We start from the raw sequence: 63,120 nt of genomic DNA on the forward strand, positions 1-63,120 counted from the left end.
CTTGATTAACAGCAGTTAAGCCATTGGGCATCAGACTAATGAGTTTTTAAAAGAAACACATCATAGTGAGGCGGGAGGTTAAAGAACCCCAGGAAATACCATATATGGGCAGAGATGGCGACGGCTAGCGACCCGGGTGCATAAACTCACAGAAACATGTGGTTTCTGGGAAATCATGTGTTTCTGAAGAAATGAAAGCTAAAGATAAACAAACAGTGCATGCGCACGCAGGCGCTCTGAATGATTATGAACACGGCACAGAAAGAGTGTGCCCGGGCCGCTGGTCAGCGCTGATTGGATGCAAGTCAAGCAGCGTCACAACTCTAAGCCAATGAATTTGCTTGTGGGCGGGCATAACCCGAACCCTGTAGTGTGTATAAATATTTACTCAGCCCGCCGCTGGGGGTTCTCCCTGGGAAAGCACTTATTTGGTGCGAGGGGGAACCCTAGTGGCCACTTGCCAAATAAAACTGCTTTCTTGGAAATACTCCAGTTGTCCGTCTCCAATCCCTCCACTGCGCTCAACAAGGACCGTAGCACAAAGGTTCCGCTACATTTTCTGGTGACCCCAACGTGATTTCCTATAAGACGGGCCAGGAGGTTGGAGACGGATCCCGTTGGCGGGACGGCCCCAACTCAGCGGTGGGGACCGGAGGCAACTACCGTGAGACGAGAAGGGGCCCCTGAATATTGCAAGACCGGCTGCGGTGCTTGCCTCTGATGCCAACGCCGACTGACGGTGGGAGCTGCAACACCAGCGAGGTTCCATAGAAACCAGCCAGGAGGGAAAAGGATCCAGGGAAAAGCCCAGGGGCGAAGGTTGGTCCGACGTCTACAGAAATCTGGCAAGTATAGTGGTTGCATGAGACATTAAGGGAACACCGGCGCCGGGAGGGACACAAAAAAAGTTCCCAGGGAGGTAGAAAGGGGCTCTGTCTTGTGTTTCCTGACGCATGCCGTTGAGTGTCCGGGTGCCCAGGCCAAGGCAGTCCCCTCTATTAGGCAGGATGGGAGGGAAAAATTCAAAGAGCTCCACTCCCTTACAATGCATCTTAGATAATTTTGGCTCTTTTGCTACCCAAGCCGTAGCAGGGAATCCAAGGGACCTGAGAGATTATAGACTGAGGAATTTGTGTCAGGGAGAATGGCTAGAGTTTGGGTTAGGTTGGCAAGTAGAAGGGACGTGGGATCTGAAACTGATCCGAACAGTGGAAGAATATTGTGCTGTGAATCATCCGAACCAGTGGGTCTATATTGCTACCTGGGAACGGGTAGTTAGAGACGATCCAGGTTGGGTTCGACAGTGCAAGAATGGCAAATGTATGGTGGTGAAGAAGGAAGGGAAAAAGAAGGAAGTTTTCCAATCCAACGAGGAGGACTACCCAGACTTACAGTTGAGTGTACAGGCCAGACAACAGGAATTACTGCCGCCACCCTTGCCACCGCCCCCACCCCAGGGAACAGTTTCCGGTGCACCTACACTAGGAACGAGACCCCCACCCTACTCTCCAGAGTCAACCGAAGCGGCCAAGAAACACTATCCTAGCCTAGAAAAATATCAGGAGGAAACAAAGGAAAAGAAGAAGTCACAACGGATGCCCAGTGATGCTTCTTCGGCACAAACTCGGAGACATGGAGCTCCGGTGTGGCCTGGTGATTCACCGACCGGACCGGCCCTCCAGATGCCCTTGAGAACGGTGCCTGTGATAAACAACAGGAATGAGATAGTTCAAGCATACCAGGTAGTGCCTTTCAGTAGTAGTGACATTTTGAATTGGAAAAATAATACTCCACCTTATAGTGAAGAACCCCAAGCTATGGCTAGGCTATTGGAAGGGATTATGGCAACCCATAATCCCACCTGGCAAGATTGCAGACAATTGTTGAATATGTTGTTCACATCAGAAGAGAGAAGAGCAGTGTTGAATAATGGGGTAGCCATAGCCCAGGTTGGGGCCCCACAAGATGGTGATGCAGCCGAGTGGGGAGCACAGAGGTTTCCTGTGGAAATAGATCCCCAATGGGACACCGCAGAAGAAGGACATTTGCAGAGACTGAAAGGATTCCAGCGTATATTGGTAGAAGCGGTAAAGAGGGGCCCGCCGCGACCCGTCAACATTATAAAAATTCAGGGAGTGGTACAGGAAAAATCTGAGTCACCAACAGCCTTTTTGGAAAGGCTGGAGGCAGCATATAAAAAGTATAGCCCGTATAATTTGGAGGATGAAAACGGTAGGAGGGCGATTCAACAGTCTCTTATCAGTCAAGCGGCTCCTGACATCCGGAGAAAGATTCAAAAGCAACCAGGATTTCTAGGAAAGACTATGAATGAATTGTTGGCACTCGCAGATCAAGTTTATATGGCAAGGGACCAGGTAGAAGAGGAGAAGAAGGACAGGAAGAAGAAGCAGGAATACCAAGCATTAGTCACCATGATGGAACAGAGTGCAAGTGGACAGAGAGGAAGAGGAGGATATGCCAGAGGGGGACAAGGAGGAAGAAGAGGGCCCCCTCGGAGGTTAGGTCGAGACCAATGTGCTAAATGTAAGAAGTTTGGACACTGGAAAGGTGAATGCCCAGAAGGAAAAGAAGGAAGTCAGGAAGGACTGAGAGGAAGAGGAAGGTCTGAGAGAGGAAGAAACCCAGGAAGGGGAAGAGGACGTGGAAACTACGTACCTTTTCCTGCGAGAGAGGTGATAGCTGCAGCAGCTGTGATGGAAGAAGAATGGGAAGATATGGATGGAGGAGAGGAATGAGGAAGCCAGGCTCTTGTTTTGTTGGACCCCGGGGAGCCGATGGTCACACTTGAAATCGGGGACCAACAATTGGACTTTTTAGTGGACACAGGTGCCGAAAAATCAGTAGTAAATACAAAAATTAGTCCACCAACTCGGGAAACTACGAAAGTAATAGGGGTGTCTGGGAAGACCCAGAAGTGCCCCTTCCTCAAGGAATGCACCTGCAATCTGGCCGGACATCAGGTCAAGCATAAGATGTTATATCTTCCAGACTGCCCAGTCCCTTTGTTGGGAAGGGACATTTTATCAAAATTACAAGCACAACTCCAGTTCATGAAGAATGGACAAATGGAAATATCATTTCCCATGGAAGAGGAATGGAGACTGTTTCAAGTTAGGATTTTTACTGAAGAAATACAATGGCCATGGCATGAGACTCTTTTAGTATGGGCAGAAGATAATCCTCCAGGATTAGCTAAATATGTTCCACCGGTGGTGGTGGAAGTGAAAAGAGGAATGGGACCCATATGTAAGCCACAGTATCCCGTCAGTCGAGAGGCGGTGCAGGGGATCAGAAACCATCTAGAGCGACTTCTGCAGCATGGGATATTGGTACCATGCAGTTCCCCGTGGAACACGCCCCTGCTCCCAGTCAAGAAACCTGGAGGACAAGGAGAATATTGCCCAGTTCAAGATTTGCGGGCTGTAAATCAAGTCACCGTTCCCCTAACCCCAGTAGTGCCTAATCCATACATCATGATGAGTCTAGTACCAGCATTTGCCAAATGGTTTACTGTATTGGATTTAAAGGATGCATTCTTTTGCATTCGATTGGCCCCTGTATCCCAACCGATCTTTGCTTTCCAATGGGAATCTCAGCAGTCAGGGCAAAGGACCCAGTATGTTTGGACACGCCTTCCTCAGGGGTTCCGGGACAGCCCGACCATTTTTGGTCAAGCCCTGGCCAAAGACTTACAGGATTTTGTAATACCTAAAGAAGAGGGAATTTGGCTTCAGTACGTAGATGACCTGCTTGTCGCTTGCCGGACACTAGAGGGCAGTAGAGAGCATACTTTGAGGCTACTCAAGGAATTAGAAATGAAGGGTTACAAAGTATCAAGGAAAAAGGCCCAGTTGTGCTGTCCCACGGTGAAATATTTGGGGTTCCATCTGACCGAAGGAAAGAAGATGTTAGGAGCTGAAAGAAAGGAAGTTGTTTGCGCCATCCCCACTCCCAGTACCCGGCGACAGGTGCGGGAATTTTTGGGATCAGCAGGATATTGCAGACAGTGGATCCCCAACTACGCCGTGTTGGCTAAGCCGCTGTACCAGGCTACGAGAGGTGGAAGAGAAGATCCGTTTGAGTGGACAGAAGAATGTCAACAGGCGTTTAAGGCATTAAAAGAAGCATTGATGTCATCTCCAGCATTAGGACTGCCCGATTTGGAAAAACCATTCACTCTGTTCGCTGCAGAGCGGGAAGGAACAGCGGTTGGAGTATTAACCCAACCACTAGGTTCATGGCAAAGGCCGATTGCCTACTTGTCAAAGCAATTGGACACAATGGCTCGTGGATTGCCACCTTGCCTGAGGGCTGTGGCAGCATCAGTAGATTTAATCAAAGAAGCGAATAAATTGACCCTAGGACAGCCACTGACAGTTAAGGTGCCCCATAGCGTTAAGGCACTGTTAGACACTAAGGGACCGCGCTGGCTCACAAGTGAGAGGTTAATGAAATACGAGGGATTGTTGTGTGACAACCCACTGGTGACCCTGGAGACTTGCTCCACTCTGAATCCGGCCACCTTGCTCCCGACTCCAGGAGACACCACGATCCATCAGTGTGCCCAGGTGATGGACGAGGTATTCTCCAGTCGACCGGATTTGAAGGATGTGCCACTGACTAAGGTGGACGACACTCTGTTCACAGATGGAAGCTCCTTTATGGAAAATAATCAAAGACACTCAGGTTATGCGGTTGTCCGGTGGGGGGGAGAGACGCTGGAAGCAGGGTCACTGCCCCCGGGGACTTCTGCCCAGAAGGCCGAATTGATTGCCCTGACCCGAGCGTTGGAATTGTCAAGCGGAAAGCGGGTTAACGTCTACACAGACTCAAAATATGCCTTCACTACCCTCCACGCACACGGAGCACTGTACAAGGAGCGCGGGCTCCTCACGTCTGGAGGAAAGTGCGTGAAACATGCTGGAGAGATTGTGGATCTCCTGGAGGCGGTTTGGAAGCCAAGGCAGGTGGCTGTGATGCATTGTAAAGGGCACCAACGTGGAGACGATCCCGTAGTGCAAGGAAATAGGCAGGCTGATCTGGCAGCCAAAGAGGCAGCTAGGCTGCCCTATACTGAACATCAGGTAATGGCCCTACAGGTAGAATTAACTGAACATAACGTTACATATACACCAGAGGAAGAAGAATGGGCCTTAAAGGAGAAGGGTCAGTGGTCAGGAGAACTCATAGTGATGCCAGACGCCCGTGTCTACGTCCCTAAGGACTTGGCATGGCACTTAGTCCAACACATGCACCAAAACACACATTTAGGAAAAACGGCATTGGCAAATCTGCTAGGACGACAGTTATATATCGATGGATTACATAGCCTAACAGCAGCAGCAGCCCGAAGATGCTGGACATGTATCAAAAATAACCCCAGAGAAGGACCCCTCAAGCCACCAGGAGTCCAACATGTGGGTGGGGTACCCTTTGAAGCTTTAGTCACTGACTTTACAGAAATGCCCCCATACAAAGGATACAAATATTTACTGGTGTTCGTGGACACATACACAGGATGGGTGGAGGCTTACCCTACAAGGACTGAGAAGGCTGTGGAGGTGTCAAGAGCTCTAATGAAAGATGTTATTCCCAGATTTGGCATACCCTTAGAAATTGGATCAGATAATGGCCCCGCATATATTCAACAGGCCATGCAAGGATTATGTAGAATTTTGGGCATAAAATGGAAGTTACATTGTGCATATAGACCCCAATCTTCTGGAAAAGTGGAAAGAATGAATAGGACATTAAAGGCTCAGCTTGGGAAACTTTGCCAGGAGACAGGATTGCCGTGGACGGTGGTTTTGCCCATGGCATTATTAGGAATCAGATGTACACCACACAAACGGACAGGACTCTCCCCTTTTGAAAGACTCTATGGACGACCCCCTTTGAACTTGAAGGGAGCCTTAGAGACAGGAGCTGAGCAACACCTCATAGGAGAGAAACAGACATTGGCCCAGGTTCAGGCTTTGGGCAGACAAACGCAGCAGTTAGAAAAATACATTTCTGAATTGAATCCACCATTCCCTACCACACCTCTACATTGTTTTTCACCAGGTGACGAGGTTCTGGTCAAGGATTGGAAGATTGAGCCATTGGGACCCAAGTGGCGAGGACCCTATGTTGTGCTCCTGTCTACCCCCACTGCAGTGAAGGTGAAGGAGATTAAGCCGTGGATACATTACACCCGTGTAAAACTAGTGCCTGAGGAGTGGCGGACGGAGCGAGTTCCTGGTGAGGACCTGAGACTCAGGATCATCCGGCAACTCCCTAAGGGGTCAACAAGGCCATGAAGCTGATCCCTTTGGGTGCAACGGAGCGTCGGTGGTCAAGTATGTCGCAGCATGGCCCAACAAAGGCGCTCTCCAGGAGATGGTGGCTAGACATTTTGAGAGGAAAAAGTGGGAGACAAGTTATGAGGAGGGGAGGAAAGCGTACTGTGTTTGGTATATTATTTGTGCTGAGTTTTATTCTCTCTTTTGGAAAAAGAGCACATGGGAATTGGATAAAAGAACATGCCAATTATATGTTTGAGCAGCACGGGGAAGAGGTAGCATTAATATATGAACACCCCCTCACCATAGGAGATTTTTCATTTCTTCCCGATTTAATTGATGAACCACAGATTGTGTTGGAGGGATTGTCCAAGGCTCAGGAGGGTCCACCTACCGTGTTTTCTAGCATACCGCAAAAAATAAATCAAACTCGGTTTCGACGGTTTAGATACCATACCTCCACCAGGGGTTTGTGCTTCTGTTGTGGAGGATCGGGAATATGGAATTCTGAGTGGAGACACTGGGGAACTAGGCAGGTGTTCTTTTCCCAATTAGGCAATTACTCCCATTGTCGAGACCGGTTCTATCTACATGGACGATTTAATACATCTTATGTCTCATGATTAAATCTAACCGCAACCGAGTGGGCTAGCATGTATCCAGATTATCCTACATTTAGTGTGAATGATTCTATTGAGGGCCTAAAATCTTATATGAACATACTGCAACAATTAACCCAACTGAGCCTAGGTAAAAGCCTCTGTCCGTTATGGCAAATTAGGGATCCAAATCTATGGTTTTTCTTTGATAAATGGGCCACAAATTATCACCCCGGCAACTACCAGTGTGTCGGTGTGGGTTATTTGACATTCCCAGTTCAGGTCTTACACAAAAGGCATCAGTGCCTGAAACGGGACATTGTGCAAACAGGCCCTCTAGGACCAGAATGTTCGGATGAGGTCATAATTAACAAGGCCCTGTCAGGTTCAGAAGCCTCCCGTGTAGGAGGAGGCCTGATCACAGGCTTGTTGACCCTGGGTGCCTAACCAGGGATTGTAGCTCAAGCAAATCGTAGAAGTGTTTTAGGCCTGACTTGCCGTCTTGAAAAGTCCATAAATGCCACTGGTAAAATTTTCCGGGAAATCCAGTCTGAAGTAGAAGAAATCAGCCAGATGGCCCTACAGCATAAGCTGGCCCTTGACTACCTACTGGCGGCCAGGGGGGGTTTATGCGCCATGGTTAGAGGGCGTTGTGTAGTGAAATTTCATAACTTGAATAGTACTATTGAAGATGACATCGAGTCATTACAAAAGTTAATTTACAATAATGTCCATGAAGTAGAAGGTTGGTCTCCCTTCTCCTGGGTGACTAGCTGGTTACCCTCAGTAGAATGGTTGAAGGACATATTGTTGGTAGGGATTTTAGGATTGTTCATTGTTCTCATAGTTATGTGCTGCACTCCAATAATGATGCAAATGTGTACTAGGTGTGTCACACAATCTTTACCTGGAGAAAAGATAGCCATACTCCAAGCCAAGCGGGATTGGATGGAACCATAATGCTTTGCTTCAGCTTTTGTACACGCGCTTCGCAAAAAGAAAATGGGGGAGTGAGGCGGGAGGTTAAAGAACCCCAGGAAATACCATATATGGGCAGAGATGGCGACGGCTAGCGACCCGGGTGCATAAACTCACAGAAACATGTGGTTTCTGGGAAATCATGTGTTTCTGAAGAAATGAAAGCTAAAGATAAACAAACAGCGCATGCGCACGCAGGCGCTCTGAATGATTATGAACACGGCACAGAAAGAGTGTGCCCGGGCCGCTGGTCAGCGCTGATTGGATGCAAGTCAAGCAGCGTCACAACTCTAAGCCAATGAATTTGCTTGTGGGCGGGCATAACCCGAACCCTGTAGTGTGTATAAATATTTACTCAGCCCGCCGCTGGGGGTTCTCCCTGGGAAAGCACTTATTTGGTGCGAGGGGGAACCCTAGTGGCCACTTGCCAAATAAAACTGCTTTCTTGGAAATACTCCAGTTGTCCGTCTCCAATCCCTCCACTGCGCTCAACAAGGACCGTAGCACAAAGGTTCCGCTACAATAGAACTGCACCAAGAAAAGCTTTTAGTCCCACAAGTAAAGCCAGCCTGAAGACAAAGGATTATATGGATAAATTTATAATCAGGCCTTTCTTTGCTATGCATGTTGTGACTGCGCCTTCAGGGATCATGGTTGATGGTGATGGAATTCGAAGAGGAAGAAAAAACCCTCGTGATGAGGGTTCACTGGAGGAGTTGCGCAGGAAGCGACTTAGAGAGCTATATGGGGGATCTTCTGAGGAAGATTCAGATGGGGAGATGGATGCTGAGGAACAGGTGGTGGCTGGGGAAGCGGGCACTGAATGGGCACAGCCACCGGAGATGTCTGGGGATTTGGGGCCTATGGATACTTCTGAACCTGGGGTTTCTGCAGGAGCTGATCCCAATTGGGATGCTTGGAGAAGGGAGGATGGTTCTTTAAGTGTTCATGGGGCTAAGTGTGGGCAGGATGATTGGGACTCCGACGAATTGCTAGGTACTCCAGATCCACGAGCTCTAGCTGTGTGGAGTTCAGACTCTGAGTAGATTTGGGACACCTGGTGTTTGGGTGTGAGTGTTTGGTCACCCAGGAGGAAGGGGAATAAAATGGGAATGTTTGGCCACTGCACTTTGCGTGTGGCAAGGTGTTGCTGAGGCGCCATTGGGATCTCTGTGAAGACTGGACTTGGACTATGATTTGAATCTGCTGATATCACCTAGCTTGGCTCTCACTGTGTCTTATCGTGGACCTGTTTTGGATGACTGCACCCTCTTCGGACTTTGGATTGAATTTGACCTGGCTTCTGTCTACACCCTCTGACTGACGGCTACTCCCGGCTTCTGACTATTGGTTTGTCTTTCGGAATTTCTGCTGCCTCCTGACCTGACCTTGGATTCTTCTGACGACGGCTATTCATCATCCCTTTGAGGCTTTCGGCTTATCTGCACCATGGAAGCAGCTTTATTGCTTTTCTAGTTTGTTTATTTTCCAGCAATTAACTCTATTTGTTTTCCAAAGCTGAATTGAAGCGTTATTTAGTTTTTTATTGAATGCCAGCATGGGAAATTAGCGTGGCTCATTTTTGAGTTATTATTGTCCAATCTACTCTCGAAACACTGAAAAGTGAAGTGTTTCAAGGATATTTCCTGTGTTTATGTTATTTTCTGGCTTATCTTCGGAATAAACTCTGTTTTGTATGTTAACTGGCGTCTGACTCTTGACAATGCACATTGTTGTTTTTATTTTATGTATCTTAGACTCCAACTTATGCCAACCTATCCTAGGATTTTCTTTGTAATATTTATTCTGAAGTTTGCCATTGTCTTTCTTTTAGGTTGAGTGTGTCTTATGCAAGGCCACCAATGGATTTCTATGCCTGAAGAGATATGGAACCTTGGTCTCCTAGTCCAGGTCTCAAACCACTAAACTACTGATACTTTGGGTCAGTCACCCAATTATATATTGTTGTGATATATATTTCATTCTAACATGGTGGATGAATAATTCCAAACACAGATAAAACTAAAAATACTAACATGAGTCTTCTACCATGGAATTTCCTTAAATGTGCTGAAAGTTTTCTGCCAATGGACTACATATCTTCATGAGTTCACTATTTCTCTAATGATCTTACCATACCTCACAGTCATCTAAAAAAAAACCCATATTATTTCCAAGACTGATCTACTGATAATAGTTCAAAATCATAACTATATCTCTTCACCACCCATTTACGATGAGTGTCAAACTGAGCGCAATATGGCATTTATCATCTAAGTGTTCTAATCTTGAGTAATCTTCATTTGTCATTCCAAGGTATCTCAGACATTTGCTGCAGCTTTTTGCCATGTTTTTAAACATAACCTATGCTTGTAATGTTATAAAACTGGTCCAGGAAGCCAGCATAATTTGTGAGATCAGAGGCACCAAGGCTGGTTGGAAAATCTGTAACACAGAGTTGGCAAATCCACTCCTCCAACATCTACTCTGGGATGCATGAGAGCAATCTTGGTGCCAATTTTTCAGTGACTGAAACAGGGTCCGGTACCTGATGACTCATATATAAGAGAATATCAGCAGTCGTGAACTGAAGAATAGATTGACCCCCTTTTAGGCCCCATCTACACTTCCATATAATGCAGTTTCAACTACACTGTGTTATAGGAATCTACACTGCATTATATGAGTCCACACCAGGCATGGTTTTATCCCCGGTGGCCTAGGGGATAAAAGCCTTGTGACTTGAAGGTTGGGTTGCTGACCTGAAGGCTGCCAGGTTCAAATCCCACCCAGGGAGAGTGCGGATGAGCTCCCTCTATCAGCTCCAGCTCCATGCGGGGACATGAGAGAAGCCTCCCACAAGGATAGTAAAACATCAAAACATCTGGGCATCCCCTGGGCAACATCCTTGCAGACGGCCAATTCTCTCATTCCAGAAGCAACTCCGGTTGCTTCTGACATGAAAAAAAAAATTGGCAAACTTTGGCCCTCCAGGTGTTTTGGACTTCAACTCTCTCAACTCCTAGAAATTGTGGGAGTTGAAGTCCAAAACACCTTGAGGGCTGAAGGTTGCCCATGCCTGGTGTATACTAATCACATAATGCAGTTTCAAACTGCATTATATAGCCATGTAGATGGGGCATTACATAACAGGTTCACTGGCTGATCTTGAGAAGCACCAGTGAAACATCTCTATACCAGCTACACTGTCATGGATGCTACAAAATACCAGATCCTCTTTAACTTTAGCACAATTCTACAATAAATTTGATTCCTGAAGCAATCTAATGCATGTGTTTCTAATGTGCAAAAACATATCTTTTTATATAGGCCTGTATACATGGGTTGCCAATTATACTGATAGTAAAATGATACATTGGTTGCTAGATACTCCGCTTCTAGAGAATTGAGATTAAAGGATTTTAAATTACAAGGAATAATTTGTTAAGAAATAAGAACAGCATTATACAATAATAGAATAAGATTAAGCTCTCCTGACTTTGACAAGGTTCTGATTTCTAATTATAAATCAAGTTGCAACATAAACTGCAAATTCAAACAGGACTCGGGAATTTATGTTCCGAGCCAAACACGACATGAACAAGCGTATGATTGAATTTCATTGGTGGATTGTCCTGTTGCAACATATGAAAACAATTTTAGCATAAAATCAGGTGAAAATAAAACGTGGTTAAAGTATCAACTGATAGGAGAAAAAACATCTTGGCAACCGTGATGGAACTTTTTAGAATGAGTGTGGAAAACTCAGAGCTTGTTCATACTTGCTATTGAACTGGAAACATATAGTCACTGAGGATGCATTAGTTTCACATTTCAGTCTACTGGGTAAACTGATGCACGAGGCTGTAGACGAAAAATATCTAAATGCATTTGGAATCCAAATAATTGGTTTAAGTTTCATGGAACAGCTATGCTAGAGCAGTAAGCTACATGTTAGGCCTCTTCTACACTGTCATATAAAATCCAGATTATCTGTGTTGAACTGGATTATATGGCAGTGTAGGCTCATATAATCCAGTTCAAAGCAGACAATGTAGATTATCCGCATTAATAATCTGGATTATGTGGCAGTGTAGAAGGGGTCTTAGCCTCTTCCCTGTGGGAAAAAAAACGTACTGTAGCATGAAAAGCAAAGGTGAACAAGACTTTCTAGATATTTTTGGACTGCAACTCCCGTCAGCCAGTATGGTAAATGATCTGGGATTATAGAATGTGAAGTTTAATAGCATTTGGGCTAGCACAGCCGACCGGAAGGTTGACAGTTCAAGCCCGGGTCGGGGTGAGCTCCTGCCGTCAGCCCAGCTTCTGCTCAACTAGCAGTTTGAAAACAATAGAAGTAGATAAATAGGTACCGCTTTGGCAGGGAAGTAAAAGGCGTCAGGAAAAAACATGTCAGCAAAAATCCAACTAGGAAAGGCATTCATGGACGACAGGCTTCTCGGCATGGAAAATGAAAGAACAGCACCTCCCCGTGGCCGAGTCAAACACAGCTGGGTACCGGAGATGAAAAGAGGGAAGCCCTGCCTGTTTATGTACTGTTTGTCAATTGTTTAATGGCATTGAATGTTTGCCATATATGTACCTGTAATCTGCTCTGGGTCCCCTCAGGGAGATAGAGCGGAATATAAATAAACTATATTATTATATTATGATCTGGAAGGTTACATCTGCTCCTCGACTCAACATACAAAGGAAATCTGTGGTTCTCGGTATAAAAAGACACTAATCTTGGAAGTCACTGGCATGGAAACTCAATTTCAAAACAAAATACATGTTAAAAATAAAACACCTAAAAAATAAAGCCTACTGGGAAAATATATAAAATATACTTAAAGTTGAGGAACAGAAACCAGCTTGCGGAGTAGAAACATGTATTTTATTATAAAGAAAGGACAAAGGGATTTTTCTAGTCATTTTGATTAGCAACTGAAAAAAACTGTGTGGTTTTAAAGCTTGAATCAAATGAATGTTTCAAAGTTTCAACAAGGTTGAGATTTTTACATTTGTGCGTAGCAAGAAAAAAGTTGAGCTTTTTTCTGTTAGGTCGGTTTTGTCATTCATCTATAGAAATGAAGTGAGCATTTACATTATCTCAGATTGCATGAAAAGTATACATTTATATAAAAAACTGAGTTTAGGGTCATGATAGTTCCAAAACAGACACCCTTTTTTAATGCTAGACCCTATTTTCAAATTCATAACAATTTTTATGCTACAGTCCAATAATTCACAAGAAAAGTTTTTTTAAAATACAGAAAAGCACCCCAGTCTTCTTTTTGCAAATTATTAATATGCTCTTCTTTCCTTTTAAGGGCTTGGTATAACCACTCTTAGCCAAGGGATTCAGTAGTAGCCAATGTATAAGCAATGGGGTCATTCAAACGAGTTAAGGTGAAGAATCGCTTAACAGAGTTCTGTGTTTTTCAAGCATGGATTACAAGCGTGTTATCCTTAAAAACTATTCCTGAGAACTCATTTGTTTTTCATTATACAGTCTCAGTAGGAATTACTGTTTGTTGTTATATGGATCATGTGTTGTAAATTCTCGACGCTCTTTTTGGTACAGTTTGAGTGTCGGATGAATTTTCTTCCTGTTCTTCAGTTTGCTTCAGTTTAAGAAACACGTCTGACTTTAAAAAGCGGCTGTAGCTGTCGTATTTCATGAGGTTGAAAATCTGAATGGAGAAAAGAAAAAAGTTAATAAAATGAATGAAATTCCCTCTCACTCATATGTTATAGCAAGAAAGTCTTTGTAGTGGAGAACTTCTATGAGCTTTCAAATTGTTAAACCACAATTTAGTACAATAACTCACTGCAAAGGCGCTGCAGACTAATTCAACCAGAGAAGTCAACCATAGCAGAGCACTTGATGAACCAACCTGGACACAGCATGTTATTTGATAACACAGATATGCTCGACCACTCTAACAACCACCATGTCAGACTACAAGAGAAGCCACTGAAATCCACAAGCATGTGGACATTTTCAACAGAAAGAAGGAAACCATGAAAATGAACAAAATCTGGTTACCAGTATTAAAAAAAACATCTAAAATAAGAACAGTAAATAAAAGACAACACTCAGAAAACAGGGGAATTCCAGACAGGAAACAATCAGGACCAGCTAACACCTCCCAACAAAGGATTCCCCAGGTAGGAAGCAGCAAGACTTTGAATTTGCAAAGCTACTCAATGCTAATCAAGCTGGCCAATTGCAAGATTCACGCCTGCCTCAAGCAGGCAAGCATTCTTTCTCCCACCCTGAACTTTCCACAAATATATATACCCCACTTGCCTAGTTTCCAACAGACCTCACAACCTCTGAGGATGCCTGCCATAGATGTGGGTGAAATGTCAGGAGAGAATGGTTCTGGAATATGGCCATACAGCCCAGAAAACTCACAGAAATCCAAATCAATAATGCATTAATATCTTGAATACTCTAGCCAGTCTTACTTTTATTTTTGAAGCAATCAGATTCACTCATTGTCAAATAAACAATGAGAGAGCATTATGATACAACAGTGAATTAATGTCATTTTACTTCATTCCACCACTGTAAATTTAATTTTACTAGAGGGAGATGCATTAAAATACTGCTAGACAATCAACAAGATAAGATATAATAAAAGGTTTGGGGTGGACATATAAAAATGGGACATATTTTGGGGGCAAGGACATAAAAATACCCACTCTTTTTTAAGGACTGTTAGATCAGCAAGAATGCCTGATGTATATTGGTACCTGATGTGCATTGCAACTGATGTCATGCACATTGGGACTAATGTGCATCAGTTCAATTTTGCAATGTGCATAAGACACTTTGCTGGTATCTCGTTACGCATTTTCCCAGTTCACCTCTACCAGATATGAATGCAGTTTTAACTTCCACATACTTAATCAATTTATAACTAGGATTTCGGCCATTCTTTTTAATCTTACTATTTTGTTTACATACCAGAAGACTTCTAAATCCTAGTTTGCTGTGAGTCTTCTGGGTTGTATGGTCATGTTCCAGAAACATTCTCTCCTGACATTTCGCCCACATCTATGGCAAGCATCCTCAGAGGTTGTGAGGTCTACTGGAAACTAGGTAAGTGGGGTTTATATATCTGTGGGATGCCCAGGGTGGAAGAAAGAACTCTTGTCTGTTGGAGGCAAGTGTGAATGTTGCAATTGGCCACCTTGATTAACATTGAATACTCTTGCAGCTTCAAAGCCTGGCTGCTTCCTGCCTGGGGGAATCCTTTGTTAGGGTGTAAATTCTATACATTACAGTTATTTCAAATGTAAAAAAAACCAGAATAGAGATTTTAATTCCAGGAGCAGAAGAATGAGAATAGCTTTTGCTGTATTGCAATGTTAATTATGTTATAGTGCTCAAAATCACTTAATTACTAAGGACTACTTAGTACTATCAAGAGAAGAAATGTAACAAATCTTATATGCAGAAAATTGAAACATGAATTTCTGAAGTCCATTTCTAAAAAATATATGATATGCCTTTCCTTTTATTTCTGCAGCTGCAGGAACTCATCTCCACAGAGCCATTTTCCAACAGCTTTTATATTAACATGCAGCACTGTGTGATAGCTGTGGCATCAAGTCACTTGATGATTCTGTGCAATTTTAAGCCAACCACAAGATTCAAAGTTTTCAATTATTTTAGAAATGCAAATATTTTTGACCTGTGGCATTCAGACTTTCAAATAATGGTAAATTAAAGAATTAGTCTTTGGCATTGCACTTTATTAACTATTTCTTGTATAAAAGCGCTTCAAAAGCTTTACTCATCCCATCAAGAAAAATGGTTTGAGCCACAATGTTCTCATTAGGGAGAAATGTGTATTTAGCAAGGTATGTTTGTTTGGATGCTTATTCAAGACGAATAAGCATGCAAACAAAATTGATGAACTTCCCTCTACAGACTTCTGCACTATCTATACATGTAAAAATGTAATGTGCGTTTTTCCCATGGAGTAAACAACAAAACCACTGGACCAAATCACACCAAATTTGGCCACAAAAGACATAGTCATCCAATCTATGTCTTTCAATAAAAAAGCTAGAAAAAAGTCCAAATAACAGAAAAACCCCCATTGCTTACCACGCATGTGCAGAGGCCCCCCAGGGAACTGAAACAACTACATTATCCAGAAGACCTCATAGCTGTATGCGGAGCATAACACCACTTTTAAAAAATGTTGCCATGATGGAACAGCCTTGCAGCTTCAAAGCCAGGGGGATCCTCCGTTGGCCACCTTGAATACCGCTGAACAACCTTACAGCTTCAAAGCCAGGCTGCATCCTAACCAGAGGGATCCCTAACCACCAGACTATGCCACAGCAATGTGTGGCCGGGCACAGCTAGTCTTCTTCTAAGATGCCATGTACACTGGCATGAGAGTAAGCTCTGTCAAACCCAATGACACATTACTTTGTAAATGAGCATAGCAGCAGGCTTAAAATAACTACAATTCCTAAGATTCATGAACATTAGACATGCTTGCAGGAGCTGGTCTGATGATCAAAACAACTGATATATACCAGTCTGAGGAAGTCAAGGAAGTGATACTACAAAGAACAGCAATATTTCCCAAACTCAGTCTTCTAAATGTAAAGTGTTCGCCTGCATTAGGAACTTGCATTAAAAAGCCAGAAACAAAACATTTCCCTGAGTGATTATTTTCTTCGTTTACTCTTTTATTTGTTGTTATCCACTTTGATATCAGACTTCTCACAGTTCAGGCCAAGAGTTTGTTATGTCAGAAGTCTTTTGCTCAAGTATGAACTGAGAGTAGGAGCAAAGTGTGCAGTCCATTTGCACTCCCCATTGTTTTTATTCTGGATTAGAATGTCTGATAGCTTCCATTAGCAAAAATGAGATAATTGACTTCACCACCCACACACTTTCCAAGGGAAATGTCAGTTTCCAAGATATCTAAACCTTAAGAATTGGGGTGATAAGTGCAAACCACTTTCAATCCCTTCCAGATTCCCATGTTATTGTCTCATCCATTGAAGTCAGAGAGAAGTGAAGTGACATTCACCAGAGTAGAGAGGAACCATTCTCATAGAGTCCTTTGTAAGTATCAGGGATTTCTGGAAATCTAGTTTTCTAAATGGAGTTGATAATTGCTTGTGTGGAATGCTTTAACATCTGCCATTACCTTATAAGACAGTCTTGACAGATTGTCAAATATGGTGTGACTGAACACATATTCTTTGATGATCAGTTGTTTTAATAAACATTTTGAAAGCATTATCCTTATCTACTCAGGATCAAGCTTAACAGAGTTCATCTGGAATCACTCCTCACAGTGAGGATGGGGATGTAAAAAATGTTCACTCTGAATGTTGCTCAATTCCTTCATATTCCACCTCCATTTTCATCCCATTCTTTGTATCAGTAAAATTGAGACTGAGCATTTTTGACATCCCTGCTGTCGTGAAGTGATTTTACTGTGGTCACTGAGGGCCCATCAGCACAGTACCTTTATCCCAGGATCTCCCAATTCAAAGTGGAAATTAGATCAGCCCCTCCCTCCTGACTTTCCATAAAAAAGTGAAAACGTTGCTTTGTGACAAAGCCTTTGGAGAATTGCTACAATAAATAGATATGGAATGATGTGCAATGACTATTGGAACGGCCTGGACTATGGTTGTGGTTCACGTGATTAATTGTCATGGTATTATTTAAAATGTTTTTAATTGTTTTAATTGTATTTTATAATTCCATTTCAAATATTTTATTGTACACTGTTTTTAAAGGCATTGAATAGTTGCCTATGTATAAAGCCACCATGAGTCCCCTTTGTGGTTGAGAAAAGCAGGGTAGAAGTGTCATAAATAAATAAAGCCAAAAAAAAGCGAGATAAAAAAGTGCGGGAATAACCCAGTTATGGCCAGAAGATTCAGATCTTTGAATCTCTGTATGTCCCTGCACTCAGAAAATATGGGAATATTATGGGTTTTTTTGTTCCTGAGTTATAAATGTCAGTTCCTCATTGCTTCTGGGGAAAGTTGATTGCATGGTAAAAACTTTGTCATGGCGAAAGGGATATTGTCATCCACCCATTTATCAGTTTGTGGCACACAAACAAAGTTTGTGGCATAAAACAAGTACTTCCAAAGTAAGGTCTACACCATTAAACAGGAACTCACACTTTCAAAACAGGAACAGAATTTTGTCATTATTATCATTATTCAGATGTTGCATGGCCATCTGTCAGGATGGTGTATTTGTGCCTGGAAGAACAGAGTGGTGTTCCCGGGTTATAAATATCAGTTCCTCATTGCTTCTACTGTTAAACATGGGGAAAATTGATTACACGATAAAAACTTTGTTTGTGTGTCACAAACTTTGATAAATGGGTGGATGGTGATGTCTCCCTTGCCAGGACAAAGTTTTTACCCTGTAATAAACTTTCGCCAGGTTTTTATAATAGAACCAATGAGGAGAGCTGACATTTATAACCCAGGAATAAAACTCGTACCAACGATACACATATTCACATAAGCACATTAATTTTTTTTAAAAGCCGCTGGAATTTCCAGCAATTGTCCCACGGCAGCCATCTTGCAGGCTTCTAAATTCCAGAACAAAGCAGGAAATCTGGATGTCGCATGCACAAATCCCAGGACCAATAGGTCTATGTGCAGACCTGTCTCAGGTCCCAGTTTTGTTTTGTTTTTTGTCCTACCTATAAAACCTACAATTTGGTGCTGTCTGAAAGCACCCTGAGTGATTTTAGGCAAATCATACTCTCTCAACCTAAGATAAATATACTAAATTCTTCATAATCATACAAAGAAATGTGTTTATGTTGACTTAAATCATCCTGTAGATAAATTGTCTTACTTTATGTTTTAAATATAATGGGGGTAACTTGCCAGAATCTCTCAATGAGCAGATTTCTGTAGGTAAACAGTGACAATTCTTCAAGGAATTGATCACTGAAGATTTCTATCTTCACGTCAAAGAGTAATTAATTTCAGCTAAACATGTTCTGGCTAAGGCTATGAATGTTGTTTACGAAAATGAATCTATGTGTGATATGATTCTGATATGGCCTTATACTGCAAAATGTTTCCTAACTCAAAAACTGCAGATGCAAACTAGAGGTAAAACAATACTACCACAGATACACACATGCATAATGTGCCAAGCCCAGATAGCCACAGGAATCCTGCCTTGTAGTGAATTAACAGCATGCTAGTTCACTCTGTTTAATAACCAAATAAGCCAGTTATGAACACAGACATAGTTCACAATTTATTCTCAGGGTTTTCCCTCTTGGGAGGGAACCAATTAAAGAAGGGAAGCTGCCCCCACTACTAGATGTCATGGTAAGTCAACCATGGAGTGATCTTTTTTAGTTGGTCTATGTTTTCCCACTCCATACAATAGAGAATAAGAACTATATGGTAGTAGGCCTTTTTTTTTTGGTTAGTCAAGTTGTGGGAGGACATCCATTGAGACAAATCCTCATGGTCATGGCTGGGAGCAGAATCATGTAAAGTCCCCTTTACTGTATAGATATAGATGTAAAAGCATCTTTGAGACCACTGGCTTTGGTGGAGTTTATTTCAAATGATGCGAATTATTCATGAACATAAATTGTGTCCTGCCACTCTAAAGAAAGCCAGTAAGTTTTATTTTGTGCAGACAAGTTGTATAACCTGCTGAAGACCGTGAAAGCAGCTAAAGTTGTATATAAATATTTAACAAACAACAGGGCAGTTTGTTGATGCTTTTCTGGTTAGTCCTAAATTATTCTCTTTTAAGGCACAAATCCACTGTCAAATGTTATAGAATATGATACTTTTATGGAATACTTTGTTTTCCCCAATGCTGCATTTAAGTTGTGATCATAGATGCTTAGCACTTTTCATATAAATCTTATAAACAGTTCTTTTTGGGGTTAATATTTTCAGAAACAACTTTATTTTTATAAATTTGACTTGAAGGAAGGAATTTGCAGGAAGGCAGAAAAGCAACATAGCAAAAATGCTGCTTGTTTGTCTTTACTCTGTGGCCTCTTCTCCTTTATCCAGTCCTGATCTCCATGACCAAATCTTAAACCATTCACAGACTATATTTTTCCTTTTTCCCAGTCATGGATTTTGTTTTCCATCCTTGACAATGCACCCTGGTGTGACTCACAGCTCCCCAACCTAGTACATCTGACAGGAGGAACAGTGAATATTATCACAGAGGCCCCAACTCAACATTCTCTTTTGTCTTTTTATGTATGTATTGTCGTTCATATGCAGAGAATGACAGTCTGTAATGAGTCCCAAAATCATTTAGAATCCTGATTTTACATGAAGAGCATCCACAGATGAGCAAACACCCCTGAAGCAGAAGTATAGAGATTCACAAACACTACATTGGATATGGTATAAAGATGCAATCCGTAATTTGGTCAGGGATCTAGTTATTTACCTTTTACAAAACCTGTTAGGAAATGTTCAGAGCTGTACCTGATCTTGAAGTTTCTGGAACATGAGCGGGTGAGGTGCTTCCAATATTGACTCATCCAAACGGGACTGGCCTTCAACATTGACTTGAAAAGAAGCTTTACTTGACAAGAATGTCATGTAAATTTCATTTGCTTTGGTTTTCATCTGTGAAGGGAAGGATACGTTTACTAAGCATGTGCTCTTCCTCTTATCTTACAGACTCACATCTGGGAACTGCTTTGGCAGATTGAGTGTAAGTACAAGGTGGCCAATACCATCCTTTACTGCCATTGGTATTCTTACAGCATATATTGTCCTTGAAGGTGCCACTAATCCTGAAGAACAGCTGAAGTCTGCTACGGAAGGAAGAAGTTAAAAAGAAACTTCACTCTATGGACAGAACTCAGTCCTGGAAGTGGAATGGATCACGGGATCCAAGTCATACTTCTATGAATTCAGAAAAGTCTTTTTAGGCATCCTGTCTTAACTGCACTTCTTCAGTAGCCACCTCATTGGCTACAAGTGGCTTGTAGATAATGCACCTTGTAACAGAACAGCTTTCACCAAAATCTAAAAGACCTATTGTTGTGGTTGTGAAGCAAGTAGCAGACCCAAATACATACAGTTGTGCTTATGGCAGGACTAGATTGATCTAAACCATTTTAACAGAAACACATCTCTTTCCATCTTGTCCAAAACAAGCAAATACACAAGCCTTTTATCAGGTGTTCCCACTTGCAGACAAAATGCTTCTAACAATATTCAATCTACATGTCCTATATTGACTTTTGCTTCCACTCATCACCTACCCTCATACTCGCATTTCTCCTTGGCACTGTGGATGGTGGCCTAGGGGATAAAAGCCTAGTGACTTGAAGGTTGGGTTGCTGACCTGAAGGCTGCCAGGTTCGAATCCCACCTGGAGAGAGCGCAGATGAGCTCCCTCTATCAGCTCCAGCTCCATGCGGGGACATGAGAGAAGCCTCCCACAAGGATGGTAAAACATCAAAACATCCGGGCGTCCCCTGGGCAACATCCTTGCAGACGGCCAATTCTCTCACTCCAGAAGCAACTCTAGTTGCTCCTGACATGAAAAAAAAATTCTGATAGCTATGCCCATTAGAAAAATTTTATTTTCCATTCCTTTCCCCATTTTCCTTTTATAAATTAATTCTTGTATATAACTTGTTTTAAATAAAGAAGAAAAAGAATTGTACCTCTCCTTTTTCTCTCTTTCTTTTCTTTTCGCTTTCTCTTTTCTATGTGTTGCTTAATAAAAAATTTATTTTTTTTAAAAAGGAAAATCTTATTTATATTTTATATATATTTATATATCTTTCCAGAGGGATTAAAAGAGGCAGTGGTCTCTCCTCTGCTGAAAAAACCAGATTTAGATCGTTTGGTTCCCTCCAGCTACCGCCCAGTTTCGAATCTTTCATTTCTGGGCAAGGTGATTGAGAGGGCAGTAGCGGTGCAGCTGCAGCAGTTCCTAGACGACACAGCCGGACTGGATCCTTTCCAGTCTGGCTTCCATGCGGGGCATGGGACAGAGACTGTATTGGTTTCCATCACAGATCATCTCCGATGCCAGCTTGACCGGGGCGGGTCAGTGTGGCTTGTGTTATTGGATCTCACAGCAGCATTTGACACAGTCGATCACAATCTTCTGACCCACCGCCTTGCCGTTGCTGGAGTTAGGGGGACAGCTTTAAATTGGCTGGCCTCCTTTCTTCACAACCGTGGACAGCGAGTGGAGAGGGGAGGCCTGGTCTCTGAGAGGTCCCCTCTACATTGTGGGGTTCCTCAGGGGGCCATTCTCTCCCCTCTGTTGTTTAACATCTATATGCAACCACTTGCTCAGCTGGTCTGAGATTTCGGGCTCGAGTGTTATCAATATGCTGACGACACTCAGCTTGTGTTAAAGATGGAAGGCCAACCGGAGTCTGTACCCGACAGTTTTCACCAGTGCCTCGAGGCCATTATTGGATGGTTGCGTTCCAGTAGGTTGAGGGTGAATCCAGCAAAGACGGAGATCCTATGGCTGGGCCGACCGGGCAGTGGGAATATCCAGTTGCCAACCCTGGATGGTGAAGTGCTACGCCCGTCTTCACTAGTAAAGAGTCTGGGAGTCCTCTTGGACCCTTCATTGACGATGGAGGCCCAGGTCTCCGCCGTTACCAAAACTGCCTTTTTTCATCTTCGGCAGGCTAGACGGCTAGCCCCCTATCTATCTAGGGACAACCTGGCTACAGTGATCCAGGCTACAGCCATCTCGAGACTGGATTACTGTAATGCCCTTTACATTGGCCTTCCTGTGTCGGTGATCCGGAAGCTCAAATTGGTGCAAAATGCAGCTGCCCGGCTCCTTGCGGGAGTCCCGATAAGATGCCACATAACACCAATCTTACGGCAGCTGCACTGGTTACCAATTGAGCACCGGATCACTTTCAAAGTGATGGTGCTTACCTTCAAGGCCTTACATGGTCCAGGGCCGATGTACCTGAGGGACCGCCTCACCCCCTACAAACCCCAGAGATCCCCCCGTTCTGAGGACCAAGACCTGCTGGAAGTCCCCAGTTTTAAGACCTTGCGTCTAACTGCAACTAGACGCAGAGCCTTTTCAGTAGTGGCGCCATCTCTGTGGAACACCTTGCCACCTGAAGTTCGTGCCTTGCGGGACTTGTTGGCCTTCCACAGGGCATGTAAGACACACCTGTTTCGGCAGGCTTTTGAGTTCTGTTGCTGATGTTTAATAAGGTGCTTTTAGGATGTTTTTAAGATTTTTTTTTTAAAGATGTTTTTAAAATGTTTTTTAAATTGTTGATTTTAGCCGGTTCTTGTAAGCCGCTCCGAGCCCTAGGGGAGTGGCGGCATATAAGTTTGAAAAATAAATAAATAAATATTTAACCTATCTGCATCACACTAAACACAGCTTCTTAAATTTCTCAGTTCCTCACTATACAACATCAAAAAATGTTCATGTTTGACAACAGCTAAATATAAGAAATCAATTTAAAGGTTCACTGTGAGTATAAAACAGAAAAAGATGAACAATGAAGAAATAAATCATATTCCATCCTTTTCCATTTTACATAGCAACAATGAATGTGTGCTGGACTATCTCCAATAACCAAAGAAGTCACTTTATATTAACAAAAGAACAGTAAATATAGCTATTTAAGCCTAAAAGTACATTTTATTAAATGGCAATGAAGAATAAATTTACATTCTTAGACACATCTTGTGACAACTTTATAGTATTTCATAACATTGGGCAAGGGATGGGAAACAAGTGTCTCTTCAAGTTCCAGGCTGAAAGTCCCAGTAGCATTAGCTAGCATAGCCAATGGTAAAGGATACTGGATGTTGCAGTCCAATAGCAGCTGAAAGGCCACGTGATTCCCACCACTGAGGCCCCTTCTACACTGACCTATATCCCAAAATCTAATCCCAGATGATCTGGAAGCAGAGATTCACATAATCGAGTTCAAAGCAGATAACCTGGGATCAGATCCTGGGATATAAGGACAGTGTAAAAGGGGCCTGAGTTGAACACAATCTTACACATGTAAGATCCTGACTTCAGTGAAAGCGATGCATTTACTTCTGAGTAAACACATTCAAGATCGTAGTGTCCGCATAGCTAGAAAAAGGATCAGCCAAAAAGATAGAGAGTAATTCATGCTAAATACAGAAACTCTTCCATTGCTTCCGTTTAAAAGCATAATAATTTTAAAATATTCATTGTTTTAAAATGGGCACATTTTGATTGAACTAACGTATCACACTGAAAGGAGATCCTGATAAAATCCATGAAGCAAGGCAGATTGCATCATTCAGGAAATCCGTATTATTGCTAATTGATACCAGAAATGAGCAGCAAAAGAATGAAAGCCTGACTCAACTTGAGGAACAGCCATACTGCTGTTCTGAATTTCAACATAACTTTTTGATTGTTGTGAAAGTGGCAGGAACTATCTCATGTAAAGCTCTCACAGTGTACTTTCATGTGGGGAAAAAGAGTAGTAATATTTTTAGCATCACTTAAAGAAAATGTGCATGTCAAATGCACCTTTGTGGAATTAACCATGCTGTATGAGACAGAGACCAAATCCTCACTGGGACAAGGTAAATTATAGTTAAATTACTGCTAAATTAACTTTCACATCTCCTTTTGATATATATTGTTAAAGATAGCAGGGAATCCTTGGGGCAATTTTTTCAAAGAAATGATATCACTTTTTAAAACTTAAAAAATTAAAACAACATGATGCAATTTGTAATTAAATTGTATTTCATTGCCTATAATGGTTATGCGTGATGCTGCTTATAAACTAAACTCTTTAGAATTAGTTCATGAAATGATTTTGGAGATAACAAGAATTTATAGTAATGATGTATCAAAATCTTTGAGTCTTTCTGTAAGTAGAAATAAAAGGGCTGTGACACAAAAACTATACTGGACCAAAAAAGGCATCTGGACTTGATTTTTCTGAATTCAAACTTGAAGAATTGTCTGGCTAAAGCCATGAAGCATAATTTATGGTTCTATATTTCTCAGATCAGATTATCTACATTTTTCCAGAATGTTTCTGTTACAAATCACACACTGACTAGAATGAATCTTAAATAAGTTTAATAGCATGACTTTTAGGTTTTTTAAATTAGATTTTGTCCTGTAATTCAATCTATGTCTTCCAAAGTCCTATCCCAAGGAATGGACACTGGCAATGCCACAACCCCATGGTTGCAGGGTGGAATTCTAACTCAAGAAACATATAGGCTATCGGAGATTATCAGACCATTACTATCAATATTCTACTATCAGGTTAATACAGTGCACCAGGAACACCTTGGTTATGTCACATTTTCTGAGCCTTAAAGGAAAGCAATGACAGACATCTTCTGAATAATAAGCCATGCAAAGAAAACCCTATAATAGTTGACTTGAAAGCATAAAACCACAGCAAGATTCCTTGCTGGGTAATGATGATTCAATGTGCAAAATTCCTAGAGGCACCAGGTGAGAAAAGCTGAAATCTTTTCAGATTAGTTTTGAAAAGATTACCTGTTTCTTATCTTTTATCTTCTTAAATTCTTCACATGCTAACCAAAACAAAACATTTTCTTCACTAAATTCTCTCTTTAAAAACTCCTGAAATAAACAAACAAAAAGAACTGTTATTTAATGTGTCATGACTCAATAACGGGTTAACAATTTCTTCCAAAGGAAGTAAATGTGTTCTGGACTCAACGTATGTTGTTTTTGCCTACAGTAATAGATATATTCCAAGACATACATGGATATCTAAAAGCATGAATAATATCGGACTCTATATTTTGACCATACACGGGCCAAAAGGATACCACATAATTGCACTTGAGAACTTAATAAGAGGTCCAAAGACCTCTTATAAGTCTTTGAGAGAGATATTTTTGAGAGCATAGGTAAGTGAAATTGTCAATACTGAATCCATGGACAAGGAGGTCTTTTTGTATATGTCTTTCCAACAGTTAACTTATATCCAAGGACTTTAAGGTAAATCAAATCTGTACTTGATTCTAGATCCCAGTAACAGCATCTAAAATGGGTATAAAATAGTGAGACAAATGGCAATATAACTCATAATACATTATCTCTGCAATATTGATCCTTTCACTGAAGGGAAAAAAAACTATACATTCAAGACTGTATTCACAAAATATCAATTGAAACCGTATTTAAGGCAATAAAATTTAAAATAGCAACCCTAAATCTCTTGACGCCTTCCTGGTCTTCCAATAAATTTTCTAGGGATGAAGCCCATCTTCTGGTGCCATTCAGATTTTGTTGGCTGCTACCCGGCTTGTTGTCACTGTCATTTATTTCTGAAAAAATGAAAAGAAGTTAATTAAAATGTTAACTTTATTTCTGTCCTACTTCTATTTACTGGCATGTGTGGGTTTTTTTCCTGCTACTGTCTACATTCTGAGAGTTTAAGTTAACTGGCACCAATGAAAATTGCCATATGACTTACTATCCTAATAATAATGTTCAAAGATATAGTATACAAGCGAGATTGTTCTATTTAGCCTAGAACTGATTGAAAAGTGCTCTGTGGGATTTAAACATTAGCTTCCCCCGTCATGCACTGCCTGATTGTTTTAACTGAGGGCCCTTCCACACAGCCCTATATCCCAGAATATCAAGTCAGAATATCCCACATTATCTGAGTGTGGACTCAGAAAGATAACTCAGTTCAAAACATATATTGTGGGATTTTCTGCCTTGATATTCTGGGATATAGGGTTGTGTGGAAGGGCCCTCAAGAGCCCAGAATTCAAACAAGGAATGTTCTAAGGGAAAATCTTGGTCTCACAATTCATCCTCTAAAAAGAAACATAGTGAGCAAAGCTAGATACAGGGAATAGTGACACCTTTGCTTTCTGATGGTTCTATGTGCACAGTGTACACAAATGCACAAACTTATTTAAAAATATTGTATAACATATACTTCCACTCTGTGTATATGATGGATACATGCGTGAGACATAAATGAATTTTATGTTTAGATTTGGGTTCCATCCCCAAGATATATGTGCATATATGCAAGTACTGTATATCTATTCCAAAATCTGAAAAAAATCAAAAGCATACAGGATAAGCATACAGAATATTCAACCTTCAAGCCGAAGCATATTCCTACTATAGAGCAAAATTGCTACAAGCTGTACAATGTTTATGGAACTGTTAACCTTGTTGGTTGGTTTACATCACTTACACCAAAATTAGGCAACAACATTTGGTAAGATGCTGGCATCTTTTTCAAAATTGAGATGTTGAGAAAGTGTGAAGGTGTGCATAGGAAGGGGTGATGAATGTGGCTTGGAAAGGAAGATATTTGAAGCCCAGGTATGACGTTGCTTTAATGGTTGACTGAATGTAGTTATAGAAACTGAACATGTTGTTGGACTCTAAACATATTCTTGTAATTTTGTGCTATTTGAGACATTGTGTAAAGGGTGATGATGTAGCAGTAGAAACATTCCTCACATGTGTTCCAAATATAGTTGCCCAAGTTAGGATAAAATGGTATAATATTGAATATTTAAGAAACTAGAACTGTGTATGTCAAATCACTAAAATACAAAAGCACATAAGTTATATATTTTTTTCTTGCTACCCTTTTCTAGCATTATGGCTCATTTTACAAGTGAGTGCCCTTCCACACAGCCATATAACCCATAATATCAAGGCAGATTATCCACAATATCTGCTTTGAACCGGGTTATCTCAGTCCACACTGCCATATAATCCAGTTCAATGTGGATTTTATACAGCTGTGTGGAAGAGGCCTGAGGTATGCAATAGGTTGCAATGTTAATGTCCCTGCTGCAGATTGTAAACCTCTTCTACCAGAACCTCTTGCACAACACTCTGGACACTCTGCATTCTTTGGCCATGGAACATATTCACTCCACCTTTGGCTAGCACAGGTTTGTTTGCTTTTGCCTCTTTTATTTTCTGTGTGGTTTCTACAAATCTTGGGGTTTACACAACAATTTGTGTGTGTGTGGTTTCTACAAATCTTGGGGTTTACACAAACACACTGATAATTCCTTTCTGCTTCTCATGTGACATAACACACACAATTTACCTTCTGGAGCTAAATCTAACTTTTTTAAAATTCAAAATCCATCATACAAAATGAAGTATTCTGGGAATTATTTTGAAAGTAACATTTCCAAGCTCTCCTTCAATGCGCACTCCGGTTTGCAGTGGCCACGCTTTGGCTATAATCTCATTAGAAAAGTAATTTTTCAGACAGTTTTTGACCCAAGGGCAGAGCCGGTCCAACAATGAGGCGAATTAAGCGGTCGCTTCGGGTGCAAAACATACGGGGGCGCAGTCGAGACTTCTTTTTCTGTTGATTTGTAAAATCTTAATGTAATTTGATGTTTAATAGGCTTTTCCTTAATCCCTCCTTATTATCCAACATTTTTGCTTATCCAATGCTTTTATTTTTCAGTGATTGGTTTGGGGGGACGCCAAAATTCTGTTCGCCTACACTTGAAAAATACCTAGGGCCAGCTCTGGCCAAGGGCCCCCAATACAGCATATGTGCAGCACATTAAAATACACTAAAATCACAATAAAATAAGTACATCTAAAATCTATAATATAAAGTCAGTTCTATTCATCAAACCAGCAAATATACACTCATTTATCGTGTCAAGTATTGTTTCATATACAGAAAAATATTCATTTATTAAGATTAAAAAGATTTTACTCAATGTAGCAATCAAAAATAGTGGAGCTAGATATACATTACAAAGGAAGGGATGTTAGAGTATGGCTGTCATTTCAAAACAGACCCTGGTCCTTGTACTCCATAACCATATCCAGACAGAAAAGTAGCCAAGCACTTTCTGCAGAGCACAATCGGTTGGTGAATCATATGGAAGCAAGTGGCCCCTGTATGGTTTAGTGGCATAACCCAGCTATTTGGACTCAGAAACAAATGGAGAGTCAATGTAGATGAAAATGTATAAGAATACTATGTTCCAAGGGCCTAAATGCTCTAAATGTTCATGATCTTAGAAGCTAAGTTGGATCAGCCTTGATTAATACATGGATGTAAGACTGCTAATGAATACCAGGTGCTGCATATATCTAAGGAATAAACGGGTCTCAGAAAGGAGATGGTGGCAGCGATAAATGTTCCTGCTGCCTCTCTTGAAGTCTGAGGCTATTATATGAATGTGCACCCAGCAGCCTTGCTCTGTTAGTTGGTGGAAGCGAATCTTGCTGTTCCCCACCCTAAAGCCTGAGGCTGTTGTGCGAATAGCAGATAAGTCAAACCAAAGATATGGCATCTGTGCATGCAAGTGTCTTAGGACCCTTCCACACAGCCATATAACCCAGTAAATATCAAGGCAGAAAATCCCACAATATCTCCTTTGAAGTGGGTTATCTGAGTTCACACTGCCATATATTCCAGTTCAAAGCAGAGCATGTGGGATTTTATTCAGCTGTGTGGAAGGGGCCTTACTTATACAGCTGCATTTTTGGTTGCTTGTGGAATGTGTTTGTGTTGGCCTCACAAAATTAAACCAGTTTCTTTCCTGTTTCATTTCTTGATTTTAGGCCAAATTTCTGATTCTGCTGTTTCCTACTTTTAAAAAGGTAAAGGTTTCCCCTGACGTTAAATCCAGTCATGTCTGACTCTGGGGGTTGGTGCTCATCTCCATTTCTAAGCCGAAGAGCCAGCGTTGTCCGTAGACACCTCCCAGGTCATGTGGCCGGCATGACTGCATGGAGCGCCGTTACCTTCATAGAATCATAGAATCATAGAATAGTAGAGTTGGAAGAGACCTCATGGGCCATCTAGTCCAACCCCCTGCCAAGAAGCAGGAAATCGCCGGAGCAGTACCTATTGATCTACTCACATTGACATGTTTTCGAACTGCTGGGTTGGCAGAAGCTGGAGCTAACAGCGGGCGCTCACTCCAATCCCAGGGTTTGAACCTGGGACCTTTCAGTCTGCAAGTTCAGCAGCTCAGTGCTTTAACATACTTTACCACCGGGGCTCCTACTTTTACATTTCAATAAATTAGACAATCTCCTATATCGTTGTCCTTTCGCAAAGATGTGAAAACCTGGATGTTTCAGCTTGCATTTGAGAATGTCTAGTCCCTAGTTATAAATGCCCAGTCCCTAGGTTCCATAATAATATTCTGTTCTCTGCATTTCACCCAATACCCGGCCCTACTATATGCTGCTTACACTATCCCATACCTGGCCCTTTTATAGCCTGGTCACGGCCATTGTACTACAGCAATTGTTTTCTTTCATGATTGTTTTGATTGAGTTTTAATGCTGCTGTTTTATATCCTTATATTTTATTGAATAGTGCTTTTATCTGGATTGCTATATTTAACTATGTTTTTATTTTGATTGTGTTTTTGCATGATGGATTGTTTGTATTTGTGTCTATGGGCATTTTGTCCCTTATGTAAGCCACCTCAGGTCCCTGGCAGGGTATATGAATAACATCATCATCATTATTACAGTAGAGTCTCACTTATCCAAGCTAAATGGGCCGGCAGAAGCTTGGATAAGCGAATATCTTGGATAATAAGGATGGATTAAGGAAAAGCCTATTAAACATCAAATTAGGTTATGATTTTACAAATTAAGCACCAAAACATCAACAAATACAACAAATTTGACAGAAAAAGTAGTTATGTTGTAATTACTGTATTTATGAATTTAGCACCAAAATATCACGATATATTGAAAAAATTGATTACAAAAATGGCTTGGATAATCCAGAACCTTGGATAAGCGAGGCTTGGATAAGTGAGACTCTACTGTAGTATTATTATTATTATCATTATTATTATTATTAACCTATTATTATCAAGAAGTCTTGTTTCCGAGTGTGGTCAATTCCCTACTGGACCCTATCATATAGAATTTTTCAGTTTCTTCTTTTTCTGCCTCTGCAGTTGGAGCATAAACCTGATTTATGGTTACACTGATAAGCTTTTTGTGAAGTCTTATTGATATCGTTTAATCAGACTTTGCATTTATAGTTTGACTGATTTCTATATTTGGCTTTACTGTTACGGACTTCATCCCACAAAGGGGAGGAGTAGGTGGAATCATCTTTGTGAGATGTTCACACATGATCACCTCATCCCGTTTCTAACTTAACCATCTACTTAATTTCCCATCACATGGAATGGTGATGTCTCCTCCCATGACAAGCAGACTAGCAGTTTTAAAACACTCCTTTCAATTGGATCTTCTCTTCTTGTCTTTGAATCCCTCCTCTTGAGGAGACCAGTGCACTTTTACACTCCTTTCAATTAATCCCCCCCCCCCCCCCCCCCGTAAATCTCTCTTCTTGAGGAAATCAGTTCATTTTTAAAACACTTCTTTCAATGGGACCCACATTGTGTTTAAACCACTAATGGAGAAAGAAGGATCATGGAGGGCACTTCATAAAATAGAGTGTAAGTGAAGGAATCCATCACTTCCCATTCCTAGGAAAAATACAAATTTTCAGGCATTTCTACATGCATGCAGAGGAGAGGGGTCGATTCTTGACAGGAGGAGATAGGCTCTCATGGGAGTCTGTTTTTGAAATGTGTACAAATGGAGGAGGAAAACCATCTCATGAAGTTCTTAGGTGTGAAAATCTATAATTATATGGCTCAAAATCTCCCACTTCTATCCATTCCAGCCTACCCCAAATATTTCAATGTTTATACCTAGCATTTCTTGTCTAACAATTTTTAATTTTCCCTGATTCATGCTTTTCATGTTAAATCTTCCTGTAATATATGCTGTGCATCTTCAGACTTTCCTTTCACGCCTGAGCCTGACTACACCTGAATATCTTGTTGGCTTGAGGCCAGTTGTGTCATTAACCATAGGCAGGGCCGGCCCTAGGTAATTTTCCTGTGTAGGCAAACAGAATTTTGGCTCCCCCACAGCCGGCCCCCCTCCTCCTCCTCCTCGCACCGACAGCGTCCCTACCTTGCCATTGTCCGCACCGGTGAAGGTCTCTTTTGTCCCTTGGGCCGCACCTCCCTCCTCGCCTGCCTGTCTCCGGCAGCGAGTCTGGAAGGAGGGGGCGGGGTGCGCGTGCATGCATGCACGCATGTGTGCACATGTGAGGGCCTGCCCCCTCCCAGCGGGGAAGGGAAAAAATAAAAAAAAGACAAGAAGCTGCTCAACTTGGAGACGCCTCAAGAGACGCCTCAACTGCGCCCCCAGAGCATGGCACCTTCGGCAGCCCCCTAGTTGGCCTCTGGGTGAACCGCCCTTGACCATAGGGCTAATGGCAGTAGTCTTCTGCTATACCCCAGTAGTTTAAGTGCCATTTAATCTGGAAATCTCATCTGATACTATCTCTTGCTTAGCTTTGGATTATTATCATCACAGGATTTCTAATAAAAGACATTCCAAAAGGGTTTACCATGTCTCCCTGTCCTAAGTGCTAACAAGTGTTAGCTATAGTGTTATTGTCACTATTTCTGAGAAATCTCCCAACATCCACGGCTGTTGCTGCCCAGTAGCTATTTGCCACATTTAGTCTGACTTCTCAGAAAAAGCTGGTTTGCCATTGAAAACCTTACTAGCAGAAATGCTGCTTACTTCATAAAGCACGCAAATCCATCACTGCTGAAAGGTAGTACCATTAGGAGGAACTTCCTAACTGTGAGAACTGTTTAGCAGTGGAACTCTCTGCCCCAGAGTGTGGTGAAGGCTCCTTCTTTGGAGGCTTTTAAACAGAAGCTGGGTGGTCATCTGTCAGGGGGTGCTTTGAATGCAATTTTCCTGATTCTTGGCAGGGGGTTGGACTTGTTGGCCCAAGAGGTCACTTTCAACTCTATGATTCTAGTGGGAGATCACTCTAATCACAGCTATAACTCAAATACCCAGGAACATGAATGATTCTGGTATTTTGTTAATAACATCGGAAAACATGAATCAATATTTCATAAACCAATAAACTAAAAAACCATGCTCCAACACATTGCAATGAGCAAACTTAACATACCAGTTTTCAAAGTATCAGGTGATTTGCATAAAATCATACAATTTCATTGTAGAGATTTTGAAGTATTTGCTTTAACTCTGTCCAAACCTATCATAAAATATGCTGGATCTACACTGTCATATAAAATCCAGATTATCTGCTTTGAATTGAATTATATGGCAATGGAGACTCATATAGTAAAGGTAAAGGTTTTCCTTGACGTTAAGTCCAGTCGTGTCCGACTCTGGGGGTTGGTACTCATCTCCATTTCTAAGCTGAAGAGCTGGCGTTGTTCATAGACACCTCCAAGGTCATGTGGCCAGCATGACTGCATGGAGCGCCGTTACCTTCCTGCCGAAGCTGGGGCTAACAGCTGGCGCTCATTCCGCTCCCCGGATTCGAGCCTGCGACCTTTTGGTCCGCAAGTTCAGCAGCTCAGCGTTTTAACACACTGTGCCACCAGGGGCCCCTGGAGACTCATATAATCTACTCCGATAGTAGAGATTATCTACTTCGATAACCTGGATTATATGTCAGTGTAGATCCAGCCATAGTCTCATTCTTGACAATGGCAGTTTCCTGAAGATATACCTTTTTTGCTGTAGCACCATGTATTTTGTTGCAACATTACTACAATATTGTACAGATGAAAGAAATTGCACCTCCTGATTATCATAAAAGAGCTATGATAAAAGTGATATTACAATGTGTCATTGGAGGCTGACTTCTTTTTTAGGACGAGGATGTGACTACTGAGATGGCTATTTCCTATTTAACTTCTAGATAACTTTATATATAAAAATGCAGTCTGCATATTTTTGTGCAAGCAGAACTCGAAAAGCAGTTGATTGATTAACTTGAAATTTTGACACAATGTTGCATTCCAATATGAGCGTGTTTATATAGTAAAATGTGTTTGAGGGAGAACCATGGACATTCAATAACTTCAGCTCCAACAGACCACTGCGACTTGCACCAATGACAGATCAGGACCAAACCTGGCACACAGACCCCCATGACCCACATTACGTCTTAGTGCGGTTTGAGGAGGACAGACAATGGATGATGGGATATGCAGTACCTTCACCTGAAACTGCTCCCACAGACCACTATGCCCCCCACGAATGACGGACATGGACCATATTTGGCATATAGACACTCCATTACCTACTTCATGTCATGATGCCGACAGGAGGAGGATGGACCATGAATGATGGGATTTGCAGTACCTTCACCCAATTCAGCTCCAACTTCAACAGACCACATAGACCCACACAAATGACGGACCTGGACATAACTAGGCACACAGACTCACCATGACCAACAGAAAATACTGGAAAGGTTTGGGGGGTATCAGCCTTGATTTACAGGAGTTATAGTTCACCTGTATCCAAAGAAATTGTGACCCACACCAACCATGGGCCGGGACCAAACTTGGCACAGAGAGCCCCCATGAGCAACTGAACATACTCCTGTGGTATGTTGGAGTTGACCTTGATTATGGGAATTGTAGTTCACCCTTATTCAGAGTGCATTAAACCCCACCGACAACGGATCTGGACCAAACGTGGCACACAGACCCAACATGGCCAACATTACATACACGCAAGAGTTGGGGGTGATTGCCCTGGGAATTCAACTCATTCTGACTGACATGGCATTCGAGTTCAAACAACTTCCATTACCAATACACCTTGCGTTCGCAATGACTATCAATAAAGCACAGGGGCAATCTTTGCAAGTGTGCGGTTTGAAATTAGGAAACAAGTGCTTCTCTCATGGGCAATTATATGCCACATGCATCAGAGTCAGTAAATCATCTGATCTTAATGTTTATGCATAAAAAAGACAAACCAAAAATGTAGTCAAGCCACGAACATTACAATAAAAATGATTTTTGAAAAACTCTTTTTCCTTCCTTTCCATACATTCCACATAGACACAGCAATGCAAGGCAGGGTATTGAATTGAATGATGTGTTTTCACACTGAATGTATGTTCACTACAATACTTTTATTTACTTTCAGATTCATTACATGTCATCCTGAGCAGCAGCGAAGCATGGCCAGGTTTAGCTAGTGTTGAATATTTTGTTAATACCACTAGAAAATATGCATCAATATTTTATAAACCAATTAAAATATACATGAGAGAAAATAAAACCACAATGTTACTGGTTATGCCATTGCTGTAGCAGTGCAACTGAAACAAAGGCAGTTCTCAAATATTTAAATGTAAGGTCAAGGAACCTAGCAGTCCTAAATTCTGGGTCTAGCACATTAAATCTAATCCGGTGGTGTGGGGACAAAAAAATATATATCATAAAATAGAAAAACTCTATAAATATATAGGAGTTTGGTCTCTTCCTGCTTTGATCTTGGTATCAAAGTAGACATGTTAAATACAGTGGGTCCTTGTTATCCCCTAGGATTTAGTTCCAGGACACTTTGTAAATACCAAAACCCATGGATGCTGAAGTCAAATAACAAACGATGGAATAATGAAATGGTGTGCCTTATATAACATTGCAAAGTCAACGTTTGCCTTTTCCATGGACATCGAATCTGTGGATACAGAAGGCTGACTGTATGTCACTAGCCAATCTACTGCAGTGTATTTGAAAATTGATATTGGGAAATTATTATCACTCTAAACTAGAGTCCTGAGAAAAATTCCTACCCCAGCTGTAATTAACTTTGGAAGAAAGACTAAGTTTTAGAGAAAAAGCACTTCCTAAGGTTAAATGCTACTGAAGGGGGAGATTTTAATTAGTATCATTCATGGCTGAGGATAAAAGCTTTTAAACCTCTCACCCACACAGTGAAGTCCTGATAAAAGTTCTGGAACAATACAAATAGTTTTGAACATAGTTAGTACCATGCCTAATTCTTAACAGTCTTCTTAACAGTCTACCCCACTGAAATTTTAAAGATAGATAAGGGATCAAAGATTTTCTTTGAGATTTTATTATTCCTGTTGTTTGGCTGCTGAAGACTTAACAAATGCCAAGAACAATGATACATGGAAGTGGTACATAGTTTCACCAAGATTTGGCTTTTCATCTTCTTGTGGGAGTAGTTACTTGCTTTAGTTGATGTATCTCAGGAAGCTGTTTATTTTTTTAGAAGCTGATTAGTAGGAAAAACTAATCCAGCAGTAACAACAGTTGGAATGATGCTTTACTGGATTTGTGCTTATTTGATTCTACTAGAATGGCAGATGTCAGGTTTATAGTTGGGCTTTTATGCTACTAAAATACAGATTGTAAAAATGCATCTCTTCCCATGTAAATATAAAACAGAAGCAATTTTTCTATTGAAGTATTGCATTAGAACATTTGTGGGTTACAATGACTTTTTTGTGTGTTTGAAGTATCTTGAGAACTGGATCTGTGAACTTTAGGTGTTAACAAGAAACCTTGAGATAGTTTCAACCTAAACTATTTGTGGTTTATTCATAGCACCAACAATTCACAGATCTAATTCTTAAGATGCTGTATTTTCAAATACATTGTTTTAAAAATCTCTATGCAGTTATGCATGCTTACTCAGGAGTAAGTTCCACACAGCTGCTTTAAACCTTAATATATGGCTATATGAACTCCGATAAACCAGTTCAAAGCAGATATTGTGGGATTTCCTGCCTTGATATTCTGGGTTATATGGCTGTGTGGAAGGGCTCAAATTTACTCTCAATTAAGTGCAAACAGCAGTGCAGTACTTGAGTCCCTATTTCCGCACTGAGCAGTAAGAGACCCCAGTCCAGATATGTAGTTTCAATGGGACTTAAACTATACATAACAAACTTGTTGTGACTGCGCCTTCGGGGATTATGGTTGATGGTGATGGAATTCGAAGAGGAAGAAAAAACCCTCGTGATGAGGGTTCACTGGAGGAGTTGCGCAGGAAGCGACTTAGAGAGCTATATGGGGGATCTTCTGAGGAAGATTCAGATGGGGAGATGGATGCTGAGGAACAGGTGGTGGCTGGGGAAGCGGGCACTGAATGGGCACAGCCACCGGAGATGTCTGGGGATTTGGGGCCTATGGATACTTCTGAACCTGGGGTTTCTGCAGGAGCTGATCCCAATTGGGATGCTTGGAGAAGGGAGGATGGTTCTTTAAGTGTTCATGGGGCTAAGTGTGGGCAGGATGATTGGGACTCCGACGAATTGCTAGGTACTCCAGATCCACGAGCTCTAGCTGTGTGGAGTTCAGACTCTGAGTAGATTTGGGACACCTGGTGTTTGGGTGTGAGTGTTTGGTCACCCAGGAGGAAGGGGAATAAAATGGGAATGTTTGGCCACTGCACTTTGCGTGTGGCAAGGTGTTGCTGAGGCGCCATTGGGATCTCTGTGTTTCCATGAAGACTGGACTTGGACTATGATTTGAATCTGCTGATATCACCTAGCTTGGCTCTCGCTGTGTCTTATCGTGGACCTGTTTTGGATGACTGCACCCTCTTCGGACTTTGGATTGAATTTGACCTGGCTTCTGTCTACACCCTCTGACTGACGGCTACTCCCGGCTTCTGACTATTGGTTTGTCTTTCGGAATTTCTGCTGCCTCCTGACCTGACCTTGGATTCTTCTGACGACGGCTATTCATCATCCCTTTGAGGCTTTCGGCTTATCTGCACCATGGAAGCAGCTTTATTGCTTTTCTAGTTTGTTTATTTTCCAGCAATTAACTCTATTTGTTTTCCAAAGCTGAATTGAAGCGTTATTTAGTTTTTTATTGAATGCCAGCATGGGAAATTAGCGTGGCTCGTTTTTGAGTTATTATTGTCCAATCTACTCTCGAAACACTGAAAAGTGAAGTGTTTCAAGGATATTTCCTGTGTTTATGTTATTTTCTGGCTTATCTTCGGAATAAACTCTGTTTTGTATGTTAACTGGCGTCTGACTCTTGACAAAACTCGTGTTATTGCTTCCAGTGATTCTGTGTGAGGATTAGTTTTAAGTGGTGTTTTCAACTACGGACATCAATATTATGGCAACTGCCTAGTATCAACAATGGAGCACCTGCACATGACTCCCATACACTCAACTAGTCTCCCTCCCTTTGGTCTGATCAACTTTTGGACAGCTAGATGTGCACACGGAAGATCCACACATGGTACACCTGCACTGTAGAATGAATGCAGTTTGACCCCACTTGAACTGCCATTGCTCAATGCTATGGGATCATGGAATCTCTGGTTTTACAAGGTATTTAGCCTTCTCTGCCCAATAGTGCTGGCCAAACAACAACTCTGATGGTTTCAATACCATTGAGCCATAGTAGTTGAAGTGGTGTCAAATTGCACTAATTCTACAGTATAGATGCATCCACATACTTTCTATTCTACAAAGAAACTTACAACATTTTCTCATGTGCATCTGTATGCACAAACTCAGGACTAGTAGCAACACAGGTGTCTGATAAATCCCATACATACCCCTCCCTCTCTACACCTAGTGTCTATATCTGTAAAGATATTCAAAGGGTTAAAAGAAAACATAATTGCTTAGGATGTATAAGAAGGAATACAGACAAGTAAATTCACTCAGACAGAAGGCTTAAGACCACTTTTACTTATTAACAACATAATGAAATAAAAAGCATGATTGCACATGATGATATACTAAGCACACATCCTTGCAAGCACTTCCCATTGATATGATTTAGAGTCTTCTTTCAGGCAAAATGTTTAGAACTCAACATAAGATAAATAGAAATGTGTTATGTTCTACCATCATGGTGCTTCTAGGCGGAGATCTCCAAACACTACCATTTACTTACAAATATTTATAGATCACTTAGATCTGATAATTTTGAAGCAATGTTGAAAAAAATTAAAAACAGATAATAAATGCAGTGCACAAAAGTAAAATGTATTATTTACATTCTCATAAAAGGGAAGTTTGAATAAGTATGGGATGGGTTGCTGTGAGTTTCCGGGGCTGTATGGCCATGTTCCAGAAGCATTCTCTCCTGACGTTTCACCCACATCAATGGCAGGCATCCTCAGAGGCTGTGAGGTCTGTTGGAAACTAGGCAAGTGGGGTTTATATGTCTGTGGAAGGTCCAGGGTGGGAGAAAGAACTCTTGTCTGCTTGAGGCAGGTGTGAATGTTGCAACTGGTCAACTTGATTAGCATTTAATGGCCTTGCATCTTCAAAGCCTGGTTGCTTCCTGCCTGAGGGAATCCTTTGTTAGGAGGTGTCTGCAGGAGTCTACCATATATATATACAATATAATTTACCTTTTTTTTGTGTCAGGAGCAACCGGAGTTGCTTCTGGAGTGAGAGAATTGGCCGTCTGCAAGGACGTTGCCCAGGGGATGCCCAGATGTTTTGATGTTTTTATCATCCTTGTGGGAGGCTTCTCTCATGTCCCCGCATGGAGCTGGAGCTGATAGAGGGAGCTCATCCGCGCTCTCCCCGGGTGGGATTCGAACCTGGCAGCCTTCAGGTCAGCAACCCAACCTTCAAGTCACAAGGCTTTTATCCCCTAGGCAACCGGAGGCTCCATTTACAATAATATATAATAATTATAACATATTGTATATACATATAATATTCATAATATTATATTGTAATACAATATAATACTAATAATACAATATAAGAATATTAATTATATATTTTACATGCAATATTACTAATAATATTACAATAGATTGATATAGTACAATATAGTAATTTATTGCCAATATTGTACTATGCTAATAATATAATATTGTATGTAAATGTAATTTGTATGCCGCTCTGAGTCCCCTTCGGGGTGAGAAGGGCGGCATATAAATGTAGCAAATAAATAAATAAAATAAAATATAACATGCAGCTGTGGCCAAGTCTATATAAGGACTATCTAATGCAGTGCCCAAACACGAATCAAGAAATATGAAAGGCACTACAAACTAATTCAACCAGATAAGTCAGCCATAGCAGAGCACTTGATGAACCAACCTGGACACAGCATATTATTTGAGAACACAGAAATGCTGGACCACTCTAGCAACCACCATGTCGGATTACACAGAGAAGCATTGAAATCCACAAGCATGTGGACAATTTCAACAGAAAGGAGGAAACCATGAAAATGAAAAAAAATCTGTCTACCAGTATTTAAAAAAAACTCTAATCTCAGAATAATACATAAAGAACAACATTCAGAAAACAAAGAAATTCCAGACAATGAACAATCAGGGCCAGCTAACACCTCCCAACAAAGAATTCCCTGAGGCAGGAAGCAGCCAGGCTTTGAATCTGCAAGGCCATTAAATGCTAATCAAGCTGGCCAATTGCAACATTCACAGTTACCTCAAGCAGACAAGATCTTTCTCCCACCCTGGACCTTCCACAGATATATAAACCCCACTTGCCTAGTTTCCAGCACACCTCACAACCTCTAAGGATACCTGCCATAGATGTGGGTGAAACGTCAGGAGAGAACGCTTCTGGAAAATGGCCATACAACCCAGAAAATTCAGTGATTCTGGCCATGAAAGCCTTCGACAACACATTAACTATAGAATGTTTGCACATATAGCTTTGTTTCTAATGCATGTTAAAACTCAATAATGTTGGAGCCTGTCATTTCTCTCTTCCACCCATGGATTTGTCATGTTAAGGAAAAAATGATAAGGAAAGTATATAAAATGGAAGCAGTGGAAAAATATGGCTTATAAGTGAAGAATGTCATTCAAATCCCACCCACTCACATAGAAACATTTATACAATATGTTTGAAGCACAATAAAAGCTTCTACTAGAAACACCATTAAATATCTGTCTCTTATAACTTACTTATTTCCCTTACCAAATATTTGAAAAAAACAAATATATAACCTGTGAATGCTACTGGACTGGATGCAAGCCAGATTGAATTTAAATTTAATTGATTTCAGTAGGAAGAAAACATTGCTTGAAGGGGACCTTTAGGCTAATGTTACTTCAATCAACCCAATAACCATAAACAATTTTCTTCCTCTGCTTCCTTTATCTAAACAGCATTCCAGTATAATTATAATAAATTATTTGTTTTAACTCCTGTTAGACCATAGCTAGTTTGACTTATACATTATTTTTTTTCATTCACAATTGTATTTGTATTCTGCTTAAAAATTAGAAAACTGTGCTAACACAATCTCTGGTGAAACGCATTCAAAACGATACAACTGAAGAGGGAGTTCCCTTATTTTTCATGTAGTCAAGAAACACATGGGAAGTTTCAAACATACGCTTTCTTCAGCTGTTTCCAAAAAGATGTTTGGGTTACAACAGCTTTTACTACTGAAAGTCTTGGTTAGCTCAGATTACAAGACAAAACATCCTCTTCTAAACCATTGGTGGCTACTTTTAAGTATAAGGAAGAGAACTTAAAAGAAGTTTCTCACATGTAGCCTATGTGGTGTCATTCACCAGCAACACATGCAACGCTTGACAACAAAAACACCAGGCTTAAACCACATCATTCTCTCACAAAAACAACAGCAAATTACAGTTCCAGCCTTTTAGATTAATTTATTTGAGCTACTTTTTAGATTTAATTTATCATGTCAGAAGCAACTTGAAAACATACTGCAAGTTGCTTCTGGTGGAACAGAATTGGCCGTCTATGGAGATGTTGCCCAGGGGACGCCTGGATGTGTTGCTGGGAGGCTTCTCTCATGTCCCCACAAGCTAGAGCTGACAGACAGGAGCTCACCCTGTCTCGTGGATTCGAACCAGCAACCTTTAGGTCAGCAACCCAACCTTTAGGTCAGCAGTCTAGCCGGCACAAGGGTTTAACCCATTGAACCATCACAGCTCCCATTTGAGCTACTGAATTTGTCGCACAAATGAAATACAACAGGAAAAGCTTATCCTCTCTGTTAGTTCCAAACCAAGTGCATTTTATATCAAATAAAAATATTCATTAGCAATGGTATGATCAGTTTAGACATCAAATTTCAGGTGAGATTTTAGCAAATCAGGAAGGATTCAGAGAAAAGGCAGGGTCTACCTAAAGGATGATAAGGAAGACAACATTTATGTGTGAAAATGCTTCAGTACAGCAATTGCAATGCAAGGACTGGAAACAGAATTGAGATGTCAATCCTAAAACACTTTCTGGATAGTGTCCTGTTTTGTCAGATTTTGGATTTGGGATATTTATAGTGGTTTTAACACCTTTCTAATGTAAAGCACAACATGTCAGAGGATTTCATGACGCATTCAAGCAAAAATTCTATGGGAACCCTCATCAAGTAAGATTTTCAAAACAGGTGGAAATTATCCAGAAGCAACATACAAATTGCTATTTCCTGCTTGTTGACAGGGTAATCTCTCTGAAGTCATATGCACTTTCTCCTTTTCTAAGTCTATATTATTTTCTGCAATAATAGAAAAACAGAAAAGAAAAACTAATTTTTTAACTCAAGCCATATCCTTTCTGTTTAGCTCCTACACTTGGTAATCTCAAGAAAAAACATAACTTATCTAGTTCAGAATATGCTTTTTGAAGCATTCAAAATACATAAAGATCTGAATAGCATACAGTTAGTTGTATATCTGTCTGTCTTCCTCCTCATTCCAATTAGGTAAACATGTGAAAAATTTGCCCTGATTCTTGACTAAAAGCTATTTTAATGAGAAGATGCAACTCTAAGTACAGAATATTGAAACAATGTATTTCTATTTGCTTTAATGTTGTTACCACATAAATCTGAAATACAAAAAGAAACCCAATAAATACCAATTCTAGCTTTCTCTATTTCCAGCAGTTTGTTCAAATTTTGTCACAGTACAGAGCATTGTAGTTTACAAGGTACAGCCAGTCCCCAAATTATGAACAAAACAGGTTCTGTTTTTAAGTTGAATTTGTGTGTAAGATGGAACAGGCACATTTTTAGTGTAACTACAACCATGTATAATAATAATAATAATAATAATAATAATAATAATAATAATAATAATAAAATAACTTTATTTTTATACCCCGCCCCATCTCCCCGAAGGGACTCAGGGCGGCTTACATGGGGCCTTGCCCGATAAAACAATCAAATATCAAAACACAGCAATAAAACAGTTATCCAATAAAAACATCAATTACAGTAAAAACAATCGTTAAAATCAACATAAAACATATATGTATAGATATAGATTTTGTAGCTTTGAATAGCATAGGGAAGTGTTAACACTCCTGTGGTGTTTGTTTGGCTGTCTGTGCTCCTGTTCAGAAGATTTCATCTCACTTTCTGTCCCTGTGATAATTGGATATTGAAAAATTTGGCTTGTTGTAGAAACAAGGATTAGTAAGAAGGCTTCAGTGGAGACACCTTTTCCCCATGATAACTCAGAAGTGAATTTCCCTTCCGAGGGGTAGCTATCTCTCACTTCCTGTTGTCTCACCGCTGTTTGTTAACTGAGTCATTTGTAAATCAGATGTTTGTAACATGGGGACTGCCTTTATTTTAAAATCATAGAACAAATTTCAGTAGCTCTGAAAATACTATATTAGAAGGTTTCCTTATGAATCTAAAGTGGCAAGAACCTAAATGTTCCCATTTTTGAGGTGAATGTTTTTCCAGATGGATGCTGGCAGAGTGCCCCCAAACTGCTACTGAAAAAGCACGAGGGCCAGGGCCGGCCCCACTCATGCGGCAGCTGACGCCGCCGCCTCGGGCGCAGGCCCGGGGGGGCGCCGTCAGGCTGGGCGGGAGGCGGGGCACCGCCCTGACGGTGCCCCGCCTCCCGCCCAGTGCGCCCTGGCCCGTCTGGCCTGCTTGAAAAGGCCAGACGGGCGAGCGGGAGTAGCGTGGGAGGCGGGGCCAGCTCTGACGCCGCTCCCCCCCCCGCCCAGCGTGCCTTGGCCCCGCCTCCCACGCTGCGTGGGAGGCAGGGCCAAGGCACGCTGGGCGGGGGGGGAGCGGCGTCAGAGCTGGCCCCGCCTCCCACGCTACTCCCGCTCGCCCGTCTGGCCTTCCTAGAAGGCCAGAAAGCAGCGGAGGTCCCTCCAGGCCGCGATTGCGGCCTGGAGGGACCTCCGCTGCTTTCTGGCCTGGTAGGAAAGGCCAGACGGGCGAGCGGGAGTAGCGGAGGCGGAGCCAGCTCTGACGCCGCTCCCCCCCCGCCCAGCGTGCCTTGGCCCCGCCTCCCACGCTGCGTGGGAGGCAGGGCCAAGGCACGCTGGGCGGGGGGGGAGCGGCGTCAGAGCTGGCTCCGCCTCCGCTACTCCCGCTCGCCCGTCTGGCCTTTCCTACCAGGCCAGAAAGCAGCGGAGGTCCCTCCAGGCCGCAATCGCGGCCTGGAGGGACCTCCGCTGCTTTCTGGCCTTCTAGGAAGGCCAGACGGGCGAGCGGGAGTAGCGTGGGAGGCGGAGCCAGCTCTGACGCCGCTCCCCCCCCGCCCAGCGTGCCTTGGCCCTGCCTCCCACGCAGCGTGGGAGGCGGGGCCAAGGCACGCTGGGCGGGGGGGGAGCGGCGTCAGAGCTGGCTCCGCCTCCGCTACTCCCGCTCGCCCGTCTGGCCTTTCCTACCAGGCCAGAAAGCAGCGGAGGTCCCTCCAGGCCGCAATCGCGGCCTGGAGGGACCTCCGCTGCTTTCTGGCCTGCTAGGAAGGCCAGACGGGCGAGTGGGAGTAGCGTGGGAGGCGGGGCCAACTCTGGCCCCGCCCCCCCGCCCAGCGTGCCCTGGCCCCGCCTCCCACGCAGCGTGGGAGGCGGGGCCAGGGCACGCTGGGCGGGGGCGGGGCCAACTGTGGCCCTGCCCCCTCACTAATCGCCATGGCCCCGCCTCCCACGCAGCGTGGGAGGCGGGGCCAGGGCGCGGGAGGCGGGGCCGGTGGCGGGGGCGCTTTTCAGCACCCCCGCTTCCCATTAAAAATTATCTCCGGCCGGCCCTGACGAGGGCCTTCATTTTTTGTTATAAACCTTGCAGCGATTTCACCAGGACTAAATATTTCCTTACGGCAAAATTATTTATGCTCATATTCTGATCCCAAAAAAAGCCAAACTGAGCTTACGATGGCTCAGCATGGGCTCTTGCCTAGGGATGGAGAGTGCTTTTTAAATTTATGACACTTATGATCTGCACTCTCGAGTTAAGCCTTCGGGAAAGGGCTTCTTTTGCTGCTCCTTCATGTCATAAAAGTAATAGAAGGAGTCTCTCTGCCCTTCTGACTCAGAAAGAGAGAGGGCGGGTTGATCCACACATCTAGAAGCACAAGCTGGAATCCTCCTCTTAGATTTCCAGATGCAGCTTTACAGTATTGCTCCACAGATGTAGCAATAGGCAATAATAAAACACTATGTAACAACATTTGAAAATGTTTCTGTTCCTGGCTTGAAAGTGTTATTTCTGTTTAACTGTGTGGTACTGACTTTGAAAGTAATTGTTATAATCCAGAAAATTTGTTTTTAGTTGCCACAGACGATGTTGAATTGGTTGAGATATTAATTGAAAAACGATAGCAAAATGTGCTGCAGGATGTCCCACAAAAACAAACTTTTTGCAGTTTAATAAACTTTTCCCATGTTTCTGTGTTAGAACCACTTAGGAAATGACATTTATTACCCAGGAACAAAAATCATGTTACATTGTGTAATAATAATAGAGGGGGTATGTGTGTTTGTGTTTTAATATACAGTAGAGTCTCACTTATCCAACACTCGCTTATCCAACATTCTGGATTATCCAACGCATTTTTGTAGTCAATGTTTTCAATATATCATGATATTTTGGTGCTAAATTAGTAAATATAGTAATTACTACGTAGCATTACTGTGTATTGAACTACTTTTTCTGTCAAATTTGTTGTGTAACGTGATGTTTTGGTGCTTAATTTGTAAAATAATAACCTAATTTGATGTTTAATAGGCTTTTCCTTAATCTCTCCTTATTATCCAACATATTCGCTTATCCAACGTTCTGCCGGCCCGTTTACGTTGGCTAAGTAAGACTCTACTGTACCTCTGTATTTTAACTTTCAGCCTAGATTCTAATTCTTTTAATGTTTAATACTCTTAGGTTAGGTAAAGGTTTTCCCCTGACGTTAAGTCCAGTCGTGACCGACTCTGGGGGTTGGTGCTCATCTCCATTTCTAAACCGAAGAGCCGACATTGTCCGTAGACACCTCCAAGGTCATGTGGCTGGCATGACTGCATGGAGCGCCGTTACCTTCCCGCCGGAGAGGTACCTATTTATCTACTCACATTTGCATGTTTTTGAACTGCTAGGTTGGCAAAAGCTGGGGCTAACAGCGGGCGCTCATTCTGCTCCCAGGATTTGAACCTGGAACCTTTCGGTCTGCAAGATCAGCAGCTCAGTGCTTTAACACACTGCGCCACCACAATACTCCTATGAGATTGTAAAATGTATAATACTTTTTATGAGACTCCCTATGCTGGTCTATGACTGTAATAGTTTCTAAATGTTTTGACCTTCAAAGTTCTGCATGGTTGGGTCCAGTTACCTAACAGTTCGCCTTCTCCCATACAATCCACACAACACACTTTGGTCTTCTGGGGAATGCTTACTCCAACCAGCCAAACCCCAACTAGTGACCACCACCCAGAGGACCTTTTCATTGGCCGCCCCATGACTGTGGAACGACCTGCAGGAAGAACTCCGACAGCTGAATGAGCTGTCAGAATTGAAAAACCATGTAGAGACCTATTTCTTCCAGCAGACCTACCAAGACAGTCTTTAAACATTAATTTTAAATGTGTGTATTTGTTTAATATCTGTTTTTGTATTTTAATATGTATCTCATAGAGATATGCTTTAGTGTGTTACTTTTATGGAGGTATTAAACAGTATTTGTACTGTTTTTGTTGTGCTTAGGTATTTAATTGCTTTGTAAACCGCCGCAAGCCATGAGAAGAGGCGGGTAAGAAATTATAGAATCACAGAATGATGAAGTTGGAAGAGACCACATGAACCACCTAGTCCAACTGCTGCCATGCAGGAAAGCACAATCAAAATATCCCTGACAGATGGCCAAACAAAATTATGATTATTATTTTAGAAGATTTGTTGTTGAGAGGGGGTGAATGCTCCCCTTTGATTGAGCCATATTGTGTGAGTCTTTCTTTCATTCTCCTTCCTTTAAATACAGTCCTCTGAGGACCCTTCCACAAAGCCACATAACCCAGAATATCAAGGCAGATAATCCACAAAATCTGCTTTGAACTGGATTATCTGAGTCTGCACTGCCATATAATCCAATGTGGATTTTATGCAACTCTGTGGAAGCGGCCAGAGTCAGAGAGCCCCAAAGTCAAAGCGACAAAAGCCTTCCTCTTTCAGCTGCATTATACTTCCTCTGGCTTTTTTTTTTTTTTGCTGCTTTGAGGAGCAAATGAGAAGTTGCCCTGTCTGCCTTCAGAGAGCTGAACAATCAAGAAGAGCAAGAGCGGAAGCATCTACATCAAGCACGGGCAGACTTCGGCCCTCCAGGTATTTTGGACGTCAACTCCTACCATTCCTGACATGTCTGATCTACATTGTAGAATGAATGCAGTTCGACAACACTTGGATCATTGCGATGGAATCATAAGAGTTGTAATGTGTTGTCGAAGGCTTTCATGGCTGGAATCACTGGATTGCTGTGAGTTTTCCAGGCTGTATGGCCATGTTCCAGAAGCATTCTCTCCTGATGTTTTGCCCACATTGATGGCAGGCATCCTCAAAGGTTGTGAAGTCTATTGGAAAACTATGCAAGTAGGATTTATATATCTGTGGAATGTTTAGGGTGGGAGAAAGAACTCTTGTCTGCTTGAGGCAGGTATAAATGGTGCAACTGGCTACCTTGATTAGCATTGAATCAAAAAAGTCAAAAAAGAAGTACAATTAAAGCACTGGCAGACCATGCAAAAAGAATCTGCAACCCCACCTTCGCCAAGGCGAACTGAACCACCTGATCTCTTCAGGCCAATGGATACTCCACCACAAACATCAGAAGAGCTGCAAGGCCAAGAACAAGCCACGAGAGGAAAGACAAAGATCCACGCAGAGGAAAAGTGTTGTTATCATACATCAAGGGAACCACTGACCACATAGGTAAGCTGATGAAGAAACACAAGTTCCAAACTATCTACAGATGCACGAAGAAAATACAACAAATGACAAGAGGGATCCTCTTACCTCTGCAGGAGTCTACCATATACCATGCAGCTGTGGACAAGTCTACATAGGGACCACCAAACACAGCATTGCCCAAACACAAATCAAGGAACATGAAAGGTACAGCAGACTTACTCTACCAGAGAAGTCAGCCATAGCAAAGCTCTTGATGAACCATCCTGGACACTGGTTCATCAAGAGCTTTGCTATGGCTTTGCTATTACAGTAGTCTCACTTATCCAACGTTCTGGATTATCCAACACATTTTTGTAGTCAATGTTTTCAATACATATTTTGGAGCTAAATTCATAAATACTAATTACTACATAGCATTAATGTGTAATGAACTACCTTTTCTGTCAAATTTGTTGTATAACATGATGTTTTGGTGCTTAATTTGTAAAATCATAACCTAATTTGATGTTTAATAGACTTTTTCTTAATTTCTCCTTATTATCCAACATATTCGCTTATCCAATGTTCTGCCGGCCCGTTTATGTTGAATAAGTGAGACTCTACTGTATTTGAGAACACAGAAATGCTAGGCCATGTCAGACTACAGAGAAGCCATTGATATCCACAAGCAGTGTACAATTTCAACAGAAAGGAGGAAACCATGAAAATGAACAAAATCTGGCTACCAGTATTTTTTTTAAAAGCCCTCTAAAATCAGGACATGGTGATCATTGCAACATTCATACCTGCCTCAAACAGACAAGAGTTCTTTCTCCCACCCTGGACCTCCTCCCACAGATATATAAACCCCTCTTGCCAAGTTTCCAACAGACCTCACAGCCTCTGAGGATGCCTGCCATAGATGTGGGCAAAACGTCTAGATCAGGGGTCCCCAAACTAAGGCCCGGGGGCCGGATGCGGCCCTCCGAGGTCAATTACCTGGCCCCCGCCCTCAGTTTTATAATATAATATATTGTATATAATATAATATTGATAATAATATTATAATGTAAAGCAATATAACACTCATAATAATACCATATAATATTAATTATATATTCTATATTACATATAATATTACTAATAATATTACAGTATAGTGGTATAGTTCAATATAGTAATATATAATGCTAATACAGTAGAGTCTCACTTATCCAACACTCGCTTATCCAACATTCTGGATTATCCAACGCATTTTTGTAGTCAATGTTTTCAATACATTCAATACATATTTTGGTGTTAAATTCGTAAATACAGTAATTACTACGTAGCATTACTGCGTATTGAACTACTTTTCCTTTAAAATTTGTTGTATAACATGATGTTTTGGTGCTTAATTTGTAAAATCATAACCTAATTTGATGTTTAATAGGCTTTTCCTTAATCTCTCCTTATTATCCAACATATTCGCTTATCCAACGTTCTGCCGGCCCGTTTACTTGGATAAGCGAGACTCTACTGTATTGTGCTATGCTAATAATATAATATGTTGTATGTACATATAATTTGTAAGCCACTCTGAGTCCCCTTTGGGGTGAGAAGGGTGTGATACAAATGTAGTAAATAAATAATAAATAAATTTTAGACTTAGACTCGCCCAAAGTCTGAAATGACTTGAAGGCACACAACAACAACAACAACAACAACAACAACACCTAATTAACCTGACTATCTCATTGGCCAGAAGCAGGACCACACTTCCCATTGAAATCCTGATAAATGTATGTTGGTTAAAATTGTTTTTATTTGTAAATATTGTATTGTTCTTTCATTGTTGTTGTTGTTGTTTTTGTTTTTGCACTACAAATAAGACATATGCAGTGTGCATCGGAATTTGTATTTTTTTTCAAATGATAATCCGGCCCCTCAACAGTCTGAAGGATTGTGGACCGGCCCTCGGCTTAAAAAGTTTGAGGACCCCTGGTCTAGATAATGCTTCTGGAACACGGTCATGCAGCCTGGAAAACTCACAACAACCCAGTGATTCCGGCCAGGAAAGCCTTTCACAACACAAGGCGCAAGACCTTGTAAAACTGCAGCCCCCAAGATTCCAAGGAGTCCTGGCAGTTTAAGTGATGCCCAGTATAGATCAGGCATGGGCAAACTTCAGCCCTCCAGTTGTTTTGGACTTCTGTTCCCACAATTCCTAACAGCCAGTAAAGCAAACCCAAGTTGTTGGCTCTTATCCCTCGATGACCATTCTGTCCTGTTGGTCCAGCTTCCCTCCGCAAGCTCTTACCTGAAGGCGGCCGCTTTCTGCTCAGCCTGCTCACGGCGCGGGTGAACATCTCTCGCGGGGAGCCCCGCGGCAAAGGCAAAGCTGGAGCCAAGCGGGGCGCCCCTCCCTCCTTCCCTCCCTCCTCGGAGAGCTTTGGGAGGCGCCTCGTGCCCCTCGCTCCTCCCGCCGCGCGCGCGCGCGCTCTCTGTCTGCTCTTGTCTTGCTCTGCTCGCGCCAACGCTCATCTTCGTAACAGCCAAGAGAGGCAGCTCGCTGATTGGCTGCCTCCCTTTGGCCAGGTTGAGCCCACTCTCCTTAAAAGAAAATTGGCGGGAAGGAAGAACAAGGGTGGGAATGGGCAATGACAGAGAGGTTAAGAGGGGGGGGGGGGAGGCAGAGGCAACGCGCGTGCCCTGCTCGCTCCTTCAGCCTCCCGCGCGTGTCAACAGGGTTTTGGCGCGTGTCTCCTCCTCCTCCTGCTCTTTGCAGGGCCTTGTTCTGCTTTATGTCACCCCTCAGGTATGCAGGACGGCCCTAGACTCAACCTTGAGGTCCCTTCCTACTACAGAATTATTACACCGCAGAATGAGAACAGTTTAGCTCACAGTCATGTCATAGAGTCCAGGGAAGTCATGCTCCCCCTCTATTCTGCCTTGGTCAGGCCACACTTGGATTACTGTGTCCAATTCTGGGCACCACAGTTGAAGGGAGATGTTGATAAACTGGAAAGCGTCCAGAGGAGGGCGACTAAAATGATCAAGGGTCTGGAGAACAAACCCTATGAGGAGCGGCTTGAAGAGCTGGGTATGTTTAGTCTGCAGAAGAGAAGGCTGAGAGGAGACATGATAGCCATATACAAATACCTGAGGGGAAGTCATAGGGAGGAGGGAGCAAGCTTGTTTGCTGCTGCCCTGCAGACTAGTACACGGAACAATGGCTTCAAACTACAGAAAAGGAGATTCCACCTGAACATCAGGAAGAACTTCCTCACTGTGAGAGCTGTTCGTCAGTGGAACTCTCTGCCCCGGACTGTGGTGGAGGCTCCTTCTTTGGAGGCTTTTAAGCAGAGGCTGGATGGCCATCTGTCGGGGGTGCTTTGAATGAGATTTTCCTGCTTCTTGCAGGGGGTTGGACTGGATGGCCCATGAGGTCTTTTCCAACTGTATGATTCTATGAGTTGGCAGAGACCTCATGGGTCATCCAGTCCAACCCCCTGCCAAGAAGCAGGAAAATCGCATTCAAAGCACCTCCGACAGATGGCCATCCAGCCTCTACTTAAAAGCCTCCAAAGAAGGCTTCCATGGCCAGAATCACTGTGTTGCTATTTATTTATTTATCGTGTCAGAAGCAAACCGAGGGTACAAGTTGTATTTGAAAACACAAAGTTTAAAAAACTAACAACAACTTGGCATGATACTAAATGTCCTTTGACCAGTAGCTAGTCACTTGCAGTGCCTCTGGTGTTGCTGTAAGAAGGTCCTCCATGGTGCATGTTTCAGGGCTCAGGCTGCTTTGTAGTAGGTGGTCTGTGGTTTGCGCTTCTTCACACTCTCATGTGGTGGACTCCACTTTGTAGCCCCATTTCTTAAGATTGGCTCTACATCTTGTGGTGCCAGAGTGCAGTCTGTTCAGCCCCTTCCAAGTCGCCCAGTCTTCTGTGTGCTCAGGAGGGAGTTTCTCATCCGGTCTGAGCCACTGATTGAAGTTCCGGGTTTTAGCCTGCCACTTTTGGACTCTCGCTTGCTGAGGTGTTCCTACAGATATCTCTGTAGATCTTAGAAAGCTATTTCTTGACGTGCTGGCTGATATCCAAACAGGGGAGAGGGCAGAGATATCTTTTTTAAAATGTTTTTATTTGATTTTATATTCATAATCATAGCAGCAGTACTTCCCTTTCTTTAACATTTGTCTTCCAAATAATACTATTTTTCCCTCCCTCCCTCCCTCTCCCTCCCTCCTCAAATACAGTGTAGTTCTACTAATCTTGCAGGTTCAGCCAGAGATGTCAATGCCCTAGTCCTTTCATTGCTAGCTGCTAATTCCCGGTGGACGTCAGGTGGTGCAATGCAATGCTGACTAAACAGTATTATTTCTCCAGTGGGGTGGGGTGTAGACATCCTGTGATAATGTGGCCTGTCTCATTAAGAGCCACATCCACTGTTTTAATGTGGTGAGATGTATTCCACACTGGGCATGTGTACTCAACAGCAGAGTAGCAAGTGCAAGGGAAGATTTCTTCACTGTGTCTGGTTGTGATCCCCAGGTTGTGCCAATCAGCTTTTGTATTATGTTATTTCTAGTGCCCACTTTTTCCTTGATAGTCAAGCAATGCTTCTTATAAGTCAGAATTAAATTTAAAAAACTTTAAAATCAGGACAGTAAATAAAGAACAACATTCAGAAAACGGGAATTCCAGACAAGAAATAATCAGGGCCAGTTAACACCTCCCAACAAAGGATTCCCCAGGCAGGAAACAGCCAGGCTTTGAAGCTGCCGGGCTACTCAATGCTATTCAAGCTGGCCAATTACAACATTCACACCTGCCTAAAGCAGACAAGAGTTCTTTCTCCCACCCTGAACATTCCATGGATGTATGAACCTTCCTTTCCTGGTTTCCAATATAACCTCTGAGGATGCCTGCCACAGATGTGGGTGAAATGTCAGGAGAGAATGCTTTCGGAACATGGCCATACACACCGGAAAACTCACAGCAACCCAGTTTAAACCCACTCATTGAGATACTAGAGCAAAATGTGCTCTAGCAGAACGTCCCTCCTGCAAAGACAAAAACTTTTGCAGTTTTTTTTTTCGTGTCAGGAGCGACTTGAGAAACTGCAAGTCACTTCTGGAGTGAGAGAATTGGCCGTCTGCAAGGACGTTGCCCAGGGGACGCCCGGATGTTTTGATGTTTTTACCATCCTTGTGGGAGGCTTCTCTCATGTCCCCGCATGGAGCTGGAGCTGATAGAGGGAGCTCATCCACGCTCTCCCCGGGTGGGATTCGAACCTGGCAGCTTTCAGATCAGCAGACCAACCTTCAAGTCACAAGGCTTTAACCCACTACTCCACCGGGGGCAGTTTAATAAACTTCTCTCATGTGTTTATCATAGAACCAGTTATAATTTATAACCCAGGAACAAAAAAATCATAGTCTAGGAGAGGAGGAGTTTCTTTTTGCATAGCTTTCACTGCTACGGCTCAATGCTAAAAGAATTTGTGAGGGGGAGTTCCAAGTTGTTTTGTTGCCAGAGAAAAGTAATAAATAGCTCAGGAAACCGCACACCACACCATTCTAGAGACTTCATCCCAGTGAACATGTCAAGTATTTGGAAGAGTAGGTTCACCATACAGCTCAGGCAGGCATACTCCATTTTGAAATAAAATGAATGGTTTTCCTAACTCCCATCTCACAGTAGCAAACTATCTGTTTTATTCTGGACCTCTCAGTTGATTTGCTATCACATTGTAGAGAGTTGTTCTCCTAAGGCAGTGGTTCTCAACGTTTTTTTTGACCAGGGACCACTTGACCAGAGACCACTTTGGCCAGGGACTACTCTCCAACATTAGTACCAACAGGGTTACAAATCAGTTTTGGGTCAACTTTAGATTTTTTTTTGGTTATTTGGGGTGCTGATTCAGAAAATGGCATTGAATAGACCACATCAGCTCTAGTTTCTGATATAGAACGTATGCCAGCCAGTAGTCACGATCTGCTTGCCCACAGAAAACCATATTTAATAAACTAGAGCTGATGTGGTCTATCCAATGCCATTTTCTGAGTCAGCACCCTAAATAACCCCAGGAACAGGCCTAAAAATGAAGATACCAAGAATTTTTTTTGTTTGGGCCATGGATTTTGTTAACACTCATGTAAAAAAAAGAAGGGGAGGCGGCTGAAGTTGAAAAAAAATCCCAATAACATTTTACATTTTTATAGTAAAGCAGATTAATGACAACAAACTTCACAATTAATATATTAATAACAATCCTTGATAATCTTTTCCCCACTTTGTAATTAACAGCATTCCTATTTGACACACACACACACACACACCCATTCTATAATATTAACTCATTGATTAGCTCCCAAATTAAATTCACTTGCACCTCTAACTACTTCTTCTGGGTTTTTATTTTAGCCAACTACTATCCCTTGTTATTATACTTTATCCCACATATTCTGTATTTGGTCATGGATTTGTATCTGTTACATGTGCTTAGAAGCATAAGTGACAACTAGGGGATGTTTTGAACCAAACCATTCTGCTTCGCCTGCTTGAAAAATGCAAGAAGAGGGCTTTGTGGAATATCTCCCACCATGCACTTACTTTGTTCTTTGTATACAATTCACTTGTTTTCTAAAAAAAATTTTTGTAGCTACATAGAAGATATCCTTCTCTCTTATTGGCAATGAACTTCTTATGTAAATTTAATAATGATGGTGAATATTCTACTATACAAGCCCACTGTAACATTCACAGAATTCTATGGAGAATGGAGATCTCTTTTTTTCTTATCCCTTTTCTATATTGTATCTTTTTAAAAACAAACATCCATTCAGAATGAAAAGGTGATATACATGCAGGTTATCTTTGATAGAGCAGCCTAAGGCATTTCTCACACTTTTTTTTGTGTCAGGAGCAATTTTAGAAACTGCAAATCACTTCTGGTGTAAGAGAATTGGCTGTCTGCAAGGACGTTGCCCAGGGCATGCCCGGATGTTATGTGGGAGGCTTCTCTCATGTCTCCGCATGGAGCTGCAGCTGATAGAGGGAACTCATCCACACTCTCCCCGGTTGGATTCGAATTGGCAACCTTCAGTCAGCAACCCAACCTTCAAGTCATCAGTCCTGCTGGCACAAGGGTTTCACCCACTGCGCCACCAGGGGCTCCATGAGATTTCTCACACTGACTCCATGAGATTCACAATGTTGTTGTTGTTGTTGTTGTTGTTGTTGATGATGATGATGATGATGATAGAGCCACTGAACAAACTCAAAAACACCTAAGATAAACCCACTCAGTTGTTTGACCAAGCTCTTGAATCATTAGATTTGTTTATAACATACATTGGTTTCTTCTCTCAAATTTGGATTTTTTAATACATTGCAATGGATCACCAGGTCAGCAGTTTAAAATCCCATAGCTGGTACTATATTTTTCTACTGAGATTTGCTGCTAACTTTTTGTTCACCATTCAGTGTGCTCAGAAGTGTTTCAATTGTTTTGTTTTTGTTTTTTTGCATATGTCTCTCAATTGAGAATTCAATTTGTCAGTTCTTGAGAAAGAAGTGAGAAAGAATTTGCCAAGACTTAATTACATTTAGAAATCACAGCTATTTTTCACCAGCTGTCTAATATTAAAAGATGTGTTGTCTTCTGCACAACCTTGCTCCCCCCGCAACCCCTCCAAGCAGAGGATTCTACTTTTGAAATACTAGAGAAACACACAACATCATCTCTTACTTCTCCATTCCAACCACAGTCAAAAGTCTTTTTGGCTTTCTAAGTTGCAGGGTCCTTTTTTTCACTTCTCTTTTTTTTCACTTCTTCCTTTCCACTGCAAGCTTTGAAGTTGCTGAGCTTTACTTTCTACTTTGACTAACTTTAGCAATACTTGGGATACTTTGTGACATAAGAGCTAGAGAGCAAAGAAGACAAAACTTCCATGAAAAACTAGCTGTCATTTTCCACACTCCCACTGCAGTTTATGGCATAGAACAACATGCAAATTCCTAAAATAATTAGTTCCCCAAAGGATTTAATATAAAAATAAATTTTAAATGGAATGAAGGTAACATCAGTGTAATTTGTTGCCAACAACTCCACCACGAACTTGTGTTTTCTTTAGTTATAATCTTTGTACTTGCATCACCATTGCACCCTACATCACTGGCATTCCTGGACCATTGTAGCATAATATAATGAATCAGATGCAGTAACTTCATTAAAAGGTTCACAGTCAAGACACATTGAACATTCAAGGCCACAAGGCAATTACCAATGCCTCTTAACTATTATTTTTATCTCAAAATTGTGTGAGAGATTCTGAGAATCTTAGTCATCAAAGAAACTCACATGGACACAGAAAGTCCTTCTAATCAGTGCTGGCTGGTGGTTTTATTGGATGTGATGAATCTGCCCTGGATTATAGTCTGAAATCCCAAAAAGCAGTTCACAGGACAGAACCTGCTTTGAAAAGTATTCAGAACCTTGGACAGCTCTTTAAAGTTTAGGCTTAAGCTCAGAGTGGATTCATTGTTCCAGTGCCATGGAAGGTACCACTTACTTAGGTGATCCCTTGTTGTCTGTGTCTGATGTGTCAACAACAATTTATTGATTAGCCAGTTGGCCTTATCAAGCACAGACAATACAAACATGAAATACAACATACATCTGGTACACTCAAAACAAAATAAAAATATACAGGTATTTGCCAGCTTGGTGCCAATGTAGCTTAGCCATAGATGTATGCATCAACTATCCTCATCTCCCCTACACTGCACCCCAATCTGATCTATGTACTCCGATCTCCTTTTAGCAGCTTTAAGCAAATACAGGGCCACTTTTGTTGTCACAATGGGGTTATAACCGGCCAATAAAAATGTAGTTTTGGCTGCTATGTCCCAGCTTGTTTTATTACAAATAAAAGGCCATAAGTATTGTTTCCTTTCTTTTTCATATAAGTTACAATTATTCAAAGTGTGGTTCAAATTTTTGACTTCAGGGGCGCCACAAATACATAATCTTTCTTCATTTGGGATGTGGTTGAATCTGCCATATCTCTCCATGGACTCCCTTTGTTCAAATCTTGCCCTGGTGAACGCAATTCTTAGGTGTCTTGGCATATCTGCTTTTAGGTATAACGCCCACTGGAAATTACGTTTAAAACGTCCTAACCACTTCAGAGATCCTGTGTTTGACAGGGTGGCTATGTCTTTCTGGGCTTCAATATCTAGGATCCTTTGGGTTACTGTCCTTCTTTCAGCCTCCCTATTCTGGCCTAAGGAAGTAATTTGTAATCCACAGATGTGAAGATACCTAGTTAGTTGTTCTGCCCATGAATCTTGGTTTTGGCCATTAGATTGTTCTAAGAAGCACAATTTTGGGAGTCTGTTATTTTCGAGATTTTTTATTTTAGCCCAGTAATTAAAGGCCCTGATTTTGGCAAGTCCTTCAATAGAATATATTTCTAACTCTGCTCTGACTGCAGCAGTGGTGGTCTTAGTGTCAACGCCAAGGATCTGTCTTAAAAATTTTGATTGTGTTTGTTCCAATATTGGTAGTCTGGTTAGGCCCCAGATTTCTGTTCCATATAATATTATGGGGAGGATTTTTGCTTTATAAACTTTGATTATTGGAGTTAAAGAGCCAGGATATCTGTGGGTTAGCAATCTTGCCAGTGTGTTGGAGCGTGCCCTAGTTTTGATCGCGCAAGATTGAGAGTGTGATGTCTGATGTGTCATTAGCATACGGATCAAATCCTTCATCCCTTGACTAGCAATTTAATGTATACATTAAGCAAATGCATGAAAGCATATCTTCCAGAAATACCTATTGGAGTATTCTGGTCAGATGGGAATTGTGCCACTAGAATAAAGCAACCCTAAACAATATAAAACAAAAAATTAAACAATAATTCCTTTAAGATAAGCAATAGAAGTTGAGATGCATTTCCACTGGCCAAAAAAAAGAGAACCTGTTCTCTTTCCTCCCCAGAAAGACTCAATGGAGGTCTGGCTACACTTCTGTCTAGCACAGTGATTCTCAACCTGTGGGTCCTCAGATGTTTTGGCCTTCAACTCCCAGAAATCCTAACAGCTGGTAAACTAGCTGGGATTTCTGGGAGTTGTAGGCCAAAACACCTGGGGACCCAAAGGTTGAGAACCGCTGATCTAGGAGATTGTCCCCTTTCTTGGTGGACAGAGATGACCAAAGACTGGCTGCATTTCTGTTGGCTAAGGAAGGATTCAATTTCCTTCCTCTGTGGAGAGATGCAATCAAAGTCCAGTTACATATCTCTCCCTAAGGGAAAAGAATCTTTCTGGACAAACAGACCTAAGGTTCAATCACTTCTCTCTGCCCAGAAAGAAATTTGATTCCTTTCTGGGCAAACATAAGCACAGAGGATTAATGTCTCTTCTCTCTGCAGAGCAAAGAGATTACTTTTTTCTCAGTGGAAAGAAATGTATGGTTCCACATGTTGAGCTTCCCAATAGATTTGGCATCTGGAGGGAACTACTTTTGGAAGCTCAGCACAAGTGGACTGCTTCATGACAGGCAATTTTTCCCTTCAGCTAATCTCCCCCTCCAAGGGGCAGTGGGTGAGTAGAGAGGGAATATTTTGATCATGTGCAGTAGTGGATTTTCAGCTTTCAGCAGCATGCCAGCCAGCAGGGAGAGTTCGAGATATTACAGAAAAATCATAATATGCAAAAGATCTCAAAATTGATCCTTCACGTAATACATGGGTCTGCTATATTCCTTTCTCCTTCCTTCATATTAAATTTGATAATGATTAAAAGTAATTTCCTGTTTGGATAAGATGTTTTAAAATGAACAAAAGTGGATATGTGTATTTTATTTCTACTACTTCTGCTTCTTTCTTTAGGCTTCTGTTTATGATGATGTATCAAATGAACCAATATGAGCATATTATAAGAAGGAAACAGAGACCACCAACATGAGCACCATTACATCTTAGGTGGGAATGACAGCGCATTTATTTTTATAGAACCCAATAAAAGATAAACTGCAAGAATGTGAAGGATCGATGTAATTTAAAGTTCTAACTACAATGGGCTGAGTCCCAAATCTAAAGCTTATCAAAAATACAGTTTTAAAAACATGGTATTTAGTTTTCCATCTGTGGGATGAATATAAAAAACCAAATGTTTCAACATTATAAGAAGAAATACCAATTCCTTTTCCTTGGCATCTGTCAGGAAACAGGAATCATAGAATCATAGAGTTGGAAAAAACCTCATGGGCCATCCAGTCCAACCCCCTGCCAAGAAGTAGGAAAATCACATTCAAAGCACCCTCAACAGATGGCCATACAGCCTCTGCTTAAAAGCCTCCAAAGGAGCCTCCACCACAGTCTGGGGGAGAGAGTTCTACTGCCGAACAGCCCTCACAGTGAGGAAGTTCTTCCTAATGTTCAGGTGGAATCTCCTTTCCTGTAGTTTGAAGCTATTGTTCCATGTCCTAAACTCCAGGGCAGCAGAAAACAAGCTTGCTCCCTCCTCTCTATGACTTCCCCTCACATATTTATAGATGGCTATCATGTCTCCACTCAGCTAAACATACCCAGTTCTTTCAGCTGCTCCTCATAGAGCTTGTTCTCCAGACCCTTGATCATTTTAGTCACCCTCCTCTGGACACATTGCAGCTTGTCAACATCTCCCTTCAATTGTGGTGCCCAGAATTGGACACAGTATTCCAGGTGTGGTCTGACCAAGGCGGAGCATGTCAAGCGTAGCATGACTTCCCTGGATCTAGACACTATACTCCTATTTATGCAGTTCAAAATCCCATTGGCTTTTTTCCCCACCGCATCACATTGTTGGCTCATGTTTAACTTGTTGTCCATGCTGCTGCTCAGTCGTTTAGTAGTCTCCGACTCTTCGTGACCTCATGGACCAGTCCACGCCAGAGCTCCCTGTCAGCTGTCACTGCCCCCAGTTCCTTCAAGGTCAAGCCAGTCACTTCAAGGATACCATCCATCCATCTTGGTCTTGGTCGGCCTCTCTTCCTTTTTCCTTCCATTTTCCCCAACATCGTGATCTTTTCCAAGCATTCCTGTCTCCTCATGATGTGGCCAAAATACTTCAGCTTTGCCTCCAATATCCTTCCCTCCAGTGAGCAGTTGGGCATTATTTCCTAGAGGATGGACTGGTTAGATCTTCTTGCGGTCCAAGACACTCTCAGGATTTTCCTCCAGCACTAGAGTTCAAAAGCGTCTATCTTCCTTCGCTCAGTCTTCCTTATGGTCCAGCTCTCGCATCCATAGGTTACTATGGGGAATACCATTGCTTTGACTATGTGGACCTTCGTTGCCAATGTGATGTCTCTGCTCTTCACTATTTTGTCAAGGTTGGCCATTGCTCTCCTCCCAAGAAATAAACGTCTTCTGATTTCCTAGCTGCAGTCTGCATCTGCAATGATCTCCGCGCCTAGAAATATAAAGTCTGTCACTGCCTCCATGTTTTCTCCCTCTATTTGCCAGTTATCAATAGGTGTAGTTGCCATGATCTTGGTTTTCTTGACGTTTAACCGCAACCCAGCTTTTGCACTTTCATTTTTCACCTTGGTGATAAGGCTCCTCAGCTCCTCCTCGCTTTCGGCCATCAGAGTGGTATCATCTGCATATCTAAGGTTGTTAATGTTTCTTCCAGCAATTTTAACTCCGGCCTTGGATTCCTCAAGCCCCGCATGTTGCATGATGTGTTCTGCGTACAAGTTGAATAGGGAGGGTGAGAGTATGCAACCCTGTCACACTCCTTTCCCAATCTTGAACCAGTCTGTTGTTCCATGATCTGTTCTTACTGTGGCTACTTGGTCTTTATACAGATTTCTCAGGAGACAGACAAGGTGACTTGGTATCCCCATACCACCAAGAACATGCCATAGTTTATTATGATCCACACAGTCGAAGGCTTTAGAATAGTCAATAAAACAGAAGTAGATGTTTTTCTGAAACTCCCTGGCTTCCTCCATTATCCAGCGGATATTGGCAATTTGGTCTCTCATTCCTCTGCCTTTTCTGAACCCAGCTTGGACATCTGGCAACTCTCACTTCATGTATTGCTGGAGTCTGCCTTGCAGGATCTTGAGCATTACCTTACTGGCATGGGAAATAAGTGCCACTGTACGGAAGTTTGAGCATTCTTTAGCGTTTCCCTTTTTTGGTATGGGGATATAAATTGATTTTTTTCCAATCTGATGGCCAATCTTGTGTTTTCCATATTTGCTGGCATATGGCATGCATCACCTTGACAGCATCACCTTCCAAGATTTTAAACAGCTCAGCTGGGATCCCGTCGTCTCCTGTTGTTGTTAGCAAAGCTTCTTAAGGCCCATTCAACCTCACTCCTCAGGATGTCTGGTTCTAATTCACTCACCACACCGTCAAAGCTATCCTCTATATTATTATCCTTCCTATACAGATCTTCTGTATATTCTCGCCACCTATCCTTGATCTCTTCAGCTTCTGTTAGGTCCCTGCCATCTTTGTTTTTGATCATGCCCATTTTTGCCTGGAATTTGCCTCCGATGTTTCTGATTTTCTGGAAGAGATTTCTTGTCCTTCCTATCCTATTGTCTTCTTCCACTTCCATGCATTGCTTGTTCAAAAATAGTTCCTTGTCTCTCCTGGCTAACCTCTGGAATTGTGCATTTAATTGGGCATATCTCTCCCTATCGCTCTTTCCTTTCGCCTTCCTTCTTTCTTGGGCTACTCCCAGTGTCTCAACAGACAACTATCTTGCCTTCTTGGTTTTCTTTTTCTTTGGGGCGTACTTTGTTGCTGCCTCCTGAACAATGTTGTGGACTTCTGTCCATAGTTCTTCTGGGACTCTATTTATTAAATCTAGTCCCTAGAATCTATTCTTCACCTCCACTGCATATTCACTGGGAATATTTGTGAGATCATATCTAATTGGTCTGTGTATTTTCCCCATTCTCTTTACTCTGATTCTAAATTTTGTAATAAGAAGTTCGTGATCTGAACTACAGTCAGCTCCAGGTCTTGTTTTCACCGACTGGATGGATGTCCGCCACCTTTGGCTGCAAAGGATTTAGTCAATCTGATTTCGGTGTTGACCATCTGGTGAAGTCCATGTGTAAAACCGTCTTTTAGGTTGTTGGTGTTGGGAAATCATCCTGGACTACTCAAGTCTAAATGTAGTTAGATAGATGATAGAGTTAGATTGAGGGAATCCTTTCCCTGTTTCCAAAGCATGCCTAGACAGGCTTTACTATGTTTCACTCTATCCTGTTGACGTCACATCCCTTACTTTGAAGTTAGCAGAAATGTGACTCTCCAGGGACACTAACATCTCATTGGTCAGTATATCTTTTATGGCCCCAATAAACTGGACCATGAGGTCAGAACCATTTTGGTTCTTTTTTCTTCTCCCTTTGTTCTTCAAGCTAACAAGAAGCATCCTGCCATCTCTTCTGGCAAGATGTAACTATGTAGATGTTTGTTATTTTTCCTTTCTTATTTTTCCTTTGAAACCAGTCTATAGTAGTCTAGACAGCTCCCAAACCTTTCTATCTACAATGGAGTTCTTTTTACCTGAATAAATACTTTTTGAACTGTTATTGAGACTCTGCAGTCCATTGCAATCCTAAAGGCTTTTCTTGCTCGCCCAGTGTAAGTAACTGTTGCATTTGAAAGCTTTGCTTTTGCTACTCTGCTGATTTTGGTGGAATCTCCCACAGAGAGGGTTAAATTGAGTCTAACCGCTCAGAGATTACCACAACAGTTGGAAGAGAGTGTTTGTTATGCACGTTGAGTTTTCCTGGCAAAATTCTATCAGCCTACGTCCTGCTTCATTTGGTTGTCCCAAACCATGCTTGTCTGTGATTCCGGTTATCATTTGACTGCCCACCTTAGCATTCCAATCTCCTGTAATGAGAATGATGTCACTTTTTGGTGTGTTATCCACTAAGTACTGCAGATCCTCATAGAACTGATCTAATTCTGCTTCTTCAGCAGCTGTGGTTGGGGCGTATGTTTGGATCACTGTGATATTAAATGGCTTGCCTTTAACTCAAATTGAGATCATTCTATCATTTTTTAGGTTGTATCCAATCACTGCTTTAGCAACTTTATTATTAACTATGAAGGCTACTCCATTTCTTCGGTGTTTCTCTTGTCCGCAGTAGTAGATCTGGTGGTCATTCCAGCCCATTTCAGTTCCCAGAATGTCTATCTTTAATCTTGACATCTCACC

General features: G+C 41.9%; 1 protein-coding gene across 2 annotated transcripts; it reads right to left on the bottom strand.

Moving 5' to 3' along the window:
* Positions 1-12,754: 12,754 nt before the first annotated feature.
* On the bottom strand, positions 12,755-50,398 carry rgs10 (regulator of G protein signaling 10). Of its 2 annotated transcripts, none has more exons than XM_062976003.1 (5): positions 50,181-50,398; positions 26,115-26,233; positions 25,434-25,520; positions 20,387-20,530; positions 12,755-13,575 (listed from the first exon to the last, which is right to left on the bottom strand). In XM_062976003.1, the coding sequence occupies exons 1-5, from the start codon at positions 50,227-50,229 to the stop codon at positions 13,429-13,431; spliced, it is 546 nt and encodes a 181-aa protein (XP_062832073.1). In that variant the 5' UTR covers positions 50,230-50,398; the 3' UTR covers positions 12,755-13,428. The 2 variants fall into 2 exon arrangements, with proteins under 2 accessions (XP_062832073.1, XP_016847736.2); XM_016992247.2 differs by lacking the exon at positions 50,181-50,398 and adding an exon at positions 31,893-32,025.
* Between the last annotated feature and the right edge of the window lie 12,722 nt (positions 50,399-63,120).

This window comes from Anolis carolinensis, chromosome 3, assembly GCF_035594765.1.
Source record: "Anolis carolinensis isolate JA03-04 chromosome 3, rAnoCar3.1.pri, whole genome shotgun sequence".
Taxonomy (NCBI): Eukaryota; Metazoa; Chordata; class Lepidosauria; order Squamata; family Dactyloidae; genus Anolis; species Anolis carolinensis.

Excerpts from the sequence above, each read along its gene's own strand:
- rgs10 (XM_016992247.2), bottom strand. The coding sequence starts at position 32,010 with ATGCATGCACGCGCACCCCGCCCCCTCCTTCCAGACTCGCTGCCGGAG. Across the intron at positions 25,521-26,114 it reads AAGGCGTCAAGAGATTTAGG|GAGTTTTTAAAGAGAGAATT; the intron begins GTTGCTATTTTA and ends TGTTTATTTCAG. Across the intron at positions 20,531-25,433 it reads AGATAAAAGATAAGAAACAG|ATGAAAACCAAAGCAAATGA; the intron begins GTAATCTTTTCA and ends TTCCCTTCACAG.